Raw genomic sequence first — 72,089 nt, 5'->3', positions numbered from 1 at the left:
CATCTTGCTCAAGGTTAGGTAGCAGACTAACCCACCAATCATTAGCTTCCTCAGCTAGCTGATGAGTACCGAATCGCACTTTCTGAACTTCAGTGCACTGCATCACACGGAAAATCCTCTCAATCTTTTAAGCCACGTCTGGGCTCCATTGGGGTCATATCTTCCTTTAAAGGTTGGATGATGATTTCTCATGAAGGTCTCCAACATCCTGGTCTCAGCATTCAGACCAGCATTCGCGTTAGGTTGTTGTCCAACACCCCGTTTTCCCAATATGAAAATTTCTAAACATTTATCAGAGTAAACAGCATAAACGGGATATCACATTCAACATAATCCAAAATCAGTTAAATAACAATTTAACTTTCAACAAATTACTTAAACAATGCAGCGGAAATTATTTCATAATCCATAAATCGTTTTGGCACGTAGGCCCCATCAAAATATTTCAACAGTTAATCAACATTATAAAAATAACATAAATGTTCACGTAAGAGGATGAAGCATGCATAACAAACACCCCATCCCGTTACGTATCAGAGCGATCTAGACGACTCAGTGAGGCAAGGCCACTCACGACAGCAAACTGCACACTTAAGCACGATCACCTGCAAGTTACTCATACGAAGAGCAACATTTTCAAGCAGAAGGGTGAGATTTCATAACACAATAACATTAATCAATATAATTCGAAATCATAATTAACATCATAATCAGTCCTAATCAACATTGCATCTTTGATAAACAATTATCAAGTAATCACAGCTTCAATCATCATCAATAACATAAACATCTTTAAACCCGACAAATGCGACAATGCAACTTAGACACTTATATGCATGTGGTACCAATCGTCATCATAGTAATAATATACTTTAATCGTGTGGAAGACAAAGCTCCTATCGTGTGGAGGACAAAGCTCCGATCGTGGTGTGGACAAAGCTCAATGTATGCTAATGCATGGACTTTATCAACAAAAAATCTTAATCAACTTATCACTTATACATCCAATAATTTGGAGTTCATTATCAACTTAATTCGGACTCATGCAACTTAGTTAAATAACAATTGCAGCATAATCAAATCACATCAAGCTTAATAACAATTCATTTTCAACAAATTCTTGATCATTCAATAATAATTCAAGTAAATGCAATCAATCCATAATTCACTTTATATTCACTTAACATTTCATAAAAGCTTCACAGTTCTCAGTCAATATCTTTAATAGGTCTCATTAGTACCTAAGGTTCATTTCCTAATCAATCCAAGCAACTCAAGTCCCACAATCCGCAAATGCACTCAGTTCTGGAAGTGCTCGCGAGGCGAGAGCATCTGCTCACCATGGCGAGTACAAGCCAGATTCTCAACTAAGGTTGTTCCAGGTTCAATCTCGTTCTAAATCATTCTCTAATCAATAGTAGACACCTAAAGGTACTCAAAGGCATCTAAGGTTCAACTCAAAAGTCAAAAACTCAGAAAACGACATACTCTCTGGTCAAGCTCGCTATGGCGAGTTGGGTTGCTCGCTGTGGTGAGCTACGACATGTAACTCGTGAGGCGAGGGGTTTTGGCTCGCGTGGCGAGCGATGAACTTCATCGCTCGCGAGGCGAGGATCATCCCTCGCCAGGGCGAGCGATGAACATAGGCTCGGGCAGAATGCAGTTTTCTACGAAAAATCATCTAATCACATGGTTCTAAGCCTACTTTCAATTCCATAATTCATCCTAAACATATTCTAAGGTTATAGGACGGTTTCTACATCAATCTAATCAATTTTTACCGTTTGATCATCAATTTTAGGGATTTGACCTAATTTCAAAACTTTTCTAAATCAATCCTAACTTTGTCAATTAATCATCAGAATTATAACAATCAATATTACTGAATTATTAGTCTCACCCTTACCTTAGTTTGAAGAAATCGCAGCCCTCTCTCTAGCTCTTCTCTTGGTTTTCCTTCTTTTCCAAAAACAGTCGTACGTGCAATGTTTTTTCTAAAACTAGGTCTATCTCTTTTATACCTCTTCCTAAAATCTTATCTTACCTCACTTTCTCCCCCAAAACTCTCTAAAATCTCAAAACAGCCCTCAAATAAATATTTTTATTTTCTTATCAAATCTTATTTTATTTAACAATAAAATAAGTCTCATAATCTTATCAAATCATTCAAATCAACTAAATCATCTTAAATCAACAAAACTCACACATATATTATATAAATATAATATAATTGCCTAAACTCGATTAAATAAATAATTAAACGAAAGTGGACGTTACACATTGTATCTCTTTTCTAGTACTTCTGGTACCATTGTTTAATGCACTTAATTTTGCCTCTAAAAAAAAAAAAAAAAAAAGTTCACGGGAACCGATTTTAAATATAAAACTATCTACAAATTTTTAGATACATTGTTTACTTTTTTTTTCAAACATGCGTCTCATTAATACTGTATCAATGTATCTTGAAATATGAAAAGTTAACATTGAATATATTAATACACAAGAGACAATTTGGTAAGCTCCGATACTTCAAAATGGATGACGTATCGTATCTCCTGCGTATCCTGCACCGATACCTGTCAGATACTTCCCGATACGTATCAAGAGAGTATCTGAAGATTAAATTTTATTTTTTAAAAATAATTATCCGATGCTTCCTGATACTTATCAGAAGAGTATTCGATAATTATCCTGCACCGATATTTCGCAATTAATGTGAACTGGATAAGCCTCTTCTCTTATGGGTTGGTCGTCCTTCTGTTTCGATGAATGGATTGACCATGAGCTTATAGTGACTTGTAGAAAGCATAGCCTCATTGTTCGCTCACCGAAGATTATTCTCTTCACGTAGATCTCGGGATACGAGACCTCTTAACTCTGGAGTACCGATGTGTTCTTTTATGGATATAGTGCTTCTTTTTGGATCAATATAGTATAACAGTAACAATGTACATTTTAGATATAGTATAACACTAATTGTGCTCTTTTTGATATATATTGTGTATGTCATTGACTAATCATCACTCTCTTAATCGTCATAATTATTTATATTAATGTTTATGTGCTATGAGCCTCTGAGTTTTTTTTTAGAGATATGACTGGTTTATTTTGTTTGCTAATATATCTGCATATTAAAAAAAATTGTTATAATTATATTGTACATTTAATTATATAATTTTTTTATTAAAGTATCCTAGTCGTATCGTATCTTGATTTTTGAAATTTTTCCGTATTGGTGCAGTATCGTATCTCATATCCGGACTTCATAGGGTAAAACATACATGCATTTGTGACAAATTTATTACTTCAATAATTTTTCTTAAAACCTGTGTTTATTGTAAAATAGTCTTACAAAAAGGGACGGAGAGAGTAGTATGTACCAGTGTCAAACACAAGAAATTGTTTATTCATAAAATTTTAATGAAAGAATGTTATTTTAAATTAAATTTATAATTAGCTTACACAAAAAAGTAATACATCCCACATAAAACTAGTGTATATTTAAGTTATTTTATATTTTTTTTTTAGCAAATAAAGGATTGATGCAAGGAGCAACAACCCTACTATATTAAATCAAATAGAGTACAAGAAAGAAAAGGGGGATTAGGCCAAGACCTTTTAGAAATGTACAACCCTAAACTTAGGTAAACCTATCATATTCCTAATGTACTCTCCCCTGATACTATCAGGGATATCACTATACCAAACAAAATGGTTGATAGGGAGATTGAGACCAATATTGGCCATTCCATCAGCACATGAATTTCCCTCCCTGTAGATATGGGAAAAAGTGAAGTTGATGCTTCTAAAAAAAGGTAAACAATTATTCCATCTATTTCTTAAGATCCAATGAAAACATGAAGAAGACTTTAAAGCTAAGTAAACCAGTTGTGAATCAGTTTCTAGCCATAAGTGATTGTATCCTTTGTGAAGAGCAGTTTCCATAGCAAGAATGGCAGCCATCAGTTATGCATTGCAAGCATTTGTGTTTCCAAGATTTTGAGCAAAACAACCTAAGCAAATACCTTCCTTGTTTATGAAGATTCCACCTGCAAAAGCATTGTTAGGGTTTCTTGAAGCAACTCCATCAGTGTTCACCTTAATCCAATTGAAAATTGGAGGAAACCAGATAACTTCCTTAATTTGAGGTGCCTTAGGAGGATGAATTGGAACTCTGAAGTATTTCAGAATGGAGAACTCCCTTATATCTGGAGAATCAGCTTTAGAGGTATTAGATCCTGACAAGTGCACCGAAGATATTATTTTGTTTAGAATAATCCTCCACTGAATTAATTTGTCCTAAAATCTAACTTGATTTCTCCTAAACCAAATTTCACTAATAATGTTAACTATGCAAGCTTGGAACACAGCCTTACATTGAGAAGACCAGTTTTTATCACAAATTTTTCAGATATCCTCCACACAAGTAATATGAATGTATTGATTAAGAATGCCTGAAAGCCAGTTCCATAAGTGATTAGAAAAAGTGCACTCAAAGAAAAGATGGAAAGATGTTTCAGTTTCTTTAAAGCAATTTGAGCATATAGAGGCCAAGCTGCATCCTCTAATCTTTAGGTTGTCATCTGTAGATAGTCTTTCATGCATCAATCTCTAGCAAAGCAAGGACTTAGAGGGAGGGATATCTCTGCTCCAAATATTTTTAAACCAATGAAAGTTCTGACCCACTAGAGATTTAATAGAGTAAGCTTCCTTAAGTGAGAGTTCTCCATTATCCAGGTTGTGCCAAACTAGCTTATCTTCAACATCATCTATGGGAATGGAAATTTGCTGCACAATTGAGGATATAGTGGGAAAAGCCAACTGAACTGAATTTGGCATTCTCCAAATGCCATCATCAATGAAATCTGCAACTGAGGCATGAAGATTATGAGAAATATACTCATGCACATTCAGAAGGATTGATAGTGTCATACCACACCAATTATCATTCCAAAAATTAATCTTATCTCCCTTTCCTATTTGCCAGCCATAATGGTCTGAGACAATTGGAACTCACTTTTAATGCTACTCCATATTGATGAGTGTATGTGATAGTTAACTGGCTTCTTGTTTCTGATAAATTATAAGTCAACATAATTTTAATGTAAAGTTAGTATAAATTATAACGTAAGCTAATGAAGGTTGACTCATTTGGTAAGGATTTGACTCACGTGTTAGGTGGTAGGTTCAACTCACATTCTCAATGTGAGGACCACTTTGGTGAATGATCTATAAGTACATTTGTAAGCGCTCTTTGAGCCTTGAGGTCTAATCTAACCCTGGTGAGCCCCCGGAGCTCAACTCACCTAGACTAATATGTAATATAAAAAAAAGGTATGCAAAATCAATCATGGTCGTCAATGGATATGTAAGGTTAGATATGAGCAAATCTTCAAAAATTTCTATATGTAAGCGCTCTTTGATGGATGGTATATAAGTAAGTATGTTAGCGTTCTTTGATCCTTGAGACCTTCTTTGACCCTAGTGAGTCTCTGGAATCAAACTTACCCAGACTTATATGTAACAAAGGAAAAGGTATGTGAAATCAATTAGAGTCATCAACGAATATGCACCATTAGATATGAGAAAATATTCATGAATTTCTATCTTGATCTCACCATTTTTGTAACGCCACGAATTTTAATAATAATTTATTAGTATTATTATTAGAAAATAGTATTATTATTATTATTATTATTATTATTATTATTATTATTATTATTTTGACTAATTATTATTATTATTATTATTATTATTATTAACAGTGTTTTTTGTAAGAAATTTTGATTTGGATTAAAACTAAAAATAGAAATGTTTGTGGCTTTCAAGTTATAACAAACCAAACTATTCATGATTATTTATTTCAATGACACCAACAATATAACCAAAAAAAATATAATCTATTTTTATCATTGAAACCAACAACGATCTTTATTATTGAAAAAGTTGTTTAAGGGTGTAATTAAGATAATGAAAAAGTAAGTAAAAATATACTCATTTAGTTTGTTACACTTTTTAAATGATAAAGGGAAAAAAATACACACACACACACATATATATATATATATATATATATATATATATATAAGGGTATATCAAGTGAGAGGAGTTTCAAAATGAGAGATGAGAGGGTTAAATCATAGCCTTTGGATCAATCCTTACCATGAGATCTAATTTTAGTAATTGCAGCCTAATTATTTCTCAGCACCTTCATACATGCCTCTTCTCTCTCTCTCTCCCATGTTACAGTTGCGATTTTCTTTTTCTTTCTGCGCCTTCTCACTTCGTCGCTCTTTCTCACTTCAATCAGTTTGGTAATCCATTCTATTGACTTCTTCCTGCTCACTTTAGCACCACAAAAGATATCATTTCAAGCTATTTTCTTCCAACCATGACACTGTTCTAATTGATTATATCTATTTCATGAAATTTAATGTTGACATGAATCTTTTAAGGGAGATCTCTCGGTGTGAAACAAAAACAATGAAGTTGTTCATCCTTATTGTTTCAGATCAACAACCGCAGTTCATTTTTTTTATGAAACCTCTATTCTTTCTATTATTCTAAATTATGAACAGATCAGAATTATTCTATTATAAAAAATAAATTCCAAACATGTAACTATGATATTTTAAAGAGATGCAGTAGAGAGAGTCAGGCTGAGTCGGAGCGCCGCCAGTATGGGGAAGGAGAGACAAGGAGACTGAGTAGTCAGCGTGAAAGCGAGGCAGGCAAACAGTCAGAGTAAACTTTTAATGAATCATTTAATCAGAGCCATTTATTTAATCTAATGGTTCTTATTAACTCCTCTCATCCTCTCATTTAAAAAATCCTCTCATTTGAAATGCCCTATATATATATATATATATATATATATCCATATTGTGTTTGTTATATATAAATATACTCATTTGGGCAATATGTTCCATCATGGACCAATTTTGTTAGTTTTTTTAACCATCAGATTAAGCACCTCATTAGTGTTTGTGTTGCCTTTCACAGTATATTGTTGGTCTATATGGCTAGATAGTTACCAAACTAGAGGGGAGTGAATAGCTTTTTAAAAGATTTTCCGGAGTTTTAATAAAAACAAGTTTTAACGAAATTGACTATTGGATTCGTGCTCGAACAATCACAATCAATGAATCAAAAGGACAAATATATGTGAAATAAGATTCAATCTTAGAATTGAGAGATTCACGATTCAAATCTTATTATACAATCAAATGTTAATATTCCTTGAACAATGTACAAAACAATATACAATTTCAAACCAAACCTATATGAACAAAATTACTAAGCTATCAAATCAAAAACACAATGCATGTTGTAACACTCCGTTTTTCCAACATGTAAAATAGTACATAATAATCAGAGTATTCAACTTAAACAGGATGTCACACTTCTTTAAAAGATAAATAGAGTAAAATTACTATTTATTCAAACATCTCTTATCAATAAATCAAGTTACATTGCAGCAAAAAAACATTCATTATTCAACAAAATGGCACTACGGCCTCAACATAAACAACTTATTAAAATTTCATTTCAAGTGGTTCATCAACATAATTCATAATAATACGTAACATATAAAAAAAAATGCAAATATTCCCATCCCGTTTGATCAGAGCGACCCTAAGACGACGCGTGAGAGAGTCAACTCACAACAGCAGCTAATCCTGGTTATCTGCACGTTACCCACGTAGAGGCAACATTCAAACAGAAGAGGTGAGATTCACATTCAATAATAATAAGCATATAATTCATCAACAGAATTTAACAACATAAACAACAACAATTAAACAATGTTGATGCTTCACATGATTTCCTAATAACAACTCATTAATTATTTCAACAACTTGACAACACGACGACTACACCGACAACTCGACATCAACGACAATGCAATGACAACGACAAATACAACATGCTTGTGGTACCAATCAGGGCATCAAGCCCCCAACTTATAGAGCATAGGCTCTCAGGGCATCAAGCCCCCAACTTATACCTGAATGATTATACATTCAACGGAGCATCAAGCCCCCAACTTTAATGATTATGCACGGACTCAGCAACCAATGCAACAACAACCAACAACTTCAACAACATCGACAACAACTTACAATTTAACGACATTGATAACAACTTACAACTTTAAGGACATTGACGACAACAACAGCAACGACAACAACAATAACAACTTGCATAAATAATTATGCTTTAACACGATTTTAATACAACAACTTGAATGGTATGAATAACATCATTTTCTACAACATACAATATCCACATAATATACGCATTTCAATTTATCCAACCACAATATTCATATTAATTCAGGTTCACTATAAAACAGTACATTTATATGCAACTTTGATTCCTACCCCAAAGACCAACTCAGAACGACACGTGCGAAAAAGAACGCAAGAACGCGAAATAGGGCTGACTGCCACTGAACAACTCGCGAGGCGAGCCACTCTACTTGCAATGGCGAGTTCAACTTAAGGACTACTCGCTATGGCGAACAAGGTACTCGCCATGGCGAGCTATAACTGATGGCTCTCGGGAACTTGACATTATTCACTCAAAAATCCCATTTTTAACTTCCCTATGCCCAAATTTGATTCCAAAATTTGTCTAAACATTTATAAACATGAAAAGGCACTCAAAACCATATAACACTTGACCCAAAACATTAATTTACAAAATCACACTTTTCCTCACTGAACAACTCGCTATGGCGAGCGATGAACTGGGTTTACTCTCGAGGCGAATAGGATTACTCGCTATGGCGAGCGACGACGATCAGTTCTACGGGCAGAACACAGATTTCAGCAAAAACCCTCAATTTTCATAACCCAAACCCCAAAACAGATTGGAAACATTGCACTAGGAATAACCTATGATCTGAACACCAATTCTACACAAATTCAATGGATTTTCTACTCTATTAACAACCAATTACAACTTAAAAACCTAATTCCCAAATTCACAGCCTACAACTTGCTAAACTCAATTTGAGAATTATACAACTTAGAATTAGAGAAAGTCAGTCTCACCCTTACCTTAGATTGGTTGATTGCAAGGTTCTACTGCTCTCTTCTCTAACTCTTTTCTTCTCTTGTTTTACGTGAAAACTGTCTGACTCTTAGTTTTTCCTATTTTTATTTCCTTAACCAACTTTTCTTAATTCTACTTAATTCCACTAAACTCCTCTAAATTCTAATTCAGCCCCTTAAGTCTAATTATTCTATTTTTAATCATTTTCTACTAAATAATAAAATAAAGCCATTTAATAACATAACAACATACCACATAATCAAGTAAATCATATAATTAGACTCTAAACTCAATAAAATAATTAAATAAATAAATAGGGTGTTACACATGTGTAATTGAAAAATTGAATAGATTTTGCAATCAATTGATTTAAGCAAATAATATGAAAGATAATTCGACGAATTAGATTGATTTTCAATGACAAAAAAACTTAGATCAATACTAGCAATTATCCTAACAATTATTCAATTAATTACATGCAATAGCTAAAAGTAAAGAGAATAGGGAAAGAGAGATAACACCAATATTTTTATAGTAGTTTGCTCTTTCTCGTCCTCACTAGAGCTACCTCTACTCTTCTTGACGAAGTACACCTTCACCAAGGTCATCCACTATGTAACAAATGTTGAATACAATGTGTTTACAAGAGTTGCTTGAAATTAAAACCTTATTCTTCAACTTCTATGTAGAACACTCTCCCAAACTTCAAGTACCCCTTGAATTTGGTACTCCTTGAATCTTTGGATCCTTGAATACCCGTGCACCCCTTTGAACTCTTCACTCAAGTCTTCGATGCTACGTCCGGTAACAAATCCCCTTCGACTTCAAGAACGGTTAGAAAGACCCCCAAGTCCTTTGGAGGTGGAATGAGATTATTCACTTCCTTTGAAGCCTTGATTAATCCCAATCAATCTTCTTGAGAGAACCAACTTACAATCCCTACTAGCACCCTAGAGAATCTATAGACTCAAAGAACAAAGTGATTCTAAGAAAAAGTGTTTAATCTTGAAGAATGTATGAACAATGAGTTTTTGAGACCTAGAGAGAATAGTTGCAAATGATTCAATGATTTGGGTGTTATGAGGAAGTGTGAACAATGAAGATTGATACGCATCAAACACAAATTGAATCGATTCAAATATCCCCAGTGAAGATTGATACGATTCAAACTCTTATGAATCGATTCATCAAAGTCAGAGAGTTTCATGATACGATTCATTGAAATTTGAGTCGATTCAAGCAAGAAAGAAGAGAAAAATAGATGTTGTCAACATTTGAATCGATTCAGACTTTTTGTGAATTGATTCACATGTGAATAGATTCAAGAAAACTGTGAAGAGATTCACTGTGATATTATTCAGGAAAATTTGACTCGATTTAAAAGGAGTGACACAAGGAAAATGGACAAAAGGAATGCTAGATATGAATCAATGAATCATGAATCGAATCATGCAATTCACAAAAGGATTTTCCATATATCACAACACACGAGACATCAAGGAATCACATGACATAATGTGACATGGTTTTCTAGGGTGCTTTAACAAGTTCCTAAGCTAAAGCTAATGAACATTAAAGAACATCATCAAAACAATTAATGAAATACCAAACCATTAATGAAATACTCAGAACCACAAAGACAATTCCAAATCTAAACCAATAAAGCATAAATTAATAACAAATTAATAACAGATAATCCAAATCCATATCACACAATTTTACTCACACTAAAACCTAATTCAACGAAACTTATTCCTCTAGTTTCCACTGTTAGAACCACTGCCACCGCCACCCGTTGATACCGGATCCACCATCTCCATAACCACCTCCGCCGCCCTATCACCGCCGCTGATGAACAATTCATACAACCAGTCCACCATATCCACCTCCATCACGAATTTACGATGGTCGTCGTCACCACCTCCAAAATTTAAAATTTCCATATTTATGTTGTAAATTCCGGCGACGTTAGTAATGGAAAAGATTTATATAATCATCGTTTTTGACGTTGAAATTGGTCTAAATCGTCGGATTTAATTTTGAATTTCAAAGGTCTGAATCGGGTTAAAGTGACCCGGCTGGAGGTTGAAGATGATATTCCTCTTCTTTTAATCGGATATGTTCTTATAAATAGGAAATAACGAAAATATTATAAATTGATTGTACTCGTTGTAACACCCCGTTTTTCAAACTTAAAAATTTCACATATAAACAGAATGTCACACTTCTTTTCTTAAAATCATAAACGGAATAAAATAATTATTTATCCTTCAAAATTCAACGTTATAATATTTATTACTTCGCAGCGGAAATTATTTAACTTTTAAACAACTTTGGCACAAGGGCCTCAACATAAAATCTCTTAAAACTCTTCTAACAACATGTTCATGATAATTCATAAAATAATACGTAAGGAATAGAAAGCAACAACAAAATCCCATTCTGTTACGTATCAGAGCACCTAAGACACACGAGAGAGAAACCTCACACGACATCAACTATTCTTGGTTACCTGCAAGTTACCCATGGTGGGCAACATTTCCAAGCAGAACGGGTGAGATTTCACATTCAATAATAATAAACATATAATTCATCAAAAACATTTAACAACTTAAACATCATCAATTAATAATAATAATTCTTCATATAGTACTTCATTAATAGCTCAATCAACTTCTAGTCATCATTAATATCATATTCATCATATCATATACATTCATCATATAACAACATAAACAACACAACATAAAGATCATCTCATAACGACATAAACAACACATCATAAACATCATCTTATAACAACATAAACAACACATCATAAAGATCATCTTATAACAGCATAACATCACATCATAAAAATCATCGCATAACAACATAATCATCACTTCATAAAAATCATCGCTTAACAATATCATAATCAATATCATAAACAACATCATAACAACATCATAATCAACATCGTATAGCATCATAACAACATAACAACATCATAATCAACATCATATAGCATCATAATAACATCATATAATCAACATCGTAAACAACATCATAACATTATAATCAATATCATAAACAACATCATAACAACATAACAACGTCATAATCAACATCATATAGCTTCATAACATCATATAATCTTCATAAGCACTTCATTAACAACACATGGGTAGAAGACAACTCAACAACAACTTAACAACTCATGGATGACAACTCATCAACAACTTAACAACTCATGGATGACAACTCATCAACAACGACTTTGACTCGACAATGCAACTTCGACTTCTTAATCATGCATGTGGTACCTGATGAGTCATTTATATGTTATTTTAATATGCTTTTTAGTTTAGTTTTATTTAGATTTTATATTATTTTATATTAGTATTATTTCCTTTTTAGGATAGTTTACTTTAAATTGCAATTTATTATATTTCAGGGAAGAATATTGGATGGATTGAGTCTTGGAGCAAAAGAAAGGGATTTGGAGCAAATTGGACACGAAAATACGAAGATTGGGAAACAAAATATATCTCCCACAAGTCAGAAGCCTGGCACGGCCCGTGCTAGCCTTGGCACGGCCGTGCCACCCTCCAGATGCCTTTTGCTGCTTTTGCTTTGACTCCAAGCTATTCTATTTTGGCGCACAATCTACCGAGGAATATTCTAGGAATATACTTGCTTAGATTTTAAGTCAATTGTGTACTATAAATAGAGTAGCTAGCCATCACTAAATATTCATCTTTACTTGGAATACAATAAGTGACAATTGCTTTTCTAAATAAAGTTCTTTTCCTTTCCTTTATTTTCTTGTCTTTTACTTTCATGCTTTCTCTCTTCTCCCCCATGTCTACGATGAACATGAGTGAGTAGACTTCTTCTTGTCTTGGGATTGTTGGATAAGTCTAAATGACATAATCCTAATCAAACCAAGCCCTAAGCCTTAATCTTATGTAACCCTAGTTTCTTATCTGAATTCACCGTCTTAACATGGATTAACCATTATCAAACTGTGGAAACGAAAGTGGAGGGTTTGATAATTGTTCGTCCATTATTCCAAATATCAATTCATAAAACGAAAGTGGAGCTTTGATATTCGAACAAGTGAATTCAGACAAGGATTGCAAAGTCAGCGAAATAGGCTTTGCAATCTTTGAGACATATAGTTTCGATCTTCAAGGGAACTAATAACAATCAAGTCAGCGAAATAGGCTTGGTTGTTAGAGGAACAAAAATCCAATAGTAATCAAGTCAGCGAAATAGGCTTGGTTGCTAGAGGAACTTAAGAGAAACTGTCTTGAGAAATTAGGTCTAACATAACATTATAAGCTTATGGTTTTGGTTTGAGAAGGACTTGTTATTTAGATGAAATCAACGATCCCAAGGCTCTTTTATTATATTGCTTTTAACCGTTTAAAAACCCCCAATCTACGATCTCTTCTCTCTTCTAATCATCTCTAAAGGTTAATTAAATTGAACTACTCCCTGTCGGAACGATACTCTTTTATACTACTTCGGTAAGACCGTGCACTTGCGGTTTTATCTCATCAAGTTTTTGGCGCCGCTGCCGGGGAGTAAACTAATTTAATTAATTCTTTCTTTGTGATTAGAACTCTCTTCTCTTTTCTCTTCCTCTTCTCTTCTACTTTTCTTTCTTTTTGTTTTTACCACTAACTTCTTGGGTTCTCGGTTTCTTATGCGAAGAAGTAAAAGTCTCGGAGAATTTATTCCTGAGATCGAAAGATTTTTGCATAAGAAAAAGAGAGAGGCACAAAATAATACCGCTATGGCTGAACGTACTCTCAAAGAGTATGCTACTCCTTCAACGGAAGAGCCACAAGCTATTATCGTGTACCCAACGGTTGCGGGTAATAACTTCGAAATCAAGCCTGCACTACTCAATTTAGTGCAGCAAAACCAGTTTTCTGGATCACCCACTGAGGATCCAAATCTCCATATTTCTTCCTTCCTTAGACTCAGTGGCACCATAAAAGAGAACCAAGAAGCCGTAAGACTTCATCTCTTTCCCTTTTCCTTAACGGATAGAGCTAGCGCTTGGTTCCATTCCCTAGAAGTCGGTTCCATTACTTCATGGGACGATATGAGGCGAGCATTCCTCGCCCGATTCTTTCCCCCATCTAAAACAGCTAAGCTTAGAGACCAAATTACGCGTTTCAATCAAAAAGATGGGGAGTCTCTCTATGAGGCGTGGGAGCGTTTCAAGGAAATGCTTAGACTTTGTCCCCACCATGGCCTAGAGAAGTGGCTTATAGTCCACACATTTTATAATGGCTTGTCATATACCACTAAGATGTCTGTTGATGCAGCTGCAGGTGGAGCTCTAATGAACAAAAACTACACGGAGGCTTATGCTTTGATTGAGGACATGGCTCAGAATCACTACCAATGGACCAACGAAAGAGCCGTCACCACTCCTACTCCCTCTAAGAAAGAGGCAGGTATACACGAAGTCTCTGAATATAACCACCTTGCTGCTAAGGTTGAGACATTAACACAAAAAATTGAAAAACTTAATGTTAATGCTGTCCCACCTTCTTCTGCATCCCCTCCTTGTGAAATCTGTGGTATAACTGGTCATATAGGTGTTGATTGTCAGTTAGGTAGTGCTGCCAACATTGAGCAACTGAATTACGCTCAATACAACCAAGGAATGAGGCCAAATCAAAATTTTTACAAAAATCCTCAAGGTTCCTATGGACAAGCAGCACCACCTGGCTATACAAACAACCAGAGAGTGGCTCAGAAATCAAGTTTGGAGATTTTACTGGAAAATTGCATTGCAAATCAAAATAAAAATCTTCAAGAATTGAAAAACCAAACAGGATTTCTGAACGACTCTCTCTCCAAACTCAATACCAAAGTTGATTCCATCGCCACGCACACCAAAATGCTTGAGACCCAAATCTCCCAAGTGGCCCAACAAGTGGCCACCTCTTCTCAAACACCAGGAGTCTTTCCTGGTCAGCCTGAAACAAACCCCAAAGCCCATGTCAACGCTATTTTTCTAGGGGGTAGTAAGATAGAAGAGACTGTTACTAAGGCCAAAAGTGTCAAGAAGGAGAGTGTCAGGTGTCTAGGTAAGAATGGTGTGATAAAAAGTGAGAAACCGCTTGCTAAAAACAAAGCCCTAACACCTTTAAGGCTTACTAAGCTCAACTTGGAGGCTCAATTCACTAAACTCTTTAACATAATTCGAAAGATTTGCGTTAAAATCCCCTATGCTGAAGCTTTGTCTCGTATGCCTCTATACGCCAAGTTTTTAAAAGAAATTTTTTCAAAGAAAAAGGCTATAGATCATAATGAAACAATAGCTTTGACAAAGGACAATAATGCAATCATCAAGAAGCCACCTACAAAGCTTAGAGATCCAGGAAGTTTTGCCATCCCTTGTATGATAGGGAATGAAACCTTCAACCGAGCCTTGTGTGACTTAGGAGCTAGTGTTAGTCTGTTGCCCTTACCCCTCTTTACAAGGCTGAGGTTGGGCAAGCTAAAGCCTACCGAAACAACATTGAAGTTAGCCGATCGTTCTGATATCCAACCTGTCGGATATGTCGAGGACATCCCCGTTAAGATAGAAGGGATAGACATCCCAACTGATTTCATGGTGCTTGACATAGATGAGGACAATGCGTGCCCTATAATCTTAGGACGACCCTTTCTCGCCACTGCGGGTGCTATAGTAGATGTTCAAAACGGTAGGATTGTTTTCCAAGTGAGTAATGAGTTGATAGGATTTGAGTTGGAGAATTATATGAAAGGTCCCGCCCTTTATTCTTGTAATATGATTAAAGGTCATAATGTGAAGGAACGCTTATTAGCGCCATCTACACAACATGACCTCTTTGATCCATTCTAAGGACACTTTCTTATAACGTCAAGCTAATGACTATAAAGAAGCGCTTCGTGGGAGGCAACCCACGTATTTAACTGCTTTCGTTTTTGTTTTTAAGTTATTTTGTAGGTAATTGTCCGAAGGTGATTCAAGAAAACGAGAAAAATTTTGAGGCCCATGTCCAGAACCTTGGCACGGCCCGTGCTCACACTGGCACGGCCGTGCCAGACCTTGCCTATCCAAACCAGCAAAAAAATTCCAGAATGTTGGCACGGCCCGTGCTAAGGTTGGCACGGCCGTGCCCGACAACAGGTAAGGATAAACCCACCTTTTCATCTTCTTCTTCCCTCATTCTCCACCACAAACTCTCTCTCCATTTACACTTCTCTCAAAAACCTCCATAACCATAGAATTTCAAAGCTTCCATATCTCCCCCAAAACCTAACCATTTCACATAATTTCTTCACCCAATCAATCACAAACCCATTTCAATCATAACCCATCAATCAAAAACAACTTTCCTCCATCCCTCCCAAATATCATCAAATTCGTAGCCCCCATTCACCTACCTAAAAACCCACAAATTCTTCATCCATTCACCCAATCCAACTCCTACTACTTACTCAAACCCCAACCCCATCACCCAACCAACCTTTTCTACCCAAAACATTTCCCCAACACCCAACCCTCACCCAAAACACAAACGGTCAACCAAGGTTCCGGATAAATGGCATCTAGGAAAGGTGGAGCAAGCTCTTCCGGTGGACCACAACAAAAGAAGAAGACTCCAGCCAAGAATCATGGCATAATCTTCAAGGACACCAAGCAAAGGGACAGGTATAAAATTCTTATCTCTAAACCTTTGCATCCTTGTCGATATTCCGATCCTTATACTTTGAGTGTGCTAGGACTAAGGGATAATGTGTTCAGCTTACTAGGAAATTTAGGATGGGTTGATATGCTTAGACCTATGAAGGGCTTCGAAAATTTCACCTATGAATTCTTAAGTTCTATTGAATTTACGAAGGATAAGGTGAATTTTGACAACCCCGATCATAGAGTCTCTTTCCGACTTTTGAATATGGATTACGAGATGTCTCTTGAAAATTTCTGCTTAGAGATGGACTTTGCAAATGCGGGGTTCATCCATGACTCTTGGAATCCAAATTTGAAGTCAGAACACTATGACCCCGCTCTCTTTTGGAAACGCATTACCGGGTTAAGGCAATAAAATCCTCGCAACAACAAGGCTAGTAACATTCACAACCTCGTGCTTAGATACCTCCAGAGAGTCATGGCTTGTACCATTTGGGGTAGAAAAGAAGTAGGAACAACTAGGACGGATGAACTTTTTATGCTTTGGGCAATGCTTAGTAACAATCCCGTTAATACTTGTTTCTACCTACTTGACTACCTTTCCCCCATAGGAGCTAGACCTGACAATAGAGTTGAGATAGTAGTCGGTGGTATCATTACCTTCATCGCTAGAAAGTTTGGAGTAGGTGAGGAAGATGGGATAAATCCAATTGAGGGCAACAATAGACTTAATATTGAAACCCTTGTTGCTATGAACTTCATTAAGATTCACCCACCCATGACTTATGCACTTCAACTTCGCATACCACTATTATTTCTACTTCCTAACCCATCTCGGACTAACCCCGAGGTGGAGGAAAATTTGTTGTATGTTGGTGATGGATTACAGGTACATGACGAGCATAATCAAGGTGAAGAAGAAGGTGCCCACATGCACCATGAAGAAGAGCCCCATGACCATAACGACAACAATGAAAGATGGGCATGGATGCAAACCGAGGTACAAAGGATAAGCACCGCGCAACAAAGGCAAGGTGTTGAATTATCTGGGCTAAGAAATGATGTCCTTCGGGGCAACCGCATATCCGAAGAAAATAACCAAATGCTTCGGAACATGATGCAACACTTACACCTTCAGGGCCCTCCCTATGGACCTCAATAAAAATGTGAGCTTTCCTCTTCCTCTTTTTCACCTTATCTCTTCAATCTCTATCTTACTCTTCTACCTCTCCTTTTCTTTTATTTTTCTTTTATCTTGAATCATTGAGGACAATGCTTCTCCTAAGTGTGGGGGGAGCCTAAAAAAGTGTCTTTAGTCGTAGTGTTTCCAAACTCCCTTGAACTTTATTCTTTTGTTTTGTTTTATGGTAAAAGGCATAGTTAAGTAGCTAATTTTTATTGAAAACATCATGACACAAAAATTTTCATTGTCTCCTCTTATTTTGTTGATTCTTGTGCATAAAAGCAAACTCTTGTGTTTTAAGTCTTCTTGATATAACCACATCTTGTTTTAAAGTGAATAAAATTCTCCAATGAGAAAAACACAAAGTTGCTTCCCTTGAGTAAATGTATGAATAGGTATTTTAAGGAAACACGTTCTAATCTTAGTGGTGCATTAACCTTTAAAAATTCTCAAAGCGCCAGTAGTATAAGTGAGTATAAGGGAGATCATAAAAAGCCAAAAAGCCAAATAATTCCAAGATCTCATCACTGAATCTAGATTGGGGAAGGAGGTAGGCCCTCCGACTTCCTACGTGAAGGTGATTGTTATCTTGAGAAAAACTTTAAAAAGCATTGTTGAAACTAGATTGGGGAAGGAGGTAAGCCCTCCGACTTCCTACGTGAAGACGATGTTTTAAGGAATACCATTGAATCTAGATTGGGGAAGGGGGTAGGCCCTCCGACCTCCTACGTGAAAATGTTGTTCCTTAAATAAAGAACTTAAAATGTGCATATGGCAAAAGAACAAAGATTCTCAAAAACTCCCATCTCTCTTATATGAATTGTAGAAGGAATTTTTCTTGGTTAGTTTAGTGCTAGGATTAGACCATGTTTCCTCATTATGCCTATCTTATACAGGAGCAAGAAAAGGGTTGGACTTCACACACACACTCACTTAAAACTTGATCGTTGGGTAGAATAAAGATTTCAAGAAATACTTGAGTTTGTGATTAGTGTACATTTGGGATTTAAGCCCTTGAGGAGACATGTGCTTTAATTTAATTGTCATTTGATTTAACTGTTGATGCTACTATGCTTATGCCTTTTGCTTGAGGACAAGCAAAGATTCAAGTATGGGGGAGTTTGATGAGTCATTTATATGTTATTTTAATATGCTTTTTAGTTTAGTTTTATTTAGATTTTATATTATTTTATATTAGTATTATTTCCTTTTTAGGATAGTTTACTTTAAATTGCAATTTATTATATTTCAGGGAAGAATATTGGATGGATTGAGTCTTGGAGCAAAAGAAAGGGATTTGGAGCAAATTGGACACGAAAATACGAAGATTGGAAAACAAAATATATCTCCCACAAGTCAGAAGCTTGGCACGGCCCGTGCTAGCCTTGGCACGGCCGTGCCACCCTCCAGATGCCTTTTGCTGCTTTTGCTTTGACTCCAAGCTATTCTATTTTGGCGCACAATCTACCAAGGAATATTCTAGGAATATACTTGCTTAGATTTTAAGTCAATTGTGTACTATAAATAGAGTAGCTAGCCATCACTAAATATTCATCTTTACTTGGAATACAATAAGTGACAATTGCTTTTCTAAATAAAGTTCTTTTCCTTTCCTTTATTTTCTTGTCTTTTACTTTCATGCTTTCTCTCTTCTCCCCATGTCTACGATGAACATGAGTGAGTAGACTTCTTCTTGTCTTGGGATTGTTGGATAAGTCTAAATGACATAATCCTAATCAAACCAAGCCCTAAGACTTAATCTTATGTAACCCTAGTTTCTTATCTGAATTCACCGTCTTAACATGGATTAACCATTATCAAACTGTGGAAACGAAAGTGGAGGGTTTGATAATTGTTCGTCCATTATTCCAAATATCAATTCATAAAACGAAAGTGGAGCTTTGATATTCGAACAAGTGAATTCAGACAAGGATTGCAACGTCAGCGAAATAGGCTTTGCAATCTTTGAGACATATAGTTTCGATCTTCAAGGGAACTAATAACAATCAAGTCAGCGAAATAGGCTTGGTTGTTAGAGGAACCAAAATCCAATAGTAATCAAGTCAACGAAATAGGCTTGGTTGCTAGAGGAACTTAAGAGAAACTGTCTTGAGAAATTAGGTCTAACATAACATTATAAGCTTATGGTTTTGGTTTGAGAAGGACTTGTTATTTAGATGAAATCAACGATCCCAAGGCTCTTTTATTATATTGCTTTTAACCGTTTAAAAACCCCCAATCTACGATCTCTTCTCTCTTCTAATCATCTCTAAAGGTTAATTAAATTGAACTACTCCCTGTCGGAACGATACTCTTTTATACTACTTCGGTAAGACCGTGCACTTGCGGTTTTATCTCATCAGTACCAATCCAGGGCATCAAGCCCCCAACGTATTGAGCGTAAATAGGCTCCCAGGGCATCAAACCCTCAACTTATTTGAGCATTAATATACTCCCAGGGCATCAAACCCTCAACTTAATTGAGCAAAGGCTCCAGGGCATCAAGCCCTCAACTTATTGAGCAAAGTCTCCAGGGCATCAAGCCCTCAACTTATATGAGTATGCATGGACTCAACAACTTACAACTTTGGACAACATCGACAACTTAAGACTCCAATACTTTGGAACGACAACTTACAACTTAGACAACATCAACAACTTAAGACTCCAATACTTTGGAATACTTTGGAACGACAACTTACAACTTTACAACTTAGACCAACACCTGCAACTTGATCGATATTCAACAGCAACAGAAACAGCACAAGCAATTCACAACATAACAATATTAATGAGAAGCATCAACAACTTAAACATCATACATTTTCCACATAAGACATATAAATATTTCACATAACCAACAACAGCAACATATGCAGCACGTAAACATCTCAAGATATAACAATATCAAATGATAATCAACAACAACTTAAACATCTTATATAATTCACATAATGCATATACAAATATATTACATTACCATCAACATCAAATCATTTTCATCAACATATACATTCATATAATAAATCATCAATCATGAACAACATTATTTCTATATCATACAATATTCACATAATATATGTATCTCAAATTATTCAACAAAAATATTCACATCCAACCAAATCAGATCCATCACACCACATGTTAAATACTCTTAAACCCCTTAATTAAACTCCTAGTACTTCTAGTTTTGAGGTTTGGAATTATTCCATAAGTTTTGGATTAACTTAAAAACGGTTATGCTGAATTTTCATAAAATTTCACTAAGACCTACTTGGAGTATTTTCAACATATCTCAAGAACCAAAAATCATTTTCACATCAAACCAAAGCCACTAGAAAACTAACTCAATTATCTACAACTTTCATGTTTACACCAAAGGCCAATTCAAAACAGAAGCGTGTGAAAAAGACGCAAGAACATGAAACAGGACATGCTGTCAGAGAGCAACTCGGGAAAAACCCATTTTTCACCCCTAAATCCCAATTTTAACTTCTCTATGCCCAAATTTGATCCAAAAATTTGTCAAACCATTTCTATACATGTTAAGGCACTCAAAACCACATAAAAGATGACCCAAAATATTATTTTACAAAAATCACATTTTTCATAAAAGTTCTCAAGAACAACAAAAGTTCACTTCAAGCTCTATGTTAAGATTATCCAAGGTTTCAATCATATAATCAACAATTTATCACTTTTAACCCTAATTCCCAAATCCTCAAAACTAAACCTACAACATGTTAAATACAATTTTCAGAATTAAAACACTTAGAATTATTGAAGGCTAGTCTCGCCCTTACCTTGGATTGATCGACAAAGGACTCTACCGCTTTCTCTTCTCTAAAAGGACATTAAACAGAAGAGGGATTATGGTCTTAAGAACACTCTTAATTCCGAAGGGACAGAAGGGAGTAGAAAAAGAAGAAAGACTCGTCAACACAAGTCAAAAGAGGGAGAAGAGAAGAAAAACACAGGAAACATCAACTGTGAATTTCAAAACACAGGAAGCATCAACTGTAAATTTCGGTGTGTAGAATGCACTGTGTGAGTTCTCTGTTTATAGAGATAGTTTACAACTAATAAGTGAGAAACTTTGGAAACAAGTAATGCAATCTAGTACTTAAATATCTCAATTGAGTACCAAAATATATTATATTAAGTACAAAAATATATTATTCAGTACAGAAATATATTATTGAGTATCAAAATATATTTCAAAGCATGCACTAAAATATATTAGATTGTCTACCAAAATATTTCAGATTGTGTTGCAAAACATTCTAGCTCTCCCCTTTTATAAAAATCCTTAACCTACTTATTTTTCTCTTATATCCAAATCTGCCCCCCAAAATCTCAATATTCTATTATAATATATATATATATATATATATATATATATATATATATATATAATATTTCTATAACAAATAACAATTATATATCTATAACAAATATATTTCTATAACATATATATATTTCTACACCAAATAAGAAATATATTTCTACACCAGATAACATATATTTCTACACAAAATAACATATATTTCTAAAACAAATAACACATATTTCTACAACAATAACATAATATTTCTTCACCAAATAACATATATTTCTACAACAAATAACATAATATTTTCTACATATATTTCCACTTATTCCACTAAACTCTTCTAGTTTCCAAAACAGTTCCCACAACTTAATCTTATTTTATTTTCAAATCTTATTCTATTAAATAATAAAATAAGCCTCTTAATAAATCAACAACACCTCACAAAAATCATATAAATCACATAAGTCATAAAAATAGACTCTAAACTCAATAAAATAATTAAATATTAAAATAGGGCATTACATTCGTCGTAGCGGTTTATGAATTTTAAAACTGGTTTAGGGTCACGATTTCGAACCCTTGGTTGTTTTTATTTTAGTTTTGCTTAAAAAAAACGCTGAATAAAATAATTAATGAGTTTCAGTCGGACTGGGAATCAAACCAGGAACCTCAAGGTACAAACACATCATTATTACCCGTGAACTTGAGGCACTTTATTGATTAATGATTGTTATGGTTTATTGATTAATGATTACTGAAATCTTGCTGAATGAATTTTATTTTTGTTTTTGAAGAAGGATGGAAAAAAAAAATTATACATTTTGTTAATGTGTTGGTTTATTTATTTCATTAGTTTAATGTGATTAAATTATTTATTAAACATCACAAATTAGTTTTATTAAGGCAAAATTACACCAAAGATCCTTTATCTTTTAAAACATGCACAAATCAATCCTTTTTTTTTTCAATTAAGTCCTTTATCTTTTAAAACATGCACAAATCAATCCTTTTTTTTTTTCATTTTTATTAAATAAAATGCTGAGTTGGAAAGCCACGTTGGGTTATTTTATTTTATTTCAATATTTTTATATTAACAATTAAGAAACCCAACAAATTGATGAACATCTTCATCACCATCTTCATATCTTCATCATCTACTTACTTAAGTAATATTAAAAAAACCTCCTCAAAATCCCAAAAATTAGGGAAAATTGACTTTCTTCTAAATTCAAAAAACCTTTTCGTCATTTTCTTCTAAATTCGAAAATTAAAATCCCAAAATTCTCAATAAATCTAAGGAAAAGAAACCCAAATTCTATAATCTTCTTTCTTCAATAAAAAAGCTTCATACTTCATCTTCATACCTTTTTTTTTTAAATCAAGAAGCCTATATTTGTTTTTACCTATTTCTTCTCTGTATTATGATTTCTTATCCCTTTACATGAAATTTTTTAGGGTTCTTCAACCAATTTTGAGTTCCCTAATTTTGTTACTAAATTGCTTATCAAGGAATTGCACAATTATGACTTCTATTTTTACTATCACTATTCTTTTTGTTCTTCCATACGCATTTGCCGTATGGTTACACTACTAAAAAAACAAAAATTAGTGAGGGAAAACATGAAATCTCTCTCTAATTCCGTCACTAAATTTTGCGACCAAGGAATTTGTGAGGAATTTTATGTTTTCCGTCACAAATTTCCCTCCCTAATTTTGCTTTTCCTAGTAGTGTTACAAAGTTGTGCCTGAATGAGATTTGAATTTTGTGGTTGGTTTAGATTGTATATGGACGAGGAAAAATGGTTTGGTGTTAAACAAAAGTAGCATAGATGCTACTGATTCATTTTGTACAATTATGGAACTAATCCACCGAGAGTATATATTGTGGCATAGCAGCAGCAATTCAGACCCTACTTGTGTCCACCGAGAGTTGGATTTAAATTAGGGGAATTGACTTTTGAGTTTAGAAGATTTTTTTTTTAAAACCAAAACGGTAACTAGCAAAGTGCTAGCGTACCAAAATATATTAATAAAAAGATGAAAGAGCTACAAGAAAGGAAGGGGACAATAAAACCAAAACCTCCCTAAAAGTAAAGAAATCTGTATTCACTCATTCCTAGCTTGTTTCTAGCAAGAGGAGTCTTGATACAATCTGGAGCATGTAACCAGACCATGAGATGGTTTATGGTTGAACCAAAGCTAGCTAAAATATCCGCACAAACATTTCCCTCTCGGAACACATGTGTGGCCATAAAATTCATGGAGGCCGTAATGTTCATGTAATACTCCCATCTGTTTCTGACTTTCCAAGGAACAAGATTTTTATTCCTGATAGCTTGAATGACAAGTGCCGAGTCACATTCCAGCCAAAGATTGTTCCAGTTATGCTGTTTTGCTATTTCTATTGCTCTCATGGCACCTGATAACTCAGCATAGTACGCATCTCCATTACCAGTAAATTCCGCAAAACAAATAAGAAAGTTTGAGCTAGTGTCTCTGAAAACACCTCCGCAAGATGAGACAAGATTGGTAGAGGAGCCATCTGTGTTGCATTTTACCCAAGTGGAAGGAGGTGGCAACCAAATGACCTCAATAATCCTAGGGGCTTTAGGTGGGTGCAATGTTACATTGAACTTTTTTAAGATAACAAAATTGGAAATGCTAGAAGATGCTACAGCCGTAGAAAGATTCCCACAAAGAGCCGTGCTAGACAAAACACTTGATAAGGATGATTTCCAAGGGATTTTTTTATCATTGAATCTCATTTGATTTCTGGCATACCAATTAGAGTTAATAATGTTGATCATGGTGGCGGTGATTACAACCTTACATTGGGGATTCCAAGAGTTATTGCAAATTGACCATATATCTTGTAGGGATTGGAAATGAAGGGTTTTGTTCAAAAGAGAGGCAAACCAACACCACAAATTCACAACATATAGACATTCGAAAAAAAGATGAAATGATGTTTCAGAGTGATTACCACATAAAGAGCACATGGAAGGAAGATGACATCCTCTAGTCGAGTGGTTTTCATCAGTAGGAATTTTTCCTAGCATTAATCTCCATACAAGCAGTGACTTTGAGGGTGGGAAGTCTTTTGACCATACTGCTTTCGTCCAAGGGAGCTTGGGGAAGTGATTCTTTTTAAATTCAAAAGCATCCTTCAACGTGAGAACTCCAGAGGCAATGTGTTTCCAGATCAGCATGTCTTCTTGATGATGTTGAGGAATAATTACTTTGGAGACAGTCAATCCTAGATTAGGGAGCAGCCGAGTCACATCTTCAGGGATGCACCAGCGAAAGTGTTGTATATAATTGCAAAGCTTTCTTGGAAAATCACTTATTTGATGAGAGTGAAGATTGAGAGAATGAGTTAGAGGCGCTCCACACCAATCATCTAACCAGAAATTTATTGTTTCACCATTTCCTACAATCCAGCTAGAGTTCTCCTTGATCACAGAGTATTCCTGCTTTATTCCACTCCAAATAGAGGAGAAGATGTGATGTCTAATACAGGTTGAAGTTCTCAAAACTCTACTTCTTCGTAAGTGCCCCCATTGCTCCTTAGATCGCAAAAGATCCCAACACATGTTGAGATTTGTTGCTTCATTTAATTTGATCAGAGACCCGATCCCTAGACCACCTTCATCTAGATCTGCGCACACCTTCTTCCAAGCTACTGTGACAAGCTTCCTTTTGTTAATGTCTCCACTCCATATAAAATACTTGATCCATTTCTCTATTTCTCTGAGTAAGCTTATTGGCCAAGAGTAAACAGTCATAGTATGAATTAGCATTGACTGCACCACAGACTTTACTAGTTGCACCCTTCCAGCAATGGATAATAATGAAGCCTTCCATGCAGCTAATTTGACCTTGATTCTATCAGCTATAGGTTGAAAATAAGAAGCTTTAGACCTACCCTTGAAGATTGAAGCACCTAAATAAGTGAATGGAAGGGACCTGACCGAAAAACCAAGTAATTGCACCATGTTTTCCAATCTCATATCTGAAATACCCCCAACATGTATAGATGATTTTCTATTATTGATGATTTGGCCAGAACAAGCAGCATATTTAACAAACAAGTCTTTAAGATGCTCAAGAGAAGATGTATTTCCTTTACAATATAACATTAGGTCGTCAGCATAAAAGCAATGTGAAGGAACAAGAACTTGTCTAGCTGCTGACATTTGCTTTACCTTGCCATCTTCAACAAGCTTACTGATCCCCCTACTCAAAACTTCTTCAGCTATACAAAAGAGTAGCGGGGACACTGGATCTCCCTGTCTCACGCCTCTATTACAAGAGAAATAACCATTCTGGGCCCCATTGATTGATATAGAAATCCTTGCAGAATGAAGAATAGATCTGATCTAACCATTGAATTTTTCATGAAAACCAAACTGTTTCAGCACATTAAGTAAGAAGTCCCAATTTAGAGTGTCAAATGCCTTTGAAACATCAATTTTCAAAGCCAAATTACCACCAAAAGTTTTCTTGTCTAAGATATTGATAACTTCAGATGCCAAAGCAATGCAATCTTTTATGTTTCTACCTTTAACAAATCCCCTTTGCTCTTTGGAAATAATAAATGGAAGAGTTTCAGCAAGTCTGTCAGCAATTAACTTCGAAATTATTTTGAATTTAAAATTTGCTAGAGCAATTGGTCTATAATCCTCTATCTTGTCAGCATTATCAACTTTTGGAATTAGAATGAGGGAGTTTGCATTATAATCTGGTAGTAACCAACCTGACCGAAAAAATTGCACCACTGCATTGTATACATTGTAACACGCTGTTTTCCCAACGTAAAAGTTTCAAAACATTTATTAGAGTAATTCACATAAACGGAATGTCACACTTCTTTTCTTAAAATCATAAACGGAATAATTAACTAATTATCCTTCAAAATTCAATAACATAATTTTTAATACTTCGCAGCGGAATTTATTCAAACATCTTAAATAACTTTGGCACGAAGGCCTCATCAAAACATCTCATAAAAATCCAATTAACAATTTAGTCATGTAAATTCATAAACATTACGTAAGGAATAGAAAAGCATGCAACAAAGTTCTCATCCTGTTACGTATCAGAGCACCTAAGACACACGTGAGAGATAGTCCACTCACGACAGCAATTTAACAGCAACTTAAACTCGATCACCTGCAAGTTACTCATACGAAGAGCAACATTTCCAAGCAGAAGGGGTGAGATTTCACAAACAATAATATCAAACATATAATTCATTAATTATATTTAACAACATAAATAACTTCATATATTAGTAATAATAATCCTTCATGTAATAATTCTTAATAACTCAACCAACTTCTGTTTATCATTAACTTCATATTCATCACACTATAAACATCTTCATATAGCACATAATAACCAAATCATAACCAACATAGATCATCACATCATAAAAATCATCTTTAACACAGAACATAATCATCACTTTATGATAATAATCAATCACAACATAATCATCACTTAATTATAATAATCATATATAATACAACATAATCATCATCTCATCATAATATAATAACACATATTCATCATCTTATAATAATAATAACAACACATAAACAACAATGATTAATAAATATTAATACTTCACTTAGTTCTTTATTAATAACTCATTGACAAATGACAACTCAACGACAACGACAACGCAACTTCTACAACTTATCAACTTGACAATCTTGACAACTCGACAACTTGACTATGCAACTTAGACCTCTTATATGCATGTGGTACCAATACGGAGCATCAAGCCCCTATCGCTATTTGAGTATTATTATACTTCCGGAGCATCAAGCCCCAATCTCTATTTGAGTATTATTATACTTCCGGAGCATCAAGCCCCAATCGCTATTTGAGTATTATTATACTTCCGGAGCATCAAGCCCCAATCGCTGAATGTTAATGCATGGACACGACCTCTTAAACATCTTAATTCAACAACCTCTTAAATAGTCCAATAATTTGGAACATCATCATCAACATCTTAATTAACTTAGACAGACTCATCCAGCTTAGTTAAATAACAACAGCAACACAGCAATATACAAAAACAACATGACATAATAATATCAAATGCAAGTCAACAACGTCTCAATTATTCACATATAATTCAAGTAATGCATATATAATTATATCACAATATAACAACATCAAATGGTAATCAACATCTTAAAACATCATATATACATATAACACTTCATCAATCATGAACAATATCGTATTCACAAACATATACATACATATATTAATTCATCAATCATATTCAATTATTCACTGTGACCTACGTGCAGTAATTTGATCATAACTCAAGTTCTATAAATCATTTTGAAGTCAAACCAACGGAATTAGAAAGCTAACATCCATACCTACAACTTTCGTGTTTACACCTAAGACCAATTCTGTACCAATCAATACCAGTTTTCATTTCAAATTCGGACAAAGTTGTGCTGAAATTCATAAAAATTCACTGTGACCTACGTGCAGTAATTTGACCATAACTCAAGTTCTATAAATCGTTTTGACATCAGACCAATGGTATTAGAAAGCTAACATCCATACCTACAACTTCCATGTTTTCAACTAAGACCAGTTCTCTACCAATCAATACCAGTTTTCATTTCAAATTCCGACAAAGTTGTGCTGAAATTCATAAAAATTCACTGTGACCTACGTGCAGTAATTTGACCATAACTCAAGTTCTATAAATCGTTTTGACATCAGACCAATGGCATTAGAAAGCTAACATCCATACCTACAACGTTTGTGTTTACACCTAAGACCAGTTCTCTACCAATCGATACCAATTTTCATTTCAAATTAGGACAAAGTTGTGCTGAAATTCATAAAAATTCACTGTGACCTACGTGCAGTAATTTGACCATAACTCAAGTTCTATAAATCGTTTTGACGTCAGACTACGGAATTAGAAAGCTAACATCCATACCTACAACTTTCGTGTTATCACCAAAGACCAATTCTGTACCAATCAATACCAGTTTTCATTTCAAATTCAGACAAAGTTGTGCTGAAATTCATAAAAATTCATTGTGACCTACGTGCAGTAATTTGACCATAACTCAAGTTCTATAAATCGTTTTGACGTCAGACCAACGGAATTAGAAAGCTAACATCCATACCTACAACTTTCGTGTTATCACCAAAGACCAATTCTGTACCAATCAATACCAGTTTTCATTTCAAATTCGGGGCAGAGATGAAAAGAAAAATCAGAAAAAGCAACCTATATTATTCAACTTCACTTTCATTCAAAATCATCACAATCATCACTCTTAACCCTAATTCTCAAATTCTCAAAAACTAAACTTACAACATGTTAAATACAATTTTCAGAATCATAGACTCAAGATTATTGAATGTTAGTCCCACCCTTACCTTAGGTTAATCGATCGAACTCTACAAGATTGCTCATCTTCTCACAAGATTCTTCTTTTCTGACTTCTCTCTTCTCTTGGTTTCTCACTTTCTCCCTTTTTCTCTCAAAAGCAGTTTGCACGTAATCCTTATTTTCTAATTCTAACTCTCCCCTTTTATATAAATCCTTAACCTACTTATTTTCTCTTAATTCCAAATATGCCCTACAAGTCTCAATATTCTATTCTAATATATATATATATATATATATATATATATATATATATATATATATATATATATAATATAAAATATTTCTATATTTCTATAACATATATATTTCTACACCAAATAACATATATATTATACTAATAAATATCAACATATAACTTAACAATATATCACTCATCTAATTTCTAAAAAAGCCCCCACAACTTAATCTTATTTTATTTTCAAATCATATTCCATTAAATAATAAAATAATCCACTTAATAAATCACATAATCATATAAATATATCATAAACTTATTAAAACAATCAAATAATTCAAAGAGGCGTTACATACATCATCTTGAACAATATCCCAGTAAAGTTGAAAGAAGCATGCTCCAAAACCATCTGAACCTGGGGCTCCATCTTTATTAAGAGAGAATACATCATTTTTTACCTCATCTTTAGATGGAATCATTATTAAGAGGTTATTTGTTGTTTCATCCACCAGAGTTGGAATTACATCCTCCACAAGCAAGTTATCCTGCAAAACAGCGTTAGAAGAAGAAAACAAATTTTTATAATAAGTCACAGCATGTTCCGCAATAATTCGAGGGTCGTTTATGATTTCATCCCCAATAGTAAGAGATGATATCATTTTTGTTTTGTTTTTGATTTTTGTCACTCTATGGAAATAGCTTGAATTTCTATCACTTTCCAAATGCCACCTAACTCTCGCTTTTTCTTGCCATAAAACCTCTTGAATATGTAGGGCTTGATCATAGGAGGTTTGTGCCTGTTTCTCATCATGCATTAACTGATCGGAATGACCATTTAGATTGATTTGTTCTTGAATGACAGAGAGCTTTTTCTCAGCATCATCAACTGTTTGGTGAACATTACCAAAAACATTCTTGATCCACACTTTGAGTTTATTCTTCAAACACTTAAGCTTAGAGCTTAATATGAACATGGGACACCCTGTGATCCTTTCACTCCAGGAGTTTAATATAATATTTTTACAATCATCATGAAGAGACCACATTTTTTGGAATTTGAAGCTTGAGACAAAAATGTTATTGTCGGTTTTGAAGTCTAACAAAATAGGGTAATGGTTGGAGCAAGAATTGGTAAGGGTTGAACAGGAAATAGATGTGCAAAGGTCAAGCCAAGACTGATTACAAACGCTTCTATCGAGCCTTCTCTTAGTGTGTCTTCTACCACTTCTCTTATTTTCCCAAGTATATGTTGCACCCCTTGTTGGAATATGGATAAGGTCATTGTCATTGGTCCAGTTTAAAAAATCTAACATTGGAGGTTTGGCTAGGGATAGGAAACCATTATGTTCGTGAGCCCCAAGAATGGTGTTAAAATCACCAATAAAGCAACAAGGGCCATTATGGTTAGTTTGCAAGGATGAAAGTTTGTGCCAAAGTTCTTTGCGTTTCAAGTTACTTGTGGAGGCATAAACGGCAGTAAGGTAAAAAATGGTATTGTTAAGATTACACGAGAATGTTACTTGTTGGTCGTCTACATCAATGATAACAAGAAAAAGGTGAGTGGAACAAATACACCAAAGGTTTGGTATATTATTATTTCTGCAGTTTACAAATAACAACTTTAAACCTAATCTAAGCAACCAAGTAGGAGGGAATTTATCATAAAGCATCCACGGTTCAGCAATGAAAACAAAGTCAGGGTTGTGAAGTTTTATTAACCTTTTGAGAGCCAATCTAGAGGGGGAATTGGCTATTCCCCTTATATTCCAGTATAGTGCTTTCATTTGAAAGGTTTAGATTTACCAGTGTTGCTTCTAGTGCCGTAAACACTTTTTGGAGGTGCCTTCTTCTTCAAATTCTTCTTAGTAACCACCTGAAACTCATGCTTGTTGTGTGGATTCTCCAGTGCATCCCCTGATTCTATATCTTTCAAGAGTCTCTTTTCAGCTTCTTCATCCGCTGCTATATTGGCCCATGACTGGTCAAGTAATGCCTTGTTCCTTTTTTCTAACTCAGCAAGATCATGATGTCCACCTTCTTGTTCGTTGTCAGTGCTGTGTAAATCATCTACAGAGTTCTGCGTTGCCTCAACAAATTCAGATTCTTGTGAGCTTTCTTCTTCCTCTATGTTTATGTTCTTCATCTGCCCTTTCTTGTTTTCTATTTCCAGCTCAAGTTGTCTGTCCTCTTTTCTCATAGCCATTGTTACTGGATCAGTTTCAGTTTCTAAATTAAGTGCTTGGAAACGGTTTTCTTGAGTGATACCTGCATCTTTTGTTGTTGTATTGTTTGCTGCCTGCAATGGTGTGCTATTTTGTGCAGCTTCATCTTGAGTTATCTCATCATCCACTTCAATCGGTTCATTAGACTTGCTCCCCTGTTTGTTCTTTCCATCAGTAACTTGCACATACTTCATAGGAGCCTGTTTCTTTGCAAAATTATTTGCAACAGTTTCACTGTTACCATCAGTTTTATGCAAATTCCTACAAACATTACATGGTGCCCCAACTTCTTGCAGTAGCCACAAAACTCAGGAATGTTCTCGTAATCCAACTCCACAAAGAAAGCGTAACCTTTCCTCTCGACCAACAATTTATACCTCAGCTCTTGTGTTACATCCATGTCCACTAAGACCCTTGCAAACTGGCCAAAGGTCCTCTCCATCATAGGTTTTGTTGATGCCGCATCAGTGCAAATAGGAGTGCCTGCACTGTTTGCAATAGCGAAAAGAATTCTTGGCCTCCAATATTCTTGCGGTAACCCATATATTCTCACCCACACTTGAGCAGCAGAAGTGTATTGATTGCTAGGGCTAAAATCCCTTTGCCACGCGAAAAGTTTCAAGACACCAGGGTCAAGGTTCCATGAGGCAATGAACCTTACCCTTTTCAAATCCTCCAAATTAAAAAAAAATAAACTCGTAATAGCCCTTACCAAGGGAGGAGATGCCCCAGTTGCTGAGACCTTTCCACATGATTGAAAGTTTAGAAGAAAATGAAGATGAAGATAATGTTGAGATTCATATTATTTGGAGGTGTATTTGAGTGATTATTATTTCTTTTGTTTAAGGATGAAGATGATGAAGATATGAAGATGGTGATGATGTTCATTGTAACACCCACTTTAGATTAATTAATTATTTAATCGAGTCTAGACGAGTTATATTATATTTATATAATATATGTGTGATTTATGTGATTTATGATGATTTATGACGATTTAGATGATTTGGATGATTTTAGATGAGTTATGTGTTGTGACGATTTTTATGAGGTTATGAGACTTATTTTGTTGTTTAATAAAATAAGATTTGAAAATAAATAAAATATATTGTTGTTTAATATTTATGAGGTTATGAGACTTTGTACGTACGATCAAACTTTGGAAAAAGGAGGAAAAAGCCTTAGAAGGGAGAAGTCAGAGAGAGAGCTGCGATTTCTTCAATTAAGGTAAGGGTGAGACTAACTCTGCAATTTTATTAATCGTGTAATCCATCCGGTTGTAATTAGTAAGAAATAGGATTGAATTGGAGAAGTCGAGAATTAGGTCAAATTAATAGAATTGATGATTAAACGGTGAAAATTGGTTAGATTGATGTAGAAACTGTTCTTTGACCTTAGATTATGAATATGATGAATTCTGGAATCGAATTTAGGCTTTTAACCATGTGAGATGTTGGATTTTCGTGAAAAACTGCATTCTGCCCGAGCCTATATTCATCGCTCGCCCTCGCGAACGATGATCCTCGCCTCGCGAGTGATGAAGTTCATCGCTCGCCATGCGAGCCATTTGTAACGCCCCAATTTTATTTATTTATTATTTGTTGATTTAAAGTCTTTTTATATATGATTTTATATTATTATGTGGATTAAGTGGTGTGTAGCTATTTATTAAGTATTGTTATTTTATTATTTATTAGAATAAGTCTTGAAAATAGAAATAAGATTAAGTTGTGGGGCTGTTTTGAGGATTTAGAGAATTTAGTGGATAAAGTGGAAATAAGATAAAATAGATGGAAAGAGAGAAATAGGAGAAACTTTAGAATTATTTTCACCTACAACCAGTTTTAGGGAAAAAGGGAGAACAAGAGGAGAGAAGAACCAAGAGAGAACTGCAGATCGATTTTCTTAAGGTAAGGGGGTTGGATACTTATTCTCGAATCACTTTTCTTTTTGATCTAGCTTACGTTTAAATGTTGAATTGATGAATTGCTGATTTTGTTTGGTGAATTTTATGCCGTTAATTTATGTGCAAATTTGGGTATGTGATTATTTGTGTTCTTGGTTTTTGTTTGTATTGTTGTTTATTATGTCGTGATATTCAATTCTCTCCTAGTGTGTTTTGGATTGTTGCGTGTCACTGTTTGTTCAAGGTTGCTATGTGAACGATGGATGTTGTCTTTGATTGCCGTTTAGCCATATTCACTAGTTAGATTAACGAAGACTTTGAGATATGAAATTGGGATTATGTGACCACTGATCGATATAAGGGGCGTTAATTGTTAAAAAGTGCCTATTATATGTTGATTTCAAATACACTCTTGTGCTGTTTCCAATTCCACGTTTTCTTTTTAATTCATGTGATGATGAATCATGACTTCATGGTTGTGGAGTTTATGTGGCTCGAAATCATGGTTATAATATTTTAATTGAAAAGCAACTAAAAAGAACCTTGTCATGTGAAGTTTTATTTTTTTTGTAATATGATGAGTCTGTTTCAGAGTCAATTTGGTAGTTATCTTATAGTGCTTTTTGTATCTTTAGAAGTACAAGCTAAAGTTGTGATTCTCTTAATTACAAGTTGGATTTTGAGAATTTCTTCTGCTGTCCAAGTTGCTATTATTTTCCCTACTTTTTACTTGGTTCATTGCTATTCCAATTACTGCTTTTCATTCAAAGTATGGTGTATCAGGAACCTTTTCATATACATAGGCATCAAATAATTGCTTCTGTTTTGGCTAAAAGAGTGTACCATATTTTCATAGTGATTTTATAGGCATGATAGTATTATGTTGAAAATTATTCTACTAGTTTTAAATGTGTTTGAGCTAATAATCTTTGGACGATGAATTGAATTGGAATCTTAGGTTGTTGTTTATAAGAGGTGGTGTACTCTTAGGTTGTTGTTTATAAGAGGTGGTGTACTCTTAGGTTGTCGTCTTATAAGAGGTGGTGTACTCTTACGTTGTCGTTTATAAGAGTGGTGTACTCTTAGGTTGCCGTCTTACAAGAGGTGGTGTACTCTTACGTTGTTGTTTATAAGAGTGGTGTACTCTTAGGTTGCCGTCTTACAAGAGGTGGTGTACTCTTACGTTGTTGTTTATAAGAGTGGTGTACTCTTAGGTTGCCGTCTTACAAGAGGTGGTGTACTCTTACGTTGTTGTTTATAAGAGGTGGTGTACTCTTAGGTTGTCGTCTTACAAGAGGTGGTGTACTCTTACGTTGTCGTTTATAAGAGGTGGTGTACTTCTTACAAGAGGTGGTGTACTCTTACGTTGTTGTTTATAAGAGGTGGTGTACTCTCACGTAGCTGTATTGTCAGGTAGACGTTGTCGTCGTTGAATCGTTGAAGTTGTTGTTGATGACAAACCATGGAATAATGATGAATATGTTGTTGCTTTGTTATGTTTATGTTATTATAAGATGATGATTTATGTTGTTGATTATATTATTATTAATTGATGATATTTATGTTGTTATATATAAATGTTGAATTATATGTTTAATATTATTGTTTTGTGAAATCTCACCCCTTCTGCTTGGAAATGTTGCTCTTCGTATGAGTAACTTGCAGGTGATCAAGATTAAGTAGTGGGTGTTGCTGTCGTGAGTGGCTATCCCTCACTGAGTCTTTAGGTTGCTCTGATACGTAACGGGATGGGATCTTTTGTGGTTATTTTATGTTCCTTACGTATTTGATTATGATATTAATTAATTAAGTTGTTTAACTGAATTTATGAGACGTTTTGATGAGGCCTATGTGCCAAGACTTATTTATGTTGACGAATTTAATCCGCTGCAATGTTTTGGAATTTTGATTTATGTTGAAGGATAATTAGTTAATTATCTTATTTATGATTTTATGAAGGTATCATTCTGTTTATGTGGAAAACTCTGATTATTTAAATAAAATTTTTACGTTGGGAAAACGGGGTGTTACACCATTTCCCTTCGCCTCGCGAGTTACAAGTCGTAGCTCCCCACAGCGAACAACCTTACTCGCCATAGCGAGCATGACCAGAGAGCATGTTGAATTCTGTAATTTTGACTTTTGAGTTGAACCTTAGATGCTTTTGAGTGCCTAAAGATGTTTATTAAAGATTAAATGATAACTTAGAATGAGATTGAACCTGGTTTAGCTTAGAACAACCTTAGTTGGAATTCTGGCTTGTACTCGCCATGGCGAGCAGATGCTCTCGCCTCGCGAGCACTTCCAGGACTGATTGCAAGTTAGGATGTTGCGATCTGTGTCGCATGAATTGATTAGGGATGGACCCTTAGGTAGTATTGTGACCTATATAAGATGGTAACTGCAATCTGTGAAGCTATTATGAACTGTTAAGTTGATTATAATGTGATTTAATGATTAATTTCATTACTTGAGATGTTAATGAATGAATGATTGAGTTGATGCTTGCTTTTATTTGATATCCCTATATGATGTCATAATGTTGTTGTGAACTGCCTATGCTGCTATTGTTATTTAACCAAGTTGCATGAGTCATTGTAAGATGAATAAGATGATGTTGAACTCCAAATTATTGGATGTATATGAGATGATGATTAAGATGTTTTAAGAGATTGAGTCCATGCATTAGCATACATTTGTTGGGGGCTCATGCCCTGGAGCTTTGTACTCACCACGATGGAGCATTAGCTCAAAATAACGATGGGGGCTCATGCCCTGAAAGTATATTAATACTAAAATAATGTTGGGGGCTCATGCCCTGAATTGGTACCACATGCATATAAGAGGTCTAAGTTGCATAGCCGCATAGTCGAGTCAATGATGAATGATGCTATGATGTTATGAGATGTTTATGTTGAAGATTTATGATGCTAATTATGATTGTTGAATTATATTGATTAATATTATTATTTTGTGAATTCTCACCCCTTCTGCTTGGAAATGTTGCTCTTCGTATGAGTAACTTGCAGGTGATCGAGCGTAGGTTGCTGTTGTGCTGTCGTGAGTGGCCTTGCCTCACTGAGTCCTAGGTTGCTCTGATACGTAACAGGATGGGGTTTATGATATGCATGCTTCATTTTCTTTACGTGTTCATTTATGATGTTTTATGATGTTTAACTGAATTTATTGAGATATTACGATGGGACCTGCGTGCCAAGACAATTTATGATTTTTGAATTAACTCCGCTGCGATGATTGAGATATTTTGTTGGAAGTTAAATTGTTATTTAACTGTTTTTAGATTATGTGAAATGTGATATCCCGTTTTGTGGTGTTTACTCTGATTTATGTTAAGAAATTTTTATGTTGGGAAAACGGGGTGTTACAATTGGTATCAGAGCAGGTCGGTCCGTCCGGCCAATTAGAAGAGTCGTGTCGAGTCGAGTCTTAGTAGTAATTGTATTACTATCTTATGTTGTTGTTACCTGTTGTGTAGAATCTCAGAATGGCTGGAAGGAACGATGCTGCTATTGCTGCTGCACTAGAAACTGTAGCACAAGCTATTGGACATCAGCCTAATGCTGGTGTGAATGCTGAGACGAGGATGCTTGAGACTTTCATGAGGAATCATCCTCCTACCTTCAAGGGGAGATATGATCCAGATGGAGCTCAGACGTGGCTTAAGGTGATTGAGAGAGTTTTCCGTGTGATGCAGTGCATCGAAGTTCAGAAGGTGTTTGGTACACATCATTTGGCTGAGGAAGCTGATGATTGGTGGGTTAGTCTTCTACCTACCCTAGAGCAAGATGGTTCTGTTGTGACATGAGCTGTGTTTAGGAGGGAGTTCCTAAGCAGATACTTTCCGAAAGATGTTCGCGGGAAGAAAGAAATTGAGTTCCTTGAGCTGAAGCAAGGAAACATGTCCGTAACTGAGTATGCTGCCAAGTTTGTGGAGTTGGCAAAGTTTTATCCGCATTACGCTGCTGAGACTGCTGAGTTCTCAAAGTGCATCAAGTTCGAGAATGGATTGCGGCCTGATATAAAGAGGGCAATTGGATACCAATAGATCCGAGTTTCCTCCGAGTTGGTGAACAGCTGTAGAATTTATGAGGAAGATACCAAGGCTCATTACAAGATGGTGAATGAGCGGAAGACTAAGGGCCAGCAGAGTCGCCCTAAGCCCTATAGTTCCCCTGCTGATAAGGGCAAACAGAGAATGGTCGATGATAGACGGCCAAGGAAGAAGGATGCTCCTGCTGCGATTGTCTGTTTTAATTGTGGTGAGAAAGGCCACAAGAGCAATGTTTGTCCAGAAGAGGTAAAAAGATGTTTCCGGTGTGGTAAGAAGGGTCATGCATTAACTGATTGCAAGCATAATGATATTGTGTTCTTCAATTGCAAAGAAGAGGGTCATATTGGTTCTCAGTGCAAGCAGCCTAAGAAGGCGCCGACTACAGGTAGGGTTTTTGCTTTGACTGGTACTCAGACCGAGAATGAGGATCGCTTGATCAAAGGTACTTGCTATATTAATAATACTCATTTAGTTGCTATTATTGATACTGGTGCTACGCATTGTTTTATTGCTTTCGATTGTGCTTCTACCTTGGGTCTTGATATGTCTGATATGAATGGAGAGATGGTTGTCGAAACTCCAGCTAAGGGTTCGGTGACTACTTCTCTCGTTTGTTTGAAATGTCCTTTGTCTATGTTTGGTCGTGATTTTGAGATGGATTTAGTTTGTCTACCTTTGAGCGGTATGGATGTGATTCTTGGTATGAATTGGTTAGAGTACAACCATGTTCATATCAATTGTTTTAGAAAGTCAGTGTATTTCTCTTCCGTCGAAGAGGAAAGTGGTGCAGAGTTCTTATCTACCAAGCAGCTGAAGCAACTGGAACGTGATGGTATTTTGATGTTTTCTTTGATGGCTTCTTTATCTATTGAGAATCAGGCAGTGATTGATAAGCTACAAGTGGTATGCGATTTTCCTAAAGTTTTTCCAGATGAAATTCCTGATGTGCCTCCAGAGAGAGAAGTTGAGTTTTCTATTGATCTTGTTCCTGGAACTAAGCCGGTGTCGATGGCACCTTATCGTATGTCTGCTTCCGAGTTAGCTGAGTTGAAGAAACAGTTAGAAGATTTGCTTGAGAAGAAGTTTGTTAGACCGAGTGTTTCACCTTGGAGAGCGCCGGTTTTGTTAGTAAAGAAGAAAGATGGTAGTATGAGATTATCAAGAAAGTAACTATCGTCAGTTGAACAAAGTAACTATCAAGAATAGGTATCCACTTCCGAGATTTGATGATTTGATGGATCAGTTAGTGGGTGCACGTGTTTTCAGCAAGATTGATTTGAGATCAGGTTATCACCAGATTAAAGTAAAAGATGAAGATATGCAGAAGACAGCTTTCAGAACGCGTTATGGTCACTATGAATACAAAGTTATGCCTTTCGGTGTTACGAATGCACCTGGAGTGTTTATGGAGTATATGAATCGCATCTTCCATGCATTTTTGGATCGGTTCGTGGTTGTTTTCATCGATGATATTTTAATTTACTCCAAAACTGAAGAAGAACATGTTGAGCATCTGAAGATTGTCTTGCAAGTGTTGAACGAGAAGAAACTTTATGCTAAATTATCTAAGTGTGAGTTCTGGTTGAAAGAAGTAAGTTTTCTTGGCCATGTTATTTTTGGTGATGGTATTGCTGTAGATCCCTCTAAAGTTGAAGCGGTATCGCAATGGGAGACTCCTAAGTCAGTTACAGAGATTAGAAGCTTTTTGGGTTTAGTTGGTTACTACAGAAGATTTATTGAAGGATTTTCTAAGTTAGCACTTCCGCTAACGCAGTTAACTTATAAAGGTAAAGCTTTTGTGTGGGATGTTCAATGCGAGAACAGTTTCAGTGAATTGAAGAAGCGGCTGACGACAGCTCCGGTTTTGTTTTTGCCGAAGTACGATGAACCTTTTGTGCTATACTGTGATGCGTCCAAGTTAGGTTTAGGAGGTGTACTTATGCAAGATGGTAAAGTGGTAGCTTATGCTTCAAGGCAGTTGAGAATTCATAAGAAGAATTACCCGACGCATGATTTAGAGTTGGCGGCTGTGGTCTTTGTATTGAAGATATGGAGACATTACTTGTATGGTTCGAGGTTTTAGGTGTTTAGTGATCACAAGAGCTTAAAGTATTTGTTCGATCAGAAAGAATTGAATATGAGACAGCGAAGGTGGCTTGAATTGTTGAAAGATTATGACTTTGGTTTGAATTATCATCAAGTTAAAGCTAATGTTGTGGTAGATGCCTTAAGTAGGAAGACATTGCATATGTCCGCTATGATGGTTAGAGAGTTCGAATTGCTTGAACAGTTTAGAGATATGAGCTTAGTTTATGAGTGGTCACCTCAGAGTGTGAAACTGGGAATGCTGAAGATCGATAGTAAATTTCTCAAGAGTATTAAAGAGGTACAGAAAGTTGATGTCAAGTTTGTAGACTTGTTGGTTGCTAGTAATCAGACTGAAGGGTGTGTTGAGATTCCGAGGCCAAATTTGTATTCATGATGATGAAGGGATGAAGAAAATGATTCTTGAAGAGAGTCATAGGAGTAGCTTGAGTATTCACCCGGGAGCTACGAAGATGTATCATGATCTAAAGAAGATATTCTGGTGGTCTGGATTGAAACACGATGTGGCATAGTTTGTGTATTCTTGTTTAGTTTGTCAGAAGTCGAAGATTGAACATCAGAAACCTGCTGGTATGATGGTATCTTTAGATGTGCCAGATAGTATATCCATGGATTTTGTGACGAGTTTGCCGAATACTCCTAGAGGGAATGACGCGATTTGGGTGATTGTTGATAGATTGACGAAGTCAGCTCATTTTCTACCGATTAATATTAGTTTTCCTGTTGCCCAATTGGCAGATATTTATATTAAGGAAATTGTGAAGCTGCATGGTGTTCCTTCGAGCATTGTATCAGATAGAGATCCAAGATTTACTTCTAGATTTTGGAAGAGTTTGCAAGAGGCTTTGGGTTCTAAGTTGAGATTGAGTTCGGCGTATCATACGCAGACAGATGGTCAGTCGGAAAGGACGATTCAGTCGCTAGAGGATTTGTTGAGAGTTTATGTTCTTGAGCAAGGTGGAACTTGGGATAGTCATTTTCCATTGATTGAGTTCACATACAATAAAAGTTATCATTCTAGTATTGGAATGACACCTTTTGAGGCTTTATATGGTCGGAGATGCAGAACTCCGTTGTGTTGGTTTGAGTCAGGAGAAAGAGTGGTCTTAGGACCAGAGATTGTTCAGCAGACTACTGAGAAAGTTAAGATGATTCAAGAGAAGATGAAAGTGTCGCAGAGTCGACAAAAGAGTTATCATGATAAGCGCAGGAAGGATCTAGAATTTCAAGAAGGAGACCATGTGTTTTTGAGAGTCACTCCTGTGACTAGTGTTGGACGTGCTTTGAAGTCAAAGAAGTTGACTCCGAGATTTATTGGTCCGTATCAGATATCGGAAAGAGTTGGAACGGTGGCGTATCGAGTGGGATTACCACCGCATCTTTCGAATTTGTATGATGTCTTCCATGTGTCGCAACTTTGGAAGTATGTTCCGGATCCATCTCATGTGATCCAGAGTGATGATGTGCAAGTTAGAGACAACCTTACGGTAGAGACTTTACCGGTGAGGATTGATGATCGGAAAGTGAAGACGTTGAGTGGCAAGGAAATACCCCTTGCGAGAGTCGTTTGGGACGGAGCGACTGGTGAAAGCTTGACGTGGGAGCTTGAGAGTAAGATGCTGGAGTCTTATCCAGAGTTGTTTGCATGAGGTAAATTTTCGAGGACGAAAATTTTATAAGTTGGGGGGAGTTGTAACGCCCACTTTTGATTAATTAATTATTTAATCGAGTCTAGACGAGTTATATTATATTTATATAATATATGTGCGATTTATGTGATTTATGATGATTTATGACGATTTAGATGATTTGGATGATTTTAGATGAGTTATGTGTTGTGACGATTTTTATGAGGTTATGAGACTTATTTTGTTGTTTAATAAACTAAGATTTGAAAATAAAATAAAATAGGAGGGAGAAAGTGAGATAAGATAAGATTTTATGAGGAGATATAAAAAGAGAAAAACCTAGTTTTAGGAAACACTTTGTACGTACGATCAAACTTTGGAAAAAGGAGGAAAAAGCCTTAGGAGGGAGAAGTCATAGAGAGAGCTGCGATTTCTTCAATTAAGGTAAGGGTGAGACTAACTCTTCAATTTTATTAATCGTGTAATCCATCCGGTTGTAATTAGCAAGAAATAGGATTGAATTGGAGAAGTCGAGAATTAGGTCAAATTAATAGAATTGATGATTAAACGGTGAAAATTGGTTAGATTGATGTAGAAACTGTTCTTTGACCTTAGATTATGAATAGGATTATTTCTGGAATCGAAATTAGGCTTTTAACCATGTGAGATGTTGGATTTTCGTGAAAAATTGCATTCTGCCCGAGACTATAATCATCGCTCGCCCTCGCGAACGATGATCCTCGCCTCGCGAGTGATGAAGTTCATCGCTCGCCACGTGAGCCATTTCCCTTCGCCTCGCGAGTTACAAGTCGTAGCTCGCCACAACGAACAACCTTACTCGCCATAGCGAGCATGACCAGAGAGCATGTTGAATTCTGTAATTTTAACTTTTGAGTTGAACCTTAGATGCTTTTGAGTGCCTAAAGATGTTTATTAAAGATTAAATTATAACTTAGAATGAGATTGAACCTGGATTAGCTTAGAACAACCTTAGTCGGAATTCTGGCTTGTACTCGCCATGGCGAGCAGATGCTCTCGCCTCGCGAGCACTTCTAGGACTGAATGCAAGTTAGGATGTTGTGATCTGTGTCGCATGAATTGATTAGGGATGGACCCTTAGGTAGTATTGTGACCTATATAAGATGTTAACTGCAATTTGTGAAGCTATTATGAACTGTTAAGTTGATTATAATGTGATTTAATGATTAATTTCATTACCTGAGATGTTAATGAATGAATGATTGAGTTGATGCTTGATTTTATTTGATATTCCTATATGATGTCATAATGTTGTTGTGAACTGCCTATGCTGCTATTGTTATTTAACCAAGTTGCATGAGTCATTGTAAGATGAATAAGATGATCTTGAACTCCAAATTATTGGATGTATATGAGATGATGATTAAGATGTTTTAAGAGATTGAGTCCATGCATTAGCATACATTTGTTGGGGCCTCATGCCCTGGAGCTTTGTACTCACCACGATGGAGCATTAGCTCAAAATAACGATGGCCTTGCCTCACTGAGTCCTAGGTTGCTCGGATACGTAACGGGATGGGGTTTATGATATGCATGCTTCATTTTCTTTACGTGTTCATTTATGATGTTTAACTGAATTTATTGAGATATTACGATGGGGCCTGCGTGCCAAGACAATTAATGATTTTTGAATTAACTCCGCTGCGATGATTGAGATATTTTGTTGGAAGTTAAATTGTTATTTAACTGTTTTTAGATTATGTGAAATGTGATATCCCGTTTTGTGGTGTTTACTCTGATTTATGTTAAGATATTTTTCTGTTGGGAAAACGGGGTGTTACATTCATAATCTTTCTGGGTTTTTTATTTTTAATAAAAAATAATCCAATGTGGCTTTCCAACTCAGCATTTTTTTATAAAAATGAAAAAAAAAAAAAAAAAAGGATTGATTTGTGCATGTTTTAAAAGATAAAAGACTTAAGTGTTGCAAATAATAAGATATAAGATCTTTGCTGTAATTTTGCCTTTTATTAATCAAAAAACTTATTAAAATAATATTTTCATTCAAATTTATAAGAACTACATCAATAAAAAACAATCAAGAAACGTATCTTGATCGCAAACTAATAGTTCCGATGTCATTCATGTTGATTAAGTTTCTAATGAGATAGTTTGTCAGATTAACTTACGGCGAAGATTTTGATTTTTGAAATTTCAGTTCCTCCTTCGTTCTTATTCCAATAACGTCATACTCAATGGTCCAATTGATTATATTTGATACGTTAGTCGGTTGGGTTCGTTTTGATCTTCAGAGTAATGTTCTTCCATGTTGACTAGGTTTCTAATGGGATATTTTGTCTGATCAATTACACCAAAGATTCTGATTTTTGAAATTCCAGTTACTGCTTCGTTCTTATTCTAATAAGGTCATATTCAACGGTCCGATTGATTATATTTGATATTGTTAGTCTGTTTTAATAATCGGAGTAACGTCCTTCCATGTTAACTAGGTTTTTAATGGGATAGTTTGTTAGATCAACTTACATAAAAAATTCCGATTTTCGAAATTCCAATTTCTGCTTCGTTCTTACTCCAATAAATTCATATTCAACTATCTGATTGATTATATTTGATATGGTTAGTCTATTTGGTCCGTTATGATCGTCGGAGTAATATCCTTCCATGTTGACTAGGTTTCAAATGAGATAGTTTATCAAATCGACTTACATTAAAGATTCCGTTTTTTCAAAATTCCAGTTCCAGCTTCGATTCTTGCTGTAGGAAGTTTCTAGAAAGATTTGTAATTTTTATTTGCACCTGGACATGTGCCTCCTTTGTTGGTCGACACGTGACGGTTTTTACTGGGCGAAAATTCATTATAGCCACTTCATCTGGCAATATTCAAAAAAATAAAAAATAAAAAGAAAGAAAGAAAAAGAAAATGGCAGGATTGGCAAGTTCTGTCTCGTCAGACAGCAAAAGTCAAATTATGGCATGATTGTCTAGAAGTGAGAAAGAGGAGAGATAAAGGAAGAGAGGGACATAAGATATTGATGAGTGACATGGGATGGAAGACAAAAATTATTTAAGTTTACTATTATTTTCTTTTTAAAAATAAAAATAAAATCGGAGATGGAAAAGAAGTGAGTGACTACATAGATGTAGACTCTATGGTTTAAACCATTTGCAAGCAAAAACAAGTCTAGAACATTTATTTAATCATGAAATAAAAAATAGTATTTTAATGGAATTTTGATTTTCTTAGCAATGTTGGTCCATGATACAATTAAGTGATACCACATGCACTAGTAGTTGCTTTATAGAATGTAGCCACGTACTCCCCTAAAAAGGTAGCCTTTTAGCACATTTAAACTTTTAAAAAAAATAAAACATATTTGAGAGAGAGTCATCTTCTTTCTGCATGATTTTCGAACAGGTTCTGATAACGATGAGCCAAAATATTGAATGCAAAATTGTGAAACATTAAAAACTGACTATTAAATGACGGATAAAAAAGTTTTTTCAAGAATAACTACATCTTAAAATTTGCAATTTTTTTTTATAAATAGAATCAATTTTACTTTTCTTTTTTGAAAATGATCTTATAATAAAGATTGGAAGGAGTAAACCAATTTTTTACTCGTCAACCAAATCGACCCACCCGTTAGCCCCGACAAATAATCATAGTTCGATTATGTCATATCCTACGGTCGGAATGATGTTTTTTTTATAATGTTAGTCGGTTGGATCCGTTTTGGTCGTCGAAGTAACTTTTTTCCATGTTTACTAGTTTTTTAATTGGATAGTTTGTCAAATCGACCTACATCGAAGATTCAGCTTTTCAAAATTTTAGTTCCTCCTTCGTTCTTATTCCAATAAGTTCATATTCAATGGCCCGATTGATTATATTTGATACCGTTAGTTGGTTGAATTTGTTTTGATCATCGGAGTAGTGTCCTTCCATATTGACTAGATTTTAAATGGGACAACTTGTTAGATCGACATACACCAAATATTTTGATTTTCAAAATTCCAGTACTTGCTTTGTTCTTATTCCATTATAGTTATATTCAACGGTTCGATTGATTATATTTGATATCGCTAGTCAGTTGGGTTCGTTTTGATTGTCGAGTAATTTCCTTCCATGTTGACTGGGTTTCTAATGGGATAGTATGTCAGATTGACTTACACCGGGGATTCCAATTTTTGAAATTTCAGTTGCTGCTTCGTTCTTATTCAGATCAGGTCATATTCAACGGTTTGATTGATTATATTTGACACTGTTAGTCGGTTGGATCTCATTTAATTGTCGGATTAATGACCTTCCATGTTGACTATGTTTCTAATGGGATAGTTCGTCAGATCGACTTACACCGAAGATTCCGATTTCCGAAATTTCAGTTCCTCATTTGTTCTTATTTAGATAAAGTCATATTTAACATATTGATTGATTATATTTGATATTGTTAGTCGGTTGGGTCAATTTGATCGTCGGAGTGATGTCCTTCCATGTTGACTAGGTTTCTAATAGGATAGTTTGTTAGATCAACTTACACCGAAGATTCCGATTTTCGAAAGTTCAGTTCCTGATTCGTTTGTATTTTTATAAGGTCATATTCAACGGTTTAATTGATTATATTTGATATCTTTAGTCGGTTGGGTCCGTTTTGATCGTCGAGTAACGTCCTTTCATGTTGTCTATGTTTCTAATGGGATAGTTTGTCAGATCGACTTACATCAAGATTTTGATTTTAGAAACCCACTTGGGTTGGCTTAATGGTATAGGCTTGGGATCTGGGAATGTGCTCCTCCTCAAGGTCTCAGGTTCGATTATCTCTGGTGCCAATTTGAGGGGGTTAGTTTAACTTCTTAAAAAGAAAACATTTTGATTTTAGAAATTCCAGTTCCCGCTTCATTCTTTCAAATAAGGTCATACTCGACAGTTTAATTGATTATCTTTGACACTATTAGTCGGTTGGGTCTGTTTTGATCGTCAGAGTAATGTCATTCAATCTTGACTAAGTTTCTAATGGGATAGTTCTTTATATCGACTTACACCATAGATTCCGATTTCCAAAATTTCATTTTCTCATTCGTTCTTATTCAGATAAGGTCATATTCAACGGTCTGATTGATTATATTTGATACTGTTAGTCGGTTGAGTTTGTTTTGATCGTCAAAGCGATGTTCTTCCATGTTGACTATGAGAGAGAAAGAGGTGAATGATGATTGATGAGTGTCATAATTACTTTGAGGTAGCAAATGCAAAAGAAAAAAATATGGTTGTGGAGAAAAGAGGCATAGAGAGAAGCTTATAGACATTCAACCGTAGAAATTCATCAATTTGCAGAACTTTAAGGTAGGAGGGTTATTCAATTTAAGGGTTGTATATTCATGTGGGTATCGAGGAGTCTTTAACCTCCGGTGTTTTCTTAAATTCTTTTGATGAATCCTTGTTAAAATCATGTTCTTTTATGTTGTTATAACTACTGATGAATCCTTGTTAAAATTGTGTTCTTTTATGTCGTTATAATTACTTTTGATGAATGCTTGTTAAAATCATGTTCTTTTATGTTGTTATAATTACTTTTTATGAATCATTGTTAAAATCATGTTGTTTTATATGGTTATAATAACTTTAGATGGATCGTTTTTAAATTAATTTTCCTTTGTGTTGTTGTAAATACTTTTGATGAATCTTTGTTAAACTCATGATCTTTTATGTGGTTGTAATTATTTTTTATGATTTTTTATTAAATTCATGTTTATGTAATTATATGTTTCATTTTAATTTTGAATTGGGATGTTTTCATGTTGAGTTCATGAATGAAATATGATGATGTTGTGTTTTCTAGTAGGTTTTCGACGCTATTCAAATTAGTAGGTTTTCGACGCTATTCCTACACGCCGTCTACCCATTCATAAGAATCAGGTAGGCGGTCAACCAAACACGACCACTAGGGTTAGTTCACAATTCATAAGTAAACATAATCAGATGAAGGTCAACGACATAATTAATTTTCAAATGATTAAACAACTCAACAATAATGATAATCATTAAGCATACAAGTATAATAATACACAAGTACATTTTCACATTTTCATATATTCATCAAATTTTACCAAGTATACAATCCACCCATGCAATTAATCACCAAGCACATAAGCAAGTATGACACTTGTTAAGTTATGCAATGCGCCTAGACACAACTCTATATGCATGTGGTACCGCCCATTGTCAAGGTCGTCACATCAAGATACAAATTTATCATAAACATCGCCTCGTGAATACAAAGTATTCTAAACATCACCTCTAAACACTTATGAATGCATGAACATATGACTCAACAATGCATATGTTCATACAATGAATCACCAACATAAGCACCAACATTTTCCATACATGCAATCACCACCAAAATCATCACCAATTAGCATGTAACAATACACCACCAAGAATAAATCACCAACACAAAAATCATCATCAACATTTAACACCTCAAAGAAACGATAAAGTTTCAAATTCGCGTTTGACCTAAAAGACAGATATCTATCATATTATGACATTCATCATATTAAAACCCAATCATCATCAATTCTATCACCTTCAATCATACTAACATGAATTCAAAGTTTATTACAAGTTATCCGATCATAAAGTATAAGTTTGACAAAGTTCGTCTATTTTAGCAAAACCTAGCATTTTCTGATTATTCTACCAAAATCAAAGTAATCAAGTTCAAACGTCTCAACCAAGTATATACACAATTCACATATGAGTGCAATAACATATACATATACGTCTCATAGGTCAATTATAATTAATTCCAAAATTCTCCTAAGTTCGTCTCATTTTACAATTTTCAAAAGTATTCCATTTTTCAAAGCAAGGCCAAGTTAAACCACTTTCAGATGTCTAATTATCCTTCAATTAGATAGGTTTAGGTGTTTGGAACTCATAGGGATGCTTAAAAGATCACGACAACACGAAAAATCGCGTTTCTGGACACCTGTATAGGCCGCACGGTCGTGCAGACCAAGTGCTAACCAGCCGCACGGTCCGTGCCTATCACACGAACAGTCATGCGCGACTGACAGTCCAGAAATCCGTTTTTTCCCTTCTCCACCGTTTCGCGCTAAAATTCAAACGATTAATCCGAATTTGATTCCGTTTTCGCCTACGCGTTCCTTACACTTAGTTCTTTCACATTCTACAGAAAAATTCATGTTTCCCCCATTCCAAAACAGCTTACTCAAAATCACTTAAACTAGCTTTTCATACAAAAACTTAAGTTTCTTCCTAAATTTTTTCACAACCAAAACTTATAACCAAACACAGATGTTCATCTAACTTAACTTAACACAACAACATCAACAATTGACCTAAAATCATCAAGAATCACAATTCACCATTTATGACTCATTTTCATTCAAAATTCATTAAGTCAACAACAACTTAACTATAACTTCACAATTAGCAATACCCAAGGTATACTTTATCATCAATAACATAACATCAATAAAAGCATAATCTCACAATTTCATCAACAATCAACAACAACAACTTCATCGTTATCCATTCAAGCAAAAATCATCAAAACAAGTTATCAACAACAACAACCATGAGTTTTAAGCACATAACACATCAATTTCATGAAGTTTATCATACCCTTAAATTTACATGAATTATGAGCACGAAATTCAACATAAAAATCACAAAATCCACAATTAACATAAAAGCACTTAAATCCCATAATTGAAAATAGTAGATTATAGCTTAAATGTGAAAAGGAAACCATCCCCCTTACCTCTAGCTTCCGAAATCTTAACTATGGTTTCACTTTAAATCCTCCAAGTCTCCAGTATCTTCCTCTCTTCAAGTTTTCCTTCTTTCTAACCCTTTCTTTATTCTTCTCCTCTTAAGATCTATTTTCTCTCTCTACCTCTCAAAATACTTTGTGGAGTGAATGAATGTAAAAACCTAATTTTCTCACAAGTGTTGTGTTTATATAATCACATCTCAAATGGGCTTGGTTTCTAATTGTCTTAATGAGCTTAACATTCTTAACGAATAAATACCGCTTCCAAATAATTACTCCAACTCACTAGTAATTTAATAAAAATAACTATTCTCACCAAAACACCAAACATAACCTTATAATAAAAAAGACTATTTTACCCTTGCTCACCAAATGACCAAAATACCCCTGAGTCTAAAATGACTAAAATACCCTCCTTAGGCCAAAATCCACTAATCACATACGAGCACATATAAACACATATAATAAATAATTAAAATAATTATAGCAAAAAATCGGCTGTTAAAGAGAATAGAGAAAGGACGGGAAGAAAGAAGAGCTAAAGAGGAGAAAAGAAGAGGGAGCTTGGGGAAACCAAAGTAAAGGGGAAGATCGGAGTTAGGAAGCTTAACTTTTGAATTCTAAGGTAAAGGGGAAATGTTATGTTCTTCATTGGTTTATGAACAATTTAGGGTTTTAGGTTATGTTTGTTCTTGCCTTTTTCATGAAATGGTTGTTGATTTAAGTTGATTTTCCTACTCCTTTAATTCTGGTTATGTTTAATATATGAAAAGTGATATAATCATGTTGTTGCATGAAAATCCATGTTTGGTTGTGATAAGTTGATGTTTAAGTGTTTTTAGCTTAACTGAGTGAAAATCATGGAGTTGTTGATGACTATTGCTTAATCCATGATCTATCACTTTTCTATGACATTGGATAAGTGTATGTGATGGAATTTTGCTGTTGTTGATTGGTTATGATGTTTACGTGTGAGTTGTTATGAGAAAATGGGTTTTTGAATGATAAGTTGTTTTGGATGATAATTAAGCTAATTTGATGTTGAAAAGAAGTGGAATTAAGTTGATTAACATGTAATTAAGGTGTAAGTAATTAGATAACATTAGTTTGAGGTTTTCAGACGAAATTGGTGCGAATTGGATCAAAAAAATGGTGCCGAAACGGTATTTCCTGTGAAAACACAGAAAATCAGCATTTTCCTCACCTGAGGTTGGCACGACCGTGTGCCCTAGTGGCACGGCTCTGCGTGATGTTCCTGTTTGGTCTACCGACTTTTTCTATAGTTTCTCTCTAAATATTTAGGGTCAATTAAGTTTTTAGTCCCTATAAATATTCACAGTTTTGTTTTTAGTCTATACAAAATAAAATCACACTTTTTAGTCTCATGTGACATTTTCTTTAAGCATTTTAGGGATCAAAACTGTTGATGAAATTTTTTGACAGTAACTAAAAGTGCTGATGGAAAAATTTATAGGGACTAAAAATGCTGATGGAAAATTTTATAGGATTTAAAAAGTGTGATTTTATTTTGTAAGGATTAAAAACAAAACTGTAAATATTTATAAGGACTAAAAACTTAATTAACCCAAATATCTATAGTTTCAAGTATTTCTTCAATGGAGTTCAAATTTCGTGCGGTCTTGGACATTTGATTTTTGTTGTTGCTTTGAGAGTTTCTACTTCGTGTTTCATTTATCATACTTTTTCAATTTGGATTGAGACCCTCTTTGTAAGAAAAAAATAATAATATCAAGGTGTAACATTTTTATTTTTATTTTTTGCTAAATAAATATTTTATTTCAGTTTCATCCTTCTTGTAAAATCTTGTTTTTAAAATTCATCATTATTTAATGAATGGAATAATTGAATTTAATAATAATTTTCAATTTTAGCTATCCTGATTTAAATCTTAAATCAATTACAAATATTTTGTCCAAAACTATTCAAACTTAATTTTCTTCATCATGAAGGCTGACTATGACTTTCAATCGATAAAAATAGACAAATATACACATCAGTAACCATTTGAATTAGAATTCTGCTCTTCTCCCATCACATTTTGTTCGTTTCCAACCAAACTTCCTAAAATACCCCTGCGTGAGTTAACTTACGCTGGACATAACAACCGCTTGAGTTAACTCACGTAGAAGTTAAACATGAAAAAACACCCGCTTGAATTAACTCACATAGATTAACAGTAGTGTGAGTTAAATCACGCAACGTGAGTTAACTCACGCAGGGTCATTTTCAAAAGTTTGGTTGGGAAGGAGCAAAACGTGTTAGGAGAAGAGTGGAATTCAATTATGGGTGTACATGGGCTGGTTTGGGTTGGATTTGGCCTTACCCAAGACCCAATCCATATAGGATACTCTAGTTTGGTGAGGTAAAATAACCATCCATTACACTATTGAGCCGGTTTGGGCAAACCCACTGAATTCTGGTTTGGATTGGGTTGGGTAGTGGTTTACCCAAATTATTTTTATGTTTTTTTTGTTAATATTAAATTAATAAATGACGAGTCTTCATATTTTTTTCATAAAAATTACTCAACTTTTTATTTTCTAAAAAAAATTGTAGAACATATTTTCACTATATTTTAGTGTAAAAAAATAATAAATGATAAATATCAAATAATGAATTTCATCATAAAATACTTGCAACAAATTAAAGTTGCATGACATAAAATTGCATTAGCATCAAAACAACCAAAAAGTGCAACATCCGAATTTGTAACTATAACATGTTTTGATTTTCAATATAGAGAATGTCTTTTGTCAATTTTGAAAATTAGACTTGATTTGTGACCAAAATCTTTTGTATTCTCCTTCTTCCCAATGAAAATAAAAATAAAATTGTTGGCATTATTGGGTAAGTGGGTTTACTGGGTTTGAGTTTAGTTTTACCCGAAACCCGTTATTTTTTTATGGGCTTTTCATTTTTAAAACCATACTTACCTAATTAACCCAACCCCCTTTTTTTTTTTTTTTGGAATTCTGCTCATTACCCAAACAATATCGCTCATTCCCAAAGTAAAAGTCGAAAATGCCCCTACGCATGTTAACTTGCGTAGCGTGAGTTAACATGCGCTAGTTATAAGGAGAACATAACTTAAGTTACGCAGCGTGAGTTAAGTCACATAGTGTATGTTAACTTGCGTTAAGTACTATTTTCGTTCAAAACCCAGCAGGCAACCGCAAACCTAGTTGTAAGGGCAACGTGACTTACGTTGTGTAGGTAGATAGCACTAGCGTGAGTTAGCTCACGCTACTGACAGTAGCCCAGAATTTGAAATTTTGCACCACTTTTTTTATTTGCTTTGCTTGCCGCACAAGTCACTTATTTATTTTTTCTTTGTTTTTTTTTTTATTGAGTAGACATTGAGTGGCATGGTTGAAAATGTGGCGGAGGATGGCGTTGAGCCGAAACCGGGCAAAAACAAAGGTTCCGGCGAAGGAAAACCAGCCAATGATGTGAATTTTAAAGTGAAAATTCCTTTTCAAGTTGAAGCTCACATAGTTCACAACCAAGCAAAACCGGTACCTACCGGTAACTTTGAAGAGAAGCCTAAACCGGTACCTTCCGGTGTTCGTGTTATTCAAGTAAACACTGGGTCATTTTTTACAACAAATGAAAGATGGAAAGATCGAGAAGAATTACTTGGTTGGGTTCGTCGACAAGCGGGTAGGGCGGGATTTACTATTTCTATAGATAAATCCAGTACTATAGTGCCATACATGACGATGCAATGTGAGAGGAGTGGTGAATACAAGCCACCTAAGACGAGGAAGAACCAAAGCTTGAAGGCACGGGCTCAAGGAAGTGTAATTGTCCGTTTAGGTTGAAATGTTTCTTTGAAAAAAAAACACAAGAATGGTTTTTCATTGTATTAAATTATTACGGATAATTACCGACGAATTTGTGAAATTTGGACCGTTTGGATCGTTTATGTGTGATTACATGATTGTGAGAAAAACAATGTTTTTGAGTAATTTGGATCGATTATGTCGTATTATCCGATAATCTTGTTAAACTGGCGTAATTCGGTTAAGTTATGAATGCGGCGTGATTACGGGTCATTCTACACTTTTCAAGTTTCAGTTCTGTTACTGCACTGCATTTATTGCAGTTTCTGTTGTCTGCTATGAACGTGAGTTAACTAACGTTAGTGCAAATGGCAACGTGAGTTAACTCACGTTGCACAATACACTAGCGCATGTTAACTTGCACTAAGCATTCAACAAATAACTCACAAATAACACTAGCACATGTTAAGTCACGCTATTTATCTTAAGCTACGTTATAATTTGCACTAGTGCATGTTAACATGCGTAGGGGCATTTCAGTCATTTACTTTGGGAATGAGCGAATCCATTTGGGTAATGAGCAGAATTCTTTTTTTTTGTGTGGGTTTGACCGGGTTTTGTGGGTTGATCCATGTACACCCTAATTTGAATGCTATTATGAATAATATTATTAAAATTCTATTAAAATAGAATTTGAAATTGATTAAAAAAATATTAATGTGATGTTTGGTCGATAAAATTAAAATAGTGACATTTAATTTGTTGATATATTTTTGCTAGATAGAATAATTGTGTTTAGAACGAATATAATGCAGGATAAAAACGTAAGCATAAAACCTTAATTTATTAATTTGATTTTGTAAAAAGTTGGGGTGTATTAAAGAGTGTGACTAAGAAAACAATACCCCCATTTCATGTTGTGTAACTTATCCAACATTCTAAAGCCCAAATAATGAAGAGAAAAAAAATTAAAATTTAGACAAAAATAAAAACTGTTGTTCGTTAATCGTTATCGTTATAAACGTAGCATTGTCTCCTGAGTTTAGGTTAGGGTTAGGGTTACCTTCAAAGTGCAAACTCGGCTTCTGAAACAAAGTCTCTACAACTCAACCAACCATGGCTGAACAAGTTAGTTTGTTACCTTCACATCAAGTTAGTTTTAATAAATATATCGATGAACTAACTAATTGTTTTCTGATTTTGAATTTGTAGACTGAGAAGACTTATCTCACTAATGGATCATTAGTTTACGAGGCGGCGTCACAGCGAGAAATCGAGAAGGAAGAAATCCGCCAAAAGATTTTGCGGCAGAAAGAATTGGAGGAGGAGGTGTGGAGGGAGCTTGCAATGGAGAGGACGTTTGGAACCATGCAGAGGTCTGTTGATCACATCGGTGTTTCGCAACCATCATTGATTATGGCCCCTCCTGAAATCAAACATTCTACACAGATTCGTAATAACAAGGACAAAATTATTCTATTGGTAAAGTTTCATAACTTTTTCTATTCTCTTCTATTTGTGTTGTGTAACTGTTATGTTTTAACATTATATTAACAAACTATACGTAGATTTGAACACTTGTAAACTAAAGATTAATCAACTATTTTAACCATTTTTTATTTTTTATTTTAACTATGCTAACGTGTGTAAAACATGAACTCGTATTCTTCTTAAAAAAACATTAACAATATTTTATACTAAATTTTGATTTTGATTAAAATTATTAGTATATATATTATGACTTTGAAATTGCAACACACCCAATAAATCATGTTTATCTTTTTCAGTAACACCAATAATATAGCAAATATAATAATATAAATTATTATCTTTTTTAATAACACCAACAATGTAATATTATTATTATAAGAAAAATTTGTTTAAGAGTGTAATTACAATGATAAAAAGCCAGGTCAAAATCCTCTATTTTCTTTACATACAGAGCATAGTATAAGATTATTTTTTTTATAAGAAACATTTAAGGAGATGAATAGTCCGGTCTAAGGTAAATGAACACATTATTCAGCATTTTTTCACACTATATCATTGCATTGTGTCTCACCCAAGAAAATCAAACATGCTAACTTAAGCATTTATACATATTTTTCTTAGATAATTTTGTGCACTGAAGTTTGTTGTGTAAGTAGATCTGGTAGTAAAATAATTTGTAGGCTACCTTTCATGAATAAAAATTTGTAGGTTACTTGGATCCTTGGTTTTAGGTCAACACAAAATAATGCAATTTAGCATAATGTGATGATAAAATTTGAAATGTTGTGTATTTGAACATGTAGTGAATGTTGAAGTTCTTAATTGGTCAATGAGCATGTGATGTTTAATTGCAGGCTAAGCCAGATATGAGTCTCTATAGTGCAAAGCGAAAAGCGGTGACACAAGATGTTCCTAGCGATGAGCCTTCTGCAATTGGTTTGAACAAAAAGCTGAAGGAGGAGTGGAGTTGTGAACTGTGTCGGATTAATGCCACGAGTGAGAATGGCTTGAATGATCATCTGAATGGTAAGAAGCATAAGGCTAGGGAAGCAAGACAGAAAAGGGAGATTGACAAGCACAACAAGAAAGGTCAAAACACTGTGATAAAGGTTACTGATATAGCTGTTAATACAACGGTATCAGAGGTTGATGCAGGAAAAGATCAAAAGACGACTTCTAATTGTTGCATAGCCTTGAAAGTCATGAATGAGAATGTGGTTGATACAAAATCAAAAAATGAGGAGCAACTTTTGGAGACAATGGTGGATAATGGTGAAAGTGTAGCAGAATCTAAAAATGAGAAGGAGCTCGAGGAAATGACGGTTGATGAAAGAGTAACAGAATCTAAATATGAGGAGCAACTTTTGGAGACGGTGTTGGATAATGGTGTAAGTTTAACAGAATCTAAAAATGAGAAGAAGCTCGAGGAAATGACGGTTGATGAAACAGTAACAGAATCTAAAAATGAGAAGAAGCTCGAGGAAATGACAGTTGATGTAAGTGTAACAGAATCTAAAAATGAGAAGAAGCTCGAGGAAATGATGGTTGATGAAACAGTAACAGAATCTAAAATTGAGGAGAAACTTTTGGAGACGGTGTTGGATAATGGTGTAAGTGTAACAGAATCCAAAGATGAGAAGAAGCTCGAGGAAATGACGGTTGATGAAAGAGTAACAGAATCTAAAAATGAGGAGAAACTCAAGGAAATGACGGTTGATGAAAGAGTAACAGAATCTAAAGATGAGAAGAAGCTCGAGGAAATGACGGTTGATGAAAGAGTAACAGAATCCAAAAATGAGAAGAAGCTCGAGGAAATGACGGTTGATGAAAAAGTAACAGAATCTAAAAATGAGGAGCAACATGCGGAGAAAAACCAAAATGTAGATTTTTTTGAGAGTAAAAAAGGTGCTGCAACTGAGGAAGCAGGGAAGAGTGCATTGACAGAAATGATTAAGGCTAGAGGTTTATGGTGTGAGCTCTGTCAAATTGGCACCAACTCACAAGTTGTGATGGAAAGGCATATAAAAGGGAAAAAACACATAAAGAAAATTAATCATTTCAATAATAAAAATGCAAGTCTTTCATCAACATCCTTTGTATCACCACACACTACTGATGGTGTTAAAAAAGAAACAGACCAAATGATGACACACATGACCAATATTAGAGATGGAATATAATTTTTGAATTTCAAATGAATTACACTTAGTGGTTCAGTCAACAGGAGTTGGAATTTATAAAGGACTATATGAGCACATGCAAGGTGCTATATTGACTTTTTGCAACTTGATATATTTGACGTTTACTTAGGTTTTTATTTTTGTGATTTTGATTATTGATGTAATGGAGCCTTACACAAGGACTCATTTGACCAGATGTTGATGAATTTATTATGTTATATCTTTCATTAGATGTTATTTTTCGCTATAGGTTTTTTGTTTTAATCCTTAACTAGCGCTCTCAGTGTCAACTAAGTCCGTCAATGTAATGCAACTTAGGAATATTGACTAGGTTCAATCTAAATTGCATATGCTAATTAGTCATTACTTAAGGGTAAACATAAATTTCTTTTAGTTGAAATATCTCAAAATTCTTGCTCCAAAAATGTTAATTTTTCTCTTCTTATATGGTAAAGATGAGTCATCAGGCACGATTATATTTAGTTTACGAATGAAGAGAACAACTTTAACGAGGCACGGTCATATTTAGTCATCAAATCATCACATGGGTGTAAGCTCGTGTTGATAACATATTATGAAACTAATGGAATAGAAACAAAAATAGGGAGAAGGAGGGGAACAGAGAATAGAAATAAGTTTTGTATTATTCTCCGGTGTATCAAAGTATGTTACATATAAGCTCTATTTATAGACAAATATAATAACTTAGAGAAAAAATCTAACAGTCTAATAGTATGACTCATTAATCCATTCATCCACTTATAATATTTCATAACATTAACATTTTTATAAATGGGAGAAACAAGCGCCTTGTAAATGGGTAGGGTAAGGTATCAAGGTGCTTTGTGAAGGATCTTCAATTTCAATCCACTGGATCATCTACTTATCTTTCTACTCAAACAATACAAATTAAAATCATTCTTCTCAAATATTAAAAGCATAAGTTGATAACTCTTCCAAGCAACCAACCAAATTGGAACAAACTAAGTTGCCAAAGCACTTCCATGATAAAACCATCCACAAAATAATGACATGTATATACTGCATTTGGTACCCTCTTACGACAAGCAGCTGCATGAAAGATGAGATTTACACCCAAAATTTCTAGATTCTAAAAGTTTTCCCATCGTACAGGAGAGGCGGTTTTCGGTGTCGAGGCAACAACGGAGCCGCTCAGATCGAGTAGTTCGGAATCAGGCTTAATGTAGTCGTAACACATGGAATTGAACCCCGGTTGTTGCATGGTCTTGGACATTATTACTATTATTCTCTGTATCTCTTTTAAATGGTTAACTAGGAGAATGGAAAGCAATAGTAACAAAATCAAATAATTTGTCCTCATGAGCTTAGCTTAATTGGTAGGGATAATACATAATATATACATGGTCCGGGTTCGAACCTCGGACACCAAAAAAAAATCGAATAGTTTATATCTGTGTGTGATGACATGGTTTGGTGTTTAGTTTAATGGCTGAAAAAGAGGAGGTTTGAAGGAAAAAGAGACAAAATAATAGTAACAATGTCCAAAACCATGCAACAGTCAGCTTCAATTCTCTATGTTGCAATTTGCGACCACAGTAAGCTTGATTCCAAACAACTCGATCTCAACGGTCACACTGTTGCTTCAACACTAAAAACCGCCGCAATAGGGTTTCCATTTAGTTACAAACACATTCAAAATAGGAAAGCACAATATCATCAAATGTAGTTATGTGACTATCTAGCTGCCAAAATCCTACAAAAAGTGGCTCCCATAGTATGAATAGGAATTTAAAATATGAATGTGAATTTTTAAACTGTACAACCCTATAACTTAGAGAAACTACCCACAATTTTAAGATCAGTCATCAGCACTCAACCCAGGGAGGAACTGGTTTCAGCAGTTTCATCATCCTCGCTAAAGCTAGATGGCAACTCCACAGCAGATCTACATTATCATAATTGAAATTCATGCTGTTAAGGCTATGCACAATATATTTTGTTCTTCAATGAAGACAGAAATAATGAAAGATAAAGATTGTCACCTCTGAGTTTTCCTTGGTTCAATCTCAGCAGCAGGTTCTTGTTTAATATCATATTGATGAAGTAAATCAAATTTAGCTCGCTTTGCAACCTAAGTTTTAATGTTAAGAAAAGATAAGATACATAAATCAAGATATGTTATACACAAGCTTGGAATGAGGGGAATGAGCTCAAAAGAAAATATTAATAAATAGATTTTGCTAGAGCGCTGCAGCACCATATGACTATAACGTAGCAGAATTTTAAAAAATCATTTTTGTTCCGTGATACGCCAATTGGTAGAATTATTGTCAAATAGTGGTGTTGTAGCACTGTTGATAGCGGAATTTCATCACACCGCTATTTTCTGCGACCACAATTGACAACACCGATAGAAAATCAAATTATCAAATACCACAAATGCAAGTAAGTTATGCATCCAAGACTCACCACAATTTCTCTCGAAGGCATTCGTACTCCATCTGACTCATGATATTCTTTTTTAATCTTTCTAGTCCCATTGAACTTTTCTTCCTGCAAAAAATGCAACCAAGCATACATGTTAAGTCATCTGTAAACAAAAGAAACTGATGATTACACGAAAAGGAAAAATACATAAAGCACAAGTATATTTCTGGACCTTTGCCATCCATTCAGAAAGCCCTCTTTCTTCAGAATCCATAGAAATTCGAGAATTATGCATTGCATTTGAAGGTTCGGATTTTATATATCCACTCCTTTGTACATTCTTGACATTACCGTTATTGTAGCCATGTAGTAGTGGATCTGACTTCATAATCACCAGGTTATTCTCATGATAGCGATTGGGATTAGAAGCAGAATCAGATCTCATCCTTTCAACACCATGCTTAGTGCCTATTCTATGATTTCTAGTGCCATTATAAGAAGGTGCTTCCCCAGTTGAGTCTACGTTCAAATCCACAGGAAAGTTCTTGCCAGGCAAATGATTGGTATGAATTGGACGACCCTGAAAATTTGTTCTTTGTTGAATAAGCTGGTGGGATTTCTTATCCTGGAAATCTTGGGAACTTAATTTGTTCATATATAAATCAATACTCTGCAAATACGTATGGAAAAACAAATAAGTGAGACAAAAGTGATTAGCAATATATTTTTTGAAGAAGCAAAATTAGCTCACCGAAATTGGCACCAGGGAGAATTGAACCTGAGACCTTGAGAGGATCACCCTCCAAGGTCCCAAGGCAACACCACCAGGCCAACCCAAGTGGATTCAAAAGTGATTAACAATTAAACAATGATTTTAAAGAAATCATTACTCATCGTAAGCATGGGTAACATTCAGTGTTGTTGAATAGCAACTCTATCATAGCAGAATTCTAACAAACCACTCTTGTTCCACAATCTATTATTTAGCAGTGTTGTCAGACTGCTGCGATGCGGAATTTAAGCACTGATTTTCATGATTCGTGATTGACAACAATGGTAACATTAAAGATCAGGTTAATGTCCTACTTATGATTAATGTATCATATTTGTTCAAATAGGATGATGAAAAATAAAGGATGAATTCATCATGAACTTCAACTTACAGAGTTTAGACACGATTGCCTGTTTGGGGCACAGTCCTCTGGAGAATTTGAAAGAGAGGGGTTTGCAACATGGTATGTTTCTGCCAAAGCATTCAACAACACGATAACTAGATGCAATCAGATAATAGGTCAAGGACCAATTGACTAAACAGAAATATAAAAGACAATAAACCCTCACAGATAAGTTATGACAAAATTGTTACAGTGAAACATTCAAGTTAGTCATAAATTCTATTATCCAAAACAAGCAAAGACACACTGACAAAAAGATGGGCATGTGATAGACATGTGTGGTTCTTAAAAGAAATATCCATTTTCACAGCCATAATTCATTTGTTTTGACTTGAGAAAGATATATAAAAACAAAACAATATTTCTTTGGGCATTTCCCTCACAAAAAAAAAAAAAAAAAAAATAAAAAAATAGCATCATCTGATAAAGAGCGATATGAGCTCCAAGTCAAGCTACAACGTTCAAAAGTTCAGATCTTGGTTTTAGCCTTGTCTGCAGCTCGAACAATCCTCTTGAACATATGTAATTTTACAAACCATTAATAGTGAGAATTTCAGACAAGGTGCTAACATGTTAAAAATTCATTCAGGACCTCAAATAATCAAAACATAAATGCAAGGTTGTCAAAATCGAGAGTCTACATAGACTCATGAAGGGTCCGTTGGCTCGACTCGTGAACTCGGATATAAAACCTGCAGAAGATATAACTAGTCTTGCAAAACTAATTGAACGGGACTTAAAAAATTGGAAAAACTAAAAGCATATAGTAAACATACCATTAACTGGATTTGCAGTTTGAAATTCAAATGCCCCTGGAGGAATTGTATCAAAATCTACATTAAGTAGTGGGCCATCTTCCAGAAAATGCCTTCCTAACCGATTCTTAACAGCAGTTATAGCAGCATGCTCTATTTCTTTCTTCACTTTTAAATATCCTGATGGTTTATATCCCGTAGGATTTAAGGGTGGAAGAGCTCCATTTGGTGTTGCGTGTCTAGAAAGCTCCATATCATATGGATCCTGTCCTTGGAGATAATACCGTTCTTGCAAAGATGAGCTACTCTCAGGTGATGAGTTATCCGTTTCACTATCATTTTCTGTACAATGGTTTCTAAGTACATATTTCATATCTGCAACCAACACTTCATGATTATAGAGACCATGACTCTCAACCTCTTTGGGATCCAAACACCTGTACTCACCATGCTTAGTGCTTCCACATGAATCTTGCCTTAGTCCACTGACACGGTCTTGAACAACACCACTAGATTGATCTTGTCGTCCATTAGCACATACTTCACCTTTCATCAGTCTCTTATCTTTTAACCTTCTGTGACAAAACCATCCCGAGATTTGCTTTTCTGTCAACGCTAGTTCATTAGCAAGTTCAACTTTCATTTCCTCTGTGGGGTATTTGTGCTCTGGAAACAAAGTCAAAAAAGAAAGTCCTCAAGAACTAAAGCTTAGCATGGTACATTAACCACCTATCCATATGACAAAAGAAGAATACTTTTAAACTGCAGTCTGCAGCCGCAATATAACGGTTTTTAGGTATTCGCAGCGGCATCACAAACAACAGCAATAGCGGCCGCATTTTATCATACTATAAAGGTTCAGAACATAATCACAACCACTATTTAAAACCATGAAAAGAAGTACACTTACCGTTATAAAAATTTTCCAAGGCCATAAGCTGTGCAGGGGTTTTAAGCTTTCTTTTACTATTTTTCTCCGTAGAGGTTGTATTGTCTTCTAATTGCAACTCCATCGGTTCTGAAAACCAAAAGAAAAGCACAAGTTAAGTACACATGTTAGAATGGAAATGAACAAGACAAACACAAGAACGATTCGAATCAGTTTAATGTTGGGAAATTTAATATTTTCCGTAAGAGCTTGAAATCTGCCTTTTCTGATCTAGAAGCAGAAAGAAACATGTTTTTGTCAAATACTGAAAAGAAATTGTGAAAGGAGCATGCATAACTCGGAACCTGCTTCAATGAAATAGATCCTCCCCTAATAATCTTAAGTTGTTGAGAACTGGTTTAACAAGATCACTAAAAACATAAAGCAAAAGAATTTCATTCTTAGCTGGCAGCAAAATTTCTTTTCTCAGTTCATAAACAGAACATCATAGCCAGGCATTTCTTTCTACCCTCGCAATCCTTCTTCGCAAAAACCATTCAACAAAATACTTTACATAAGTTATCTCATACACATTTTTTCTTTTTTGGAAACTCATATCCGGCATAAGGAGCGACTAATTCGAGGGACCAATCTCATTGTCCACTAGCGGGGAGCCCAATTGAAGTCAGAGCAAAGTCATGTATGAACTGGACCAACACAAGTACTGTTGGCCCCTGGGGGATTCGAACTCAGACCTATAGAGGAGCAAGCCTTCACCACTAGGCCAACCCCTTAGAATTTATCTCATATACACATATTTATATTTATATATTATGAAACCAAAACATGTGATTTGAAAGAAAGTTACAAACCAAAAAAAAAAAAAAAGGGAATTAGTCACTTTAGTCCCTGAATGGGAAATGAGTAGTCACTTTAGTCTCTGAATGCAGAGAAATTGCAAAACAGTCCCTAAATCTAGACTTTGTTGGTCAATTTCAGGGACTAAAGTGACTAACGGAGTCTACATTCAGTGACTAAATTGACTAACGGAGTCTACATTCAGTGACTAAATTGACTAACGGAGTTTGCATTCAGGGACTAAATTGACTAACAGAGTCTACATTCAGGGACTATTTTACAATTTATCTGCATTCAAGGACTAAAGTGACGACTCTTTTCCCATTCAAGGACTAAAGTGGCTAATCTCCCAAAAATAAAAGCTCAAAATTAACATTACCTAACAAAATGCAACATACAGAAAGTAGATCCAATAACAAAAGAAAAACAAGTTAAAATTAGGGTTTAAAAAAATGTGTAAGAACTAAATATTTATTTTTATATTTGGACAAAAAGCTAAATATTTGAACACCTAAAATATTAAGAAAAATTCAACTAATTCCCTGAAAAATAATCCACCATTACAAAAACCTTCCCCCAAAATGGAAACAATGCATGAACATGAATCAATCATAAGAAAGAAAGATAAAAAGTAAAAGCAAAAAAAAAAAAAAATCTGTTACAATACCTTCCATATGGCTGTGAGAAATTCTGGTGAATCTCCTTATTATCACCAAGTTTTAGGGGTAAAGGTGCAAACTTTATCACTGGCTTCTCATAAAAAAGAGAACCATTTGAACAAAACCAAAGCAGAATGCAGAATTTATATGTGGGGCATTAAATTTGACCCTTTGATTAAGGCAAGAAAAATTAGGGTGAAAAAAAGGGAACTTGTTTTGTTCTCTGTGCATGAATGGTTCTTGCTAGAATCAAATTTTGCAGGATATTTTTCTTCCTATCATTGTAAAAGAATATTAAAATTTTGTTCTGTTTTTCGGTTTTAATTATTGAATTGGATTTGATTTGCTTCTCTGTGTTTTTTATTTCCAGAATGAGTGTGGAGAAAAGGAAAGAAAACTCAACCTTACTCAAAAAACAGAAAGAAAAATAAAATTGAATAAACAGTTCAATTTTTTTTTTTTTTTGGTTTTCTAATTATAGGGTTAAATTAGTATAATATATAATCAAATTCATTCTTAGTCGTCATAAAATAAATTAACATGTTTTAATTTTGATAAAACTTTTTCTAAATATAGTTTTTGTCATTGTTAAATTAAAATTTGTTTAATTATTCTTAAATTTTTTAAAGTTTTTAATTAATTTTTAAAAGACTTGTTTATAAGATTATAAAAAGATCATCCATTAAAGATAAGCTCAATTTTATTTAAGAGACTAAAATAGAATATATTACTGAAAGCCTGAAGATTTCAGCACAAAGAGTGCCAAAATCTCTGCGGAAATAGTATCAATTACAACCAAAACCAAACGGGGAACCATAAAAGAAAGCTACCTTGTTACATAATAATTTCCAAGCAAGGTAAAAGATTTAACCACCATGTATGGTAGGAGAAACCAAAACTATGATGATTCGCTTTCAACCACCAATAAGATTGAAGCTTAACTTTATCTAGCAATTGATTAATCGAAGCTTTTGTTTGGTGAAAAACCCAAGCATTCATTTCAAGCCAAATCACCCACGCATAAGATAACCTTATAAGATTAAAAGCGAAGCGATTGTTTTTTTAGAAGCCTCCTAAGATGCCAAATTGATATAAATGGTTTGGCACATGTTCAGGAAACACTATGTGGTAACTAAGCCAGTGAGCAATATAGTACCAAAGTTTACCAAAAAAATCACTAGAGAGAAATAAGTGCTTAGCATCCTCCATCATACCGCATCCACCCACGCAAAACTGAGCATTTTGAAGTAAAAGGGGTCTTTTAATTAGATTGTCCGTTGTTGGTAATCTATCACGCAACAGACGCCAAGCAAAGAGACTAATTTTCACGGGCACTTCCTTGTTCCAAATTTCTGTCGAGTGAGCTGCTGCCAAGATGCTGCTGTTTGGTGTCAATAGATGGTTATAAGCACTTGTGACGTTATAAGTGTTGGAAGCATGTGAGGGCCAAATCCACCTGTCAGAATGGTTAGGTTGCAAAACAATATTAGTTAAAACATCACAACACTCCCGCACCTTCTCCTCCCATGCGAATAAACGACGCCGCCACTTCCAAGCTTCCCCTTCTTCCCCATCCAAGCGAATACATTTCATTCACCGTTGCCATTTTATTAGTAGCAAGATCAAAAAGGCGGTCAAAACTATTCTTCAAAACTAACCCATCAATCCAAGGATCCCACCAAAATAAAGCATTAAAACCATCAGCGACCTCCCGCACAATATATCATCAAACCACTACCCACCTCCCACATCAGCCCCATTTTTTATATTTATTAATTTATTCCACCAAACAGAGTTAAACCGCCCCTCCTCTGCGATTAGACCTCCTACCTCCCCATATCTACCTGCTAAAACTCTATACCACAAACTCCTATTTTCAACCCGCATATGCCAACACCATTCACCAAGTAAAGCCAAATTAAACTCTCGAATCCTCTGCACTCCTAAGCCTCCATTATCCTTTTTGGAACAAATAGTGTCCCAGTTAATCCAAGAAATTTTCCTAACCTCCTCACACACACACACCCCCCCCCCCCCCCCCCCCCCAAAAAAAAAAAAAATAGATTCAATAGAGGAAATGATACATGCGGGAGCTTTGAAGAAGGAAAGAAAGTAGACCGGAAGAGAGGACAAGACAGACTTTAGAAGAACTAAACGGCCACCCAAAGATAGATTTTTGGTCTTCCAACCAGATAATCTGGATTTAATACGGTCAATCAAAGGTTGCCAAAATTTTAATTTGCAAGAATCACCACCTATAGCCAGCCCCAGATGGAAATGAGCTCTGCCCAATTTACAATGAACAACAGAGGCTGCCTCGGCCAACCAAGAATCATGAATATTAACACCTACTAACATATTTTTGTGGAAGTTAACTTTGAGACCAGAAGTCGCTTCAAAGAGAAGGAGAATAGCTTTCAAAGCTCTAATATTAGCCCAACTTCGATCCCCAATTAACAAGGTGTCATCAACAAATTGTAAATGAGTGATGGAAACAAGATTATTATTAGCGCCCACCTTGTAACCAGAAAATAGTCCAGCCTCTACTAAAGCATTCATCATGAAATTTAATCCTTCAGCAGCTTTTAAAAAAAGAAAGGGAGAAAGAGGGTCCCCTTGCCTCAACCCTCGTTCAAATTTGAATTCATCAGTTGGGATGCGATTAACAAGAACAGATCCTGAGGCCGTACTGATGCATTCCATAATCCACTTACGCCATAAGGATGGAAAATTCATTTTTTTCATTACTACTTCAAGGTAGAACCAATCAATTGAGTCAAAAGCCTTCTTAAAATCAACTTTGAATAAGAGCAAAAAATTTTCAAGCTTTTAGCGTCTTCCACAATCTCATTAGCAATGAGGATACCGTCAAGAATCTGTCTACCATGGATAAAAGCTGATTGAGTTTCTGAAATAACACTAGACATAACCCTTCACAATCTATTTGAGAGGACCTTTGATAGAACTTTGTATAAACTTCCAACCATAGAAATTGGTCGGAAATCATTCAAGCGTTGAGGACACTCAACTATTGGAATTAAAGCAATAAAAGTATTGTTGATACCTTTTGACAATTTCCCATTCCTGTGAAAATAAAATATAAAGCGCATAAAATCATAGCGGAATTCCGACAAGAAACCCTTAACAAAACCCATATAAACACCATCTAGTCCAGGACTTTTGAAACTGTCACAATCCCAAATAGCTTTCTTAACTTCCTCAACTGAAAAAGGTTTGGTTAGCTCTCCACACTGACCTACATTAAGCATATTAAAATTGAGATTCTCAATGCTAGGTCTTTCGGCTACCACAGATCGGAAATGAGATGAGAAATGATTAAAAACCAGTCCCTAAATTTCTTCCACGCCTTCAACAGTAGTGCCATCAACAATCAAAGAAAATATGGAATTTGGTCGCCGCATATAGGACATAATGCAATGAAAATACTTAGAGTTAGCATCGCCCTCTTTCAACCAAAGTAATCTAGATTTCTGCCATTGCATGCTGGTGTTAATGCGTGATAAGGAACATAAATTTGCTGATAGAGAATGAAGCTCCTCAATTTCTTCTAGTAAAAGATCATCGTCCTCCCCTTTAACATCTAGAAAAGCAATCCAATCTTGAACATTGCTTAAACGACCTTCAAGGTTTTGAGTGTGATTCTGATGCCAAGTGTTCAGGTTTCCCATCCCTCAATATGAAATGATTGCAAATTATCTTTAACAAACTATTTGTAACCTGATAAATCACCCCAACACTTCAAAATGCGCCTAGGGCGAGGGCCCAAATTTTCTTCATCCATAGATAGCAAAATGAGGCAATGACCAGAAAGACCACAATTTAAAGCACGTTGCATTAAATTAGGCCAATAAGCACACAAGTCCTCTAAAAGATGAAAGCGATCAAGACGGCCCATAGAGACGCCATCCCCTCTAAACCAAGTATAATTTCTACCACAAAGAGGAAGATCTAAAAGGATGTTACTATCAATGAAATGATTGAAATGAGAATAATCTTCAACAAAAGTGCCAACCACTTTGCTCTTGCGTTCAACTTGAGACTGAATAACATTAAAATCACCACAAACACACCAACTTGATTCTTGAAAATTTCTAATAACCGACCCAAGTTGATTCCAAACATCCTGCCGCCGAAGGGGGTCACACGGAGTATATACATTTGCAAGAGAAAATTCGGCCCCATTTTTCAACATTTTTACTTGAATAATAACAGCGTGAGCCATGCTCCTAGTAATCAATAGATCAACTTCAGCCATGTCCCAAATAGTTAAAATGCCACCAGAAGCCCCCACGGATGGTTTGTAAGAGAAACCATAATTTGGATTACCCCATAGTGAAGCACAAAAAAAAATCATTAATAATTTCCAACTTAGTTGGTGAGATTTCACATTTAATAATAATAAGTATATAATTCATTAAAAGAATTTCACAAAACATAACAACATCAATTCATCATTAGCAATACTAATAAACAATAATTTAAGTAAGAGAATTTATCAACACAAAACAACGACAAATCATCATCAACAATGCTTCACATAATTCCAACTATAAATCATCAATTAACTTCGATCAACAATGCAACAACAACAACTCAACGATGCAACAACAACGACAACTCAATGATGCAACAAGAACGACTCATCAAATGCAATATGCATGTGGTACCATCAAAGCATCAAGCTCCCTACAACAGAGCATCAAGCTCCCTTCGATTAAATAATAGAGCATCAAGCTCCCTTCGCTAATGTCATAGTTCGACATGTTAGGCTACAACCCCCTTCGCTAAAAATGATTATGTGTTGACACAACCAATGCAACAACAACGACAACGACAACAACAACAACGACTTCGCATTATGACTTCATAATTTATTAATCATGAACAATATCATATTCATCATCATATACATTCATATAATAATTCATCAATCATGAATAACATCATATAACATCATATTCATCAACATATACATTCATATAATAACTCATCATACATCTTCGTAAAAACATAATAAATTATCGAAAAAATATTTTCATGCCAAACCAAGACTACTGGAAAGATAACACAATTATCAACAACTTTCATGTTTATACCAAAGACCAATTCAAAACAGAAACGTATGAAACAGACGCAAGAATACGAAATAGGGCAGGCTGCCACTGAACAACTCGCGAGGCGAGCCATTCTACTCGCTATGGCGAGTTCAACTTATGGACCACTCGCCATGGTGACCAAGGTACTCGCCGTGGCGAGCTAAATCTGATAGCTCTCAGGAACTTGACATTTTTCACCAAAAAATCCCATTTTTAACTTCCCTATGCCCAAATTTGATTTCAAAACTTGTGTAAACATTTCTAAACATGAAAAGGCACTCAAAACCATATAAAACTTGGACCAAAACATTATTTCTAGGAAATCACTATTTTTTACTACTGATCAGTCGCGAGGCGAGTAGAACACTCGCCATGGCGAGTTGACATCTAAGTCACTCGCTAGGCGAACATGAATCAGAGTAAACATTATTTCTACGAAATCACTATTATTAATGAATGATCTAAGTCACTTGTAACACCCCGTTTTCCCAACTTGAATTTTTTTACATAAATCAGAGTAAACAACTAAAACAGGATGCTACACTTCTTTTAAATATAAATATAGTAAAGTAACTATTTATTTCAATCATCTCATGTCATCAATTTAAATCTCAATGCAGCGGAAAACATTTAAATTCAACATCGTGTTGGCACAACGACCTCAATTTAAACAACTTATTAAAATCCAGTCCAAATAAATCTTCAACATAAATACATAATAAATATGTAACACATGGAAAACAAGCAAGATCCCCATCCCGTTACGTATCAGAGCGACCCTAAGACGACACGTGAGAGATTCAACTCACTTCAACAAGTATTCTTGATTACCTGCAAGTTACCCACGTAGAGGCAACATTTCCAAGCAGAAAGGGTGAGATTTCACATTCATTAATAATAAGCATATAATTCATCAAATGCATTTAACAAGTTAAACATCACCAGTTAATAATAATAATTCTTCATATAGTACTTCATTAATAATTCATTGAAAAATGACAACTTAAAGACAACGACAATCAAGTTCTAAGTGAGTTTGTGTGTGTAGTCCAACCATTTTCTTGCTCCTGTATAAGATAGATATTATGAGGAAACATGTTCTAATCCTAGCACTAAACCAACCGAGAAAAGTCTTTTCTTTATTTCATATATTCTTTGAACTTCGGTTTGCATCGATCCATACCCACCGTTCATCATTATAGTTTCCACCGGCTTCTTGTTCATGGTGTTGTGCACCTACCTCCTCTTCATCACCTCCATCATCTTGTACATGTGGATTAGTACCAACATAATGCAAATTTTCCACCACCTCCGGATTAGTTATGTCTGGATTAGGTAGAATAATAAAACAATTAGCTCTATTAATTCTCCATTCATATTGGTAATTGTGAGTAGGGTCATGGGTTCTAAGGAAGGACAAAGTAGTGAGAGTATATAAGTATAGATAATAGTACCCCTCTATCCTCTTGATCCCTTGATTCACACTCACCCCAAACTTTCTAGCAATAAAAGTGATGATTCTACCTACCACTGTATCATCTTTATCATCCAGTTTCTTTCTAGCAATTGAAACAAGATAATAAGCGAATAATAGCAAATGTTAACAGGGTGGTTATAAAGCATAACTCACAACATAAACAGCACAACAATCCTCATCATTCGTACCTCTTTCCTACCCTATATGGTGCAAGCCATAACCTTGGGAAGGTGCCTAAGAACAGGGTTGTGAATTTATTCAACAACCTAATCATATGTTCATCTATTTCTAGTCTATCCATAGCGTTAACATCAGGGTACCTGCAAGGAGAGATAGTTCTAGAGATTAGAGATTTAAACATATTCCTTTGCTCGGGATCCTTGAGTTCGATCCCATGATTGCGGGCTATTGATTGCTTCTTGCTTGCACCTCTTCTGAAGGCTTCAATCTCTTTACCTTTCCTCTTTGATTCCATTTGACCTTAGTTGACTTGGTGTGGATTTTGGGTGAAGGTTAGGGTTTGGCAAGGTTTTGTGTGGGAAGGGTTGGTTTAGTGATGGGGTTGTAGTTTAAGTGAAGTTTAAGAGTTGAATGATGGAGTTTGGTGAAGAATTTGTGGGATTTGTGGAGTTATGAAGGTTTGAAATTTGGGTGTTAATGGAGTTTTAGAGAGAAGTAGGAGAGAAGAAAGAGTTGTGGTGAGTGAATGGGAAAGAAAAGGGAAAAACAGTTTTTAGGAGGGGAGGGGACAGGCACGGCCGTGCCAAGCTTCTAGAATTTTGGGTTTGGGAAGGCTGGGCTCAGGCACGGGCCGTGCCAGTCTTTCTGGTCAAGGGGGTCAAAATTTTTCTCCTTTTTCGCATCATATTTGGACAAAAACCTACAAAACAAATTAAAAGAACACAAAAAAAAAAACAATTAAAACTCGTGGATTGCCTCCCGCGAAGCGCTTGTTTAAAGTCATTAGCTTGATAATTCAAAGGTTTCTCTATCCTACCCAATCTTTCACAAAGAGACAATGGCATCAAACTGACATTCTCCCCCAAATCACACATGACTCTTTCTATAATCTTGGATCCTATGACACATGGTATGGAAAAACTCTCTGGATCCTTAAATTTAGATGGCAATTTATCTTGAATGATTTCAATAAATTTCCTAAACTGCTCATCTAACTTGGACTCGTCAAACCCTATTTATAGGTGCTTGTAGATGTTTCTAGAACTAAAATAATCTAGGCATTTGTTTGCCTTATCTACACAAGATTATTATAGATGTTTTTAGACTTTAACTGAACCTAAACATTAATAGAACAATCTAGAAACATATAGCACTTTATGTTATTCTAGTTTTCTCTAATGTATTTTAGAAATATCTAGAAATGAGCATCATATTTCAACAATAATAACAACTAAGTTCATATTTTTAACACAGATCTAGAGTAAAATCATTATTAGGGGAATTAAGGTTTTCGATGATTAAAATCAATAATACTATATGAGATTGAGAGAGGACCACACACAAATATAACAGCGGGATTACTTAAAACCTATTATAAACGTTTTGATTAACTAAAACTACTATTTCAACGGATCATCTCTCTCAAGAATGTGCACTTACTTTTCTTTCAAAAAAATAAAAAATAACATTCATTTAATATTAAAAATGTGTCTGGATTAGTCGATTCTTGCATCGAATAC

General features: G+C 34.9%; 4 protein-coding genes and 1 non-coding gene across 5 annotated transcripts; 1 reads left to right on the top strand and 4 right to left on the bottom strand.

The window, feature by feature from the left end:
• Positions 1-14,206: 14,206 nt before the first annotated feature.
• On the bottom strand, positions 14,207-14,313 carry LOC120579833 (small nucleolar RNA R71). The gene has a single exon (XR_005645576.1). It is a non-coding gene; the product is annotated as a small nucleolar RNA R71 (small nucleolar RNA).
• A 10,016-nt stretch (positions 14,314-24,329) lies between these two features.
• On the bottom strand, positions 24,330-32,528 carry LOC112420112 (uncharacterized). Its single transcript, XM_039831953.1, has 5 exons — positions 32,464-32,528; positions 31,668-32,347; positions 30,217-31,395; positions 26,667-27,001; positions 24,330-26,624 (listed from the first exon to the last, which is right to left on the bottom strand). Exons 1-5 carry the CDS (start codon positions 32,526-32,528, stop codon positions 24,330-24,332), a joined length of 4,554 nt encoding a protein of 1,517 aa, XP_039687887.1.
• Positions 32,529-54,200: 21,672 nt separating this feature from the next.
• Positions 54,201-57,405, top strand: LOC25488907 (spindle pole body component 110). The gene is made up of 3 exons (XM_024779255.2): positions 54,201-54,528; positions 54,613-54,882; positions 55,746-57,405. Exons 1-3 carry the CDS (start codon positions 54,517-54,519, stop codon positions 57,069-57,071), a joined length of 1,608 nt encoding a protein of 535 aa, XP_024635023.1. The 5' UTR covers positions 54,201-54,516; the 3' UTR covers positions 57,072-57,405.
• Positions 57,406-58,059: 654 nt separating this feature from the next.
• Positions 58,060-64,211, bottom strand: LOC25488906 (homeobox-DDT domain protein RLT1). The gene is made up of 8 exons (XM_013604064.3): positions 63,804-64,211; positions 62,321-62,428; positions 61,432-62,076; positions 60,644-60,723; positions 59,713-60,150; positions 59,523-59,606; positions 59,096-59,184; positions 58,060-58,998 (listed from the first exon to the last, which is right to left on the bottom strand). The coding sequence occupies exons 1-8, from the start codon at positions 63,808-63,810 to the stop codon at positions 58,926-58,928; spliced, it is 1,524 nt and encodes a 507-aa protein (XP_013459518.1). The 5' UTR covers positions 63,811-64,211; the 3' UTR covers positions 58,060-58,925.
• Positions 64,212-66,728: 2,517 nt separating this feature from the next.
• LOC112420111 (uncharacterized) lies at positions 66,729-67,484 on the bottom strand. The gene is made up of 2 exons (XM_024778749.1): positions 67,163-67,484; positions 66,729-67,051 (listed from the first exon to the last, which is right to left on the bottom strand). Exons 1-2 carry the CDS (start codon positions 67,482-67,484, stop codon positions 66,729-66,731), a joined length of 645 nt encoding a protein of 214 aa, XP_024634517.1.
• Positions 67,485-72,089: the final 4,605 nt, after the last annotated feature.

Source organism: Medicago truncatula, chromosome 3, assembly GCF_003473485.1.
Source record: "Medicago truncatula cultivar Jemalong A17 chromosome 3, MtrunA17r5.0-ANR, whole genome shotgun sequence".
Lineage (NCBI taxonomy): Eukaryota > Viridiplantae > Streptophyta > Magnoliopsida > Fabales > Fabaceae > Medicago > Medicago truncatula.
Note: the sequence above shows the minus strand (reverse complement) of the source record. Positions and strands in the feature narration are given on the sequence as shown.

Bases quoted from the DNA above. Each gene is read 5' to 3' on its own strand.
- LOC112420111 (XM_024778749.1), bottom strand. From the start codon at position 67,484: ATGGGAAACCTGAACACTTGGCATCAGAATCACACTCAAAACCTTGAA. The intron at 67,052-67,162 runs GCGTGGAAGAAA...TGCTTAATGTAG, and splicing joins TGATGGCACTACTGTTGAAG to GTCAGTGTGGAGAGCTAACC.
- LOC25488907 (XM_024779255.2), top strand. The intron at 54,883-55,745 runs GTAAAGTTTCAT...GTTTAATTGCAG, and splicing joins AGGACAAAATTATTCTATTG to GCTAAGCCAGATATGAGTCT.
- LOC112420112 (XM_039831953.1), bottom strand. From the start codon at position 32,528: ATGGAGAGGACCTTTGGCCAGTTTGCAAGGGTCTTAGTGGACATGGAT. The intron at 31,396-31,667 runs GTAAATCTAAAC...TCATTGATGTAG, and splicing joins CGGCACTAGAAGCAACACTG to ACGACCAACAAGTAACATTC. The intron at 26,625-26,666 runs GTGCTGAAACAG...TTCAATGGTTAG, and splicing joins ATTGGGACTTCTTACTTAAT to ATCAGATCTATTCTTCATTC.
- LOC25488906 (XM_013604064.3), bottom strand. The intron at 59,607-59,712 runs GTCCAGAAATAT...CATTTTTTGCAG, and splicing joins TTTCTGAATGGATGGCAAAG to GAAGAAAAGTTCAATGGGAC. The intron at 59,185-59,522 runs GTGAGTCTTGGA...ATTAAAACTTAG, and splicing joins TGCCTTCGAGAGAAATTGTG to GTTGCAAAGCGAGCTAAATT.